General features: G+C 43.6%; 1 protein-coding gene and 1 long non-coding RNA gene across 2 annotated transcripts in view; both read left to right on the plus strand.

The window, feature by feature from the left end:
- LOC143840743 (uncharacterized) overlaps positions 1-978 on the plus strand; it is a 4,393-nt gene extending 3,415 nt beyond the window's left edge. The window contains exon 2 of the long non-coding RNA XR_013232368.1: positions 414-978. This is a non-coding gene — a long non-coding RNA (uncharacterized LOC143840743). The remainder of the gene's footprint in view (positions 1-413) is intronic.
- Positions 979-19,379: 18,401 nt separating this feature from the next.
- On the plus strand, positions 19,380-36,305 carry SLC10A2 (solute carrier family 10 member 2). The gene is made up of 6 exons (XM_077344270.1): positions 19,380-19,880; positions 23,225-23,343; positions 28,119-28,207; positions 29,320-29,495; positions 31,476-31,633; positions 34,159-36,305. Exons 1-6 carry the CDS (start codon positions 19,438-19,440, stop codon positions 34,329-34,331), a joined length of 1,158 nt encoding a protein of 385 aa, XP_077200385.1. The 5' UTR covers positions 19,380-19,437; the 3' UTR covers positions 34,332-36,305.
- The last annotated feature ends 35,784 nt before the right edge of the window (positions 36,306-72,089 follow it).

A 72,089-nucleotide genomic window follows, 5' to 3' on the forward strand; every position in this document is an offset into this window, starting at 1 on the left:
CTGAGTGACTTCCTGTTGTCAGCATAGGCCACTGGTGTGTGTCTGTGTGAATGTGTGTATAAATGTGTGTGTAAATTAAGGTGATCAGGTGTCCTGCTTTTCCCGGTTTTTTAAATTTTGTTCCACATCCTGCAGCGTTTTTAAAAAGTCCTGATTTTTACCCACTTACGCTGGCATGGGAAGTAAACCTTAGCTTGGCGACGTCTTAGCTGCACCGTGCTCCCTGTCTCAGTGTAGCCACTCCTAGCTGGCAGCCACTTGCCTGCGCCTGTGGCCATTCACCGATTGATACCCATATATGCTGGCAGAGGGACCCTGGTGGATGTCAGTGAACTGATGGGGTTGGAAGAAAATGGAGGATACTGGCAGAGGGGAGTCCATGATCCCTGCTTACCGCCTGTTTTGCCTTGTAGGGATGTGTCCAGCTGGTCTTTCGGAGAAGCCAGGTCATGCTTAGGATTCAAGAGGACTGCCACTGAGTTACCCAATTCCCCTTCTTCCTTTCTTCCTCTCTGGATTCCCTTATTTCTTTGCAGAATGCAGCAGAGAGTAGCTGTGATGCTCGCCAGCTATGAGAGCCTCTTTCTAACACCCAGAAATTTCTGGCTAGGCTACCTGGCCTAAACCTCCTTTCTTAAAGTGGACCATAAATAGAAATGGAGGCTTGATATGACATACATTGTTTCTTTGCCTCTCAAACGAAAATGTTCTCAGAAATGAGCCATCCGACAACCTCTTCCTGTTGAGTTGTTCTTTGCTGAGCTTCACAAAACGTCTTCCTGTTGAATGATGCCCCTCGTGGGAACGTATGTCTGGATGCCAGTTCCAATTTGCTGAGTCGATATCTTTTCTTGGATTTCAATGTTTTTGACTTTTATTAAAACAAACCACAATTATCCTGCAGTAAAATTTTTGATTAGAAAACAAAGATATTCAATAAACCTATTTTTGGTACCTATTTGCCATATTTCTTTGATACATTTTGAGTGTGTGTGTGTTTTTTTAATTGTCTACGTTGGGGAGGGAGACCTGATTTTATAAATGAATATCTGGAGGCTGCTACTGCTATATACTGCTAAATTCGCTATTGTTATTAGGGTTTATACGGTTATTGTGATGTCATTGTGTTGGTTTTAAATTACTGTCAATTCAATCGATTATATACATCACCCTGAGTCTAACTAGGAGGGTGGTATAGAAATGTAATGAAGAAGGAAGAAGAAGGAAGAGCCACTCTGTTGAACCTGTAGTAATAATTTATTTAGGCCGCACTCCTGAGCATCCTTACCAGGGAGTACACAGTACCATTGAGCTTCACGGGACTTACATCTGAGTAAATATACTTGGAATTGCACTGCATGTCTCATATTCTGTGACCATTCTGATGTCTTTGAGGAATCTGCAGGCAGGTCTGAAGGACCTCTCCCATTTGTAACTATCACAATGCTGAGACGTACTGTCTTATTCCATGGGTGTTCCATCAATTTCTCCACCTGAATCTTTTTTCAAAACAACTATCATAGTGGCCATTACTGTATCTCATGGCAGAAAATCCATAGGTTGGTTATACGTTATGTGAATTCCTAACAGGCACATAAATTGAATGAAAAACAATGCTCTTCTTCTGCTTAGTACATGAGAATGCACTTTGAGAGTCGGGCAATACTGAGTGGGAACTTTTGTGTGCTCCATATTAGACATTCTTATATACAAGACATATGTGTTAATGCTGATTCTGTCCTTACTGCACTACCCAGTATATATAACAGATTTCATCCATGTTTTTAACTTTTATTATTTGCATGTAATTATAATAAATAGTTAGATTTGGATTTCAAACCAAAAACTTTTTGCAGTTCAACCTTTCATTTCCTAACGTAAACTGAATGCACATGAAACTAACCCTTCTCTTCCAGAAACATGTTAATTTGATGCTCAAGGTAAAATATTTAAAACGGGTTAATATTCAGCCTGGGGCACCAGAGTCTTTTTTGCAGGGCAATATGCCCCTTTCCAAGCAAATGAATCTTTCCTTCCCCGTAGCTTGACATCAGGCCAAATTGGCTACTATGTCCTTTTTGTTGCTAGTCTTCTGATCCAGATGCCGTCTTCAATCCCAATGAGTCCTAATTCCGCACATATGGGATAATGCACTTTCAATGTGCTTTTGTAGCTGGATTTTCCTGTGCCAAACAAAAAAAAAATACTGTGCATTGGAAGTTCATTCTCCAATATGTGCGGAATGAGCAGTTTCCATCTCTACAGACCTTCTCACTCACTGTATTAACCCAGAGCTTCCCCCTTCCTCCTCCCCCTAATGCAAAATTGCATTCTATACAGTTGACTCGGTATGCCTGATGCTAGAACGACTCCAACAAGAGTCAACAAATGTTTTGTTTTAATTTCAAGAGCTGGCAAGAAAGAAAACTGACATCTCAATTAACTGATGATCATTTGCAGCGCATGCCACATCAACTCTTCTACAGGGAAGCAGCAGAAGTGGCACCACAAAAGAACAAGATGCCCATCAACCATGACTTGGTGTCTGTAATATACATGCAAATTCTTGTTAATTTTGAATTAGAAAAACTCGCAAGACCTGGTTCAGCTCGTTATAGATTCCTAGGGTGGCTTTCCAAGCTGAAAACACACTCTTTCCTGTCATGAGGCATTAACACCTAAGCGGCGAGATAGTCAGATTTCATGCTTTCAGGTGGGAGGGGGAAACAAGCACCCAAAAAGAACTCAATATGACACACAGAGGAAGAGTGACAAAATTAATCTGTACAAGAACAAGCACAGAGAAGATGCATTCATTTGCAGTGGCAACACACCTGTCACTCCAGTGATTTTTATCTTGTAGCAAAATCATCTCTCGACTCAGGAGTTGACTGCATAACAGATGAAACATGATGGAGTTGAAATAGTGTTATTTCTTCCCCCTCCCCCCAAAAAACTCAAGTGTTTGACAAAGTAAATGTTGCATATCTTTTTATCTCTGAAAAAGATAATCAGCTATCACATAGTAAGTAGACAAGTAGAGTTCTGTGTTCAGTTTTGGGCACCCTAGTTGAAGAGGGATGTAGACAAACTGGAGCATGCCCAGAGGAGGGCAACAAAGATGGTGAGGGGTTTGGAGACCAAGACGTATGAAGAAAGGTTGGGGGAGCTTGATCTGTTTAGCCTGGAGAAAAGACGACTGAGAGGGGATCTGATAACCATCTTCAAGTATTTAAAAGGCTGCCATATAAAGCAGTGGTCCCCAACCTTTTTATCACCGGGGACCACTCAACGCTTGACAATTTTACGGAGGCCCGGTGTGTGTGGGGGGGGTAGTTTACTCCTCTACTCTCAACCACTGCCCTAACGCTCTCTGATCGCTATGGTAATGTTTAAACACCCCTTCAAAATAAGATACAGACACGCCACAACAATGAACATAAGGAACATTTTATTTTCGTGGACATTTTAACTCATGACAATGACAAATCGATAGGAACCCTGAGCTTGTTTCTCTGCAACGAGATAGTCCCATCTGGGAGTGATGGGAGACAATGACACCCAAAGTAAGTTGTAAAGGGCTGGAGGGGAGTGAAGTAAAGGGCCGGGGGGGGGAGAAGGGGTCCTTCGCAGCCCACCTCCAATTAGTTGACGGACCACATGTGGTCCGTGGCCGACAGGTTGGGGATCGCTAATATAAAGGATGGAACAGAGTTGTTCTCTCTTGCCCCGGAGGGACAGACCAGAACAAATGGGATGAAATTAATTCAAAAGAAATTCTGTCTGAAGTGAGGTTCAGAATTTGGGTAATTGTATTTGTCTCAGTGTGCAAAAATATACAACATGTTGTATAAAGTGTTACTGGAAGTTTAGATCTGTTATATTGGAAGACTACAAGATTTGTTAACTTGGAAATGTATTATTAATAAAGTTATCAATAAAGTGCAAAACAAAAGAAAAGAAAAGAAATTCAGTCTAAACATCAGGAAGAAGTTCCTAACAGAGCAGTTTCTCAGTGGAACAGGCTTCCTCGGCAGGTGGTGTGTTCTCCATCTTTGGAAATTTTTAGACAGAGGCTGGATAGCCATCTGATGGAGAGGCTGATTCTGCGAAGGTTCAAGAGGGTGGCAGGTTAGAGTGGATGAGTGATAGGGTTGTGAGTGTCCTGCATTGTGCAGTGGGTTTGACTAGATGACCAAGGAGATCCATTCCATTTTTATGATTCTATGAGAGATGGATTACCAGCAATCATTACCCTTCCTATCAGACATGGGGCCTTATAGTTTCTATTGACACATTTTCCTTTTTAAAGGTTGCTTTATGAGCTTTTGAACTTTGAACTCTGGTACTGGAGAAGACTCCTGCGAGTCCCTTGGACTGCAAGGCGAACAAACTGGTCAGTCCTAGAGGAGATCAGCCCTGACTGCTCCTTAGAAGGCCAGATCCTGAAGATGAAACTTGAATACTTTGTCCACCTCATGAGAAGGAAGGACTCCCTGGAGAAGAGCCTAATGCTGGGAGCAATTGAGGGCAAAAGAAGAAGGGGACGACAGAGAATGAGGTGGCTGGATGGAGTCACTGAAGCAGTAGGTGCAAACTTAAATGGACTCTGGGGAATGGTAGAGGACAGGAAGGCCTGGAGGATCATTGTCCATGGGGTCGCAATGGGTCGGACATGACTTCGCACCTAACAACAACAACAAAATTATAACCTTTAGACAGGAGGGACCAATCCAATACAACTTTTGCTAGTTTTTGCCACCAAAGCAGGAAAGAAATCTTGCCACATGCTCTTCCTTTCAAAAAGGCCTCTCCAGATGTCCATGGACTACAATTACCATGAGCCCCTGGAGAAAATGGGAAGCCTATTTGGATGAACCGAGAACTTCAAGAGGAACTAAGAAAGAAAAGCAAAATGTTCAGGAAATTGAGGGAAGGACGGAGCTCTAAAGAAGAGTACCTACAGGTTACTAGGCACTGTAGATCAATAATCAGAAAGGCCAAAGCTGAGAGTGAGCTAAGATTGGCCAGGGAAGCCCATTGTAACAAGAAAAGATTTTTCAGTTATGTGAGGAGCAAACGTAAAGTAAAGGAGGCAATAGGCCCACTGTTGTGTGCAGATGGACAAACTCTAACGGAAGATGCAGAGAAAGCAGAAAGGCTTAGTGCCTATTTTACATCTCTTTTTCCCCACAGGTCAAAGGGTTTAGGCACATCTAGAGATGGCAGTAGCCAAAGGATAGTGTCTGGGTGGGAGGTTAACATGGATAGAGAGGTTGTCGAGAGGCATTTAGCTGCATTGGATGAGTTCAAATCCCCTGGGCCGGATGAAATGCACCCGAGAGTGCTCAAATAACTTTCCAAAGAACTTGCACAGCCCTTGTCCATCATCTTCGGAACCTCTTTAAGGACTGGAGATGTCCCAGAGGACTGGAAGAGAGCAAATGTTATTCCGATCTTCAAAAAAGGGAGGAAGGATGACCCGGGGGCTGATGTCAGAAGAATAATACTTGCTTTTTTGCTATTAAGAATAATAACTCCAAATAATTTTGTACTGACAAGATATACACAGGTAATTAAACCTAAATATGACCACAGAGAGGCAATATCTTAAGAGTTGGATGTTCCACAGTGTTTAGACATGGAACGGACTCCAAACTACGGCTACTGCAAGCTAATCAGGTTTGAGAATATCACTGAGAGAGATCTGAGATTTTGGGGCATCAATGTTTCCAACCATCTTGACTAGGCTAGCCTAGGCTAGTCCAATCCTGTCAAATTTTGGAAGCTAAGCAGGATTGACCCTGGCTAGTGTTTGGATGGGAGACCTCCAAGGAGTATCAAAATCATGACATGGAAGCAGGCAGCAGCAAATCATTCCTTGCCTTGAAAACCCAACGGAGTCACAATAAATCAGCTATCATTTGACAGTACTTTCAACCAAAGTTTCCCAGCCACTGTACAAGCCCATGGCCGGTGAACCAAAACAGGATTTCCTTTTGTCCTCCAACCAGTCATTATCAAGGCATCAAAATTCACCCTATAAGAATTTCAGAATTTATTCAACTCCATTGTTCTTCAATAGTCTGGATTAGGGGCCTTTTCGCACAGGGATCTTTGTTGCAAATTGTTTGCGGAATGAAAAATCGCCATTTAAAATAGTGGAATTCGTCGTTATGCATACCTGCCTTTGTAGTGGAATCAGTTGCGTTTTTTAGCGTTTCCCACAGGCTTCCGGTCTTGGCAGAAATCGCTAGAAAGGAAGCGCTATTGCCAAGCTCATCCCGCCCCTGGCCGTCAAGCAGCCAATGGGCAGCCGCTAGCTTGCTCCCAAACAGCCCCTTTCCCTTTAAGAAAGGTTTTTTAAAAAAAAAAGCGACCCATAGCAACGAATCTAGGTAGATTCGTTGCTACGGAGAGACCCATCCAGCTGCCTAATGTGAGCTGTCGTTTGATTGTATGATCGTTTGCACGCTGTCTCGAGTGATTAAAAAAAAAATCCCCCACCCCCTCTCACGGTCCCGATTTTCGGCTGAATTTATTTGTAAAAAATAAAGGGACTTTATTTCAGCAAATGGGCTTTTCAGTGCTTTGTGCTTAGTGACTAAAGGTGAAGGACTGAAGCCAGGGAAGCCTCTAAACAGAAAGAGGCTCGCCGGTGCGTTTATCCCCGCTCGCTCGGAGAAAAAAAAATGGCGATCGCTTCGCCGGAAGTTTGGAGGAGAGAGCCAGGGGGAGGGACTTTGAAGAACCAGCAACAATGGTAACGCACAGGTCTTTAGCGCTACTGTTGCAGATTGGTTGCAGGAGTGTATCGCTATCCGGAGGGTGAATCCACTTTTCTGGATTCCCCTGAAAGCGCCACAACGAAGCGCTTTTTGCTGATTGGTTTCAGGATTGTTGCAGATTGTCTACGACGTCGTGGGTTATGGCAAATTAGTAGCGTTTCCAAATAGCAACCATTGTGCTACTTTGAAGCCGTGCGAAATGGCCCTAAAAATCCAGTCTCGTTTCAAATCTGCAAAAAGCTAGTTAACAATTGGAATGCCTTGTTCACACAGAGATGCTCAGTTTTTCTACTTTACGGTGGCTGTTGTTGGGGTCGGTAGAGCTTGAATTAGGATCCTCATGGCTCTACCCTGCCTGTTCCCCTGACATTTGTAAGTGGTTAACTATGCAGATGAGCAAATTTCAACATGCACCATCTGTCAGGACACTGTGCTGGTGAGACTTCCAAAAATTAATCCCCTATCTATCCAGTTGTTAAAACACTGTGAATTTTGATGCTAAATATTTCACAACCTCTGGTTGAACATTACTCTGCCACCATGTTCAATGAGTAGTTCTACCTTGACAGAAACTTTTTCATAAAAATAAATAATAAAAGTATGGTTACATACTTTGGGACAGGGGGTAGCAGCTGTGAATAAAAGCACATGAAGATTCCTGGGATTTCATTATACGGAAACTTATAAAAGGCCTCATAATGACAATCCCCCTATACGTTTCATTGGTGGGACTAGATAAATGATGGCAGAAAAACCATGGGCAGGAAATTCCATATCCATTGCAAATACAAAAACCCATCTCCCTACCAGACTCTTGTTTCGTAAACGAGGCAGAGAGCGAGATTACTGTGGCATACCTGCACTTAGCAAATGAGAAATGCCAAAACAAATCAAGCAGGAAATCCATATTGGACTATGACAAATTGATTCTGAAATCATGTTTTCTGCAATCAGTCGCTGCTACGGTGATTGATAGTTTCAGAATTTCACATGGATTTGAGGCCTCAGACCTTCATTGATAAGAACAGGGAAGCAACTAAGCGTTCCAGTACAAATCTGTGACATAAAACTCAAGGTTTGCTTGTTAGGTTACAACTGAATCCCGACTGCCCTTCTCTTTCCCAAATAAAGTTATCTTACACACATTGTAGAGTTTAGCTTAGACGTGAAATAACGGAATGACTTATTCTCGTCATAGTGTTTTATATTGCAAATATCTTTTAAAATCTCTAGGAACACCACATGATAGGTTCTTTTTAACAGATACTGTTCAAAGGGAGACCCTTTTTTATTTGTTCACTTAAGATTATTGATTCAGTTTAATATGTTAAAATATCTATTAAATGGCCAGTAAAAAAGCCTGCATCGCTCTTTAAACTTTCCTTTTAAATTAAGCCGTAATAAAGATGTAGAGAACTCTTTAAAAGCAAAAAAAAAAAAAAAACCCTAACATGAGAATCAAAAAGTACAGTCAGCAGTCCCTATTTATGTGGAAGAAGAAAATATTATGAGAATCACCATTATCATTGCCTGGCTTTGACAGAACTGAGAACTGGTAATTGAGGTTAATCTTCCTCCTCCTCCTCTACAATTCCATTTTGACTAAACAAAAAAAAAACGCTATTCAAAAAGGTTCCACCCTATTCCAGGGACATGGGCCACTCATTGGGTTGTCACATGTATACGCAGTGACTAGAGCCACAATGGATTCGGTTTCTTTCGTATCTCATGGCAACATTGCCAACCTCCAGTTGGTGGTGCCTAGAGAGCTCCCAGAATTCCAAGTGTTTTCCAGACTATAGAGATCAGTTCTCCTGGGGGAAAATGGATGGTTTGGAGGGGAACTTAGTAGCATTATTCCACAAAGAGATCCCTGCCATCCCAAACATCCAGGAGATCACTCAACTAAGAGTGGCAGTTCTACTGTTACATCTTACTCAACAAAGCCTCCATTTTGAGTTTAAAGAACATCTCCCTACGTCTGCATCCTATATCCTGGCTTATACATTCCTCCTTCCCCAGCAACTCATTCTCAAAAGCAAGACACCTAAATACCACATTTCCTCTCTCTTAACCCATTACATATCACTACAATATTCACATTTCACTTATACAAGTGCAACCTTCCCCCCAACAATTGCAATAAACTTACCACAGATCATTACATAACATAGTCCAAAGAGCTGGTTGTCTATTTCTTACCTTGTTTTCCTAAAGTGCAACTTCGGATGGTATCTCTTGACATGACCATGAAGGTAATGGATCTTGAGGCGCTGACTAAAGTCCTGGATCATCTTGATCATGCCAGTGCCAAAAGGGAACTATCTGAATCAGAATCAGTTTCATTCCACCTAGAATAAGCAGGTACCAATTAGGAAGCATTCCATATAAACCCATATTTGGTCCTCTCTTCTCTACAATTTTAACAGTTGGAGTAAATTTACAATCTCCTTTCTATAAAATCTTTCTTTCTATAAAATCCCAAGTCTTCTTACTCTAAGTAAAGTGCCATGCCCCCTTAAAGTCCTACTGTATTCCTCAATGTGGTGAGGGGGTGAACTGCGGTGGTCATAGCCCGCAGGCCAATTACAGAGGCACGGGGTAGGACATCGCAACACACCCTGTCTTTTTTGCCAAGAAAATTCTATGGAAAGTACGTCAACCATGGTATGGTGTGGTAGGCCCCCCAGGCCACGAAGTACTGGACAAGCCACTGGGGTAGGGCAACAGCTCTCTATCAGTAACCTGGGCATTTATGATGCAGCTGGGAGAAACCGTCCGGGACACATAGCTGCCAAATGTAGTCCACGGAGAACGCAGAGGCCCGAGCCAAAAGAAAACCAGAAAGATTGCAACATGGAATGTGGTTGTTACATACAAGTTACGCAGGCAGTTCCAGTGGGAAGATAGATAGATAGATGGATGGATGGATGGATGGATGGATGGATGGATGGATGGATGGATGGATGGATGGATGGATAGATGGATAGATGGATAGATGGATAGATAGACAGACAGACAGACAGACAGACAGACAGACAGACAGACAGACCTATAGACGATGTGTAAAGCAGGGATAGTCAACCTGTGGTCCTCCAGATGTCCATGGACTACAATTCCCATGAGCCCCTGCCAGCATTTGCTGGCAGGGGCTTATGGGAATTGTAGTCCATGAACATCATGAGGACCACAGGTTGACTACCCCTGGTGTAAAGGACCCAGGAATTTCTTCGTGCTAAAGCTAAGCCATGTGATATTTCTAGGGGCAGTCCTGCAAAGACCTGTCATTGCTGAAAGCTAAGGGCTCTGTCCAGCAAACAAATTCCCACTGATAAATGGCCATACAAATACCAGTCAGGGGTATACTAACAATTTTAAAAATTTGTTTCAAGCAATGACGAAAAAATCCCACTGTTAGCTTATCATTGTTGCTGATACACAACTGTTCACTGAACAGGAGGTGTTTGATTATATGGAACAAGTATATTTTAATTGAGCTCGCAGTGTGAAAACCAAGGGACAGACACAGAGACTGTCATGGGAGCTATTCATTAATATTTCAGAACGATTGTTTAGCAACTAATTTTGGAGGATACATGCGGACATCGCCAGGTTTTCAAAAAAAAAAATCCATTCACCTTCCGAGCTTAAAATGCAGCCACGCAGTCTGCATTTCGGCTGCAACCTGAAATTCACAGGAACCACTTTACAGATGAGTGACCCAGAACATATGCTGTGAGGGGGGATTGCAAATGAATACATTTGTGTGATTAACAAACAGACCACCTGGCAAAACTGCTCATCCTTATCCAGCTACATTACGAAACAGTGGCTCTTTGGAGTGGAAAGCAGCCGAAGTGCCTGAATTAAGGCTTAAAAGATCTTCTGTTTCCAAAAATATTCCCCTAGCAAGACCTACATTTTACATATCATATTCCATGCTTTAATCTTTTGTGTGGATAAAATAATATTTTTCTAGTACATTATGCCAAGGGCAAAATATGATAGTACTAAATGAATAGTTCTGGGCAGTTCTGGACCCATAACAATTTTCAAATTGTACTCAAGAATATGATTATCTTTTTTGTAAAATTCCAAGTAAATCTTGAATGTTAATTTGCTGTGATGATCCCATCTGTCTGTCTGTCTGTCTGTCTGTCGGAGAAGCCCACAAGGAATGACACAGTGAAATTTCACTCTTTATTCCCCCCCCTCATTTCTGCTCCCTCCCCCTCCCCCTCCCCCCCCCCCGAGAACAAGCATGGTGCAGTGGTTAAGCGTGGAGGGCTCTAATCTGGAGAATGGGATCTGATTCCCCACTCTTCTACATGAAGCCTTCAAGATGAATTTCAGCCAGCCACAGTTCTGTCAGAACCCTTTCAGCCCCTGTGGAAATGTGACAGCTTTGTTAGGGCCCTCAGCTCTTCTGGGAGCTCATTCCACCAGGCAGGGGCCAGAACCAAAAAGGCCCTGCCCTGGTCAAGACCAGACATACTTCACAAGGGCCGGGGATCACCAGTCTGTTGGTGTCTATGGGGTGAAGCACCCTGCGGAGGGCAGAGGAGGATAAGTGGTCCCTCACGTATGTAGGGCCCAGACCACATAAGGCCTTGAAGGTTAGTACCAAAACCTTGAACTTGAACTGGAACAAATCTGGCAACCAGCACAGCTGCCTCAGAACTGGCTGGATGTGGGCTCTCCAAGATGTTCCTGTGAGGACCCTAGCAGCATTGAACTATAGACAATGACTTAGACATAGCGTAGGGTTTAATGTCTCTTTGGTTTACATTAACAGAGGAACAGAAATGACTGTCCTCATGAACCCCTCGGAATTACATTTCCAAAAAAGCACAAACATAGACCATCTGACTAGCCAGAGGTCAAGCTAGAGCAAATCCATTTGTGTTGTGTGTTTTTTGGTCTCCCCCTCCCTCCAATTGTCTGATAGGTTCTCTGTTCCTTTCTTGTTTAACCTTCACCCACTCTGCCAACTTTCCAGAATTAATTATTGTCATTGCTGCAAAAGATTTCAATGAAGGAGAATTGCTCTAATTGAATTGTGAGAGATTACGCACAATTAGTTTCAGGCTACCTTGTGAAAATAACAAAATCAAGGTCTTAACATCAAATTACAACATGTTCTGAGTACACAGAAAGCCACAATATGAGCCAAGTTCTCTGGTAAAATACAGTGCATCAATAAGATCTAATTGGAACTCGTGACTCGGATTAATTGGCTGCACTACCTTGGAACTGGTGTGATAGATTTACTTTAATTACCGATGCAGCAGTTAGCTGTTCTGTATTTGTATTTGTTGGTTAGTAGCTCTTGTTATTATATTAATTATTCATCATTATTTAGATTTCTGTCCTCTCCTGCCCCTAAGTGTCGGCAAAAAACAAGCAAAACACTGAGAACGTACAACCACATCGATAACACTAAAATGAAAATTCCACGAATTCAAAGTGAGCCTCAAAAATCAAACCTTTTTGACTCAATCCACTTCTCACCACTTACAAATACACATTGTGAATTTGTCCTCAGGTTGTTTTAACTTGAGTTCACTGAGAAGATGTCTCAGTTGTTCTGTCGCGGGTGCCGATGCCAGCCTTTCTCAAACTTTTTATCCTTGAGAAACCCCTGAAACATTCTTCAGACTTTGAGAAACTCCAGAAGTGATATCAGCAGGCTACACCTTCCTGCCACGCTCCTGGAAGTCACATGTCACCAGAAGTGACATCACCCAGACACTCTCACCAGAAGTGACATCACCATGCCACTCCCAGGGCAGCGGAAGTGACAGCACAGAAATATTTTCAGATGATTTGTGAACAGAACCATAACTGCACCCTGGGCAGCTTACCAGTTTACTCTTCTTCATCAAAGGGACCCTGCAGAAGCACAGCTCGGTCAGGGTCCATTGCCCCTTCCCACAGCAGAAATAGGGCCAAGCCAGGCCTTTGCTTCTCTGTTGCCCCCACCCACCCCCCATATCAGAAACAGGGCTGGTGTAGGCCTAGAGTCCTCTGTTCCCTCTCCCCCACCCTGCGGTTAACTTAAAATGAGAGTACTTACTTCTCTGGACTACAGTTGCTACCACACACAACTAGCTTCAGCCAGCAAGGATTTGTATAACTCCCATTCCCACCCCCTCCAGGTCCATCATTGTCCATTTGGGGAGTGGGAGAGGGTCAACATGACCATATATGGTCATATCATTCAATATAATGTGCTTAGGCAACTGCATTGGCTTCCAGTGGAATATTGGGTTAGGTTAAATGTGCTGGTTTTGACCTTGAAGGCCATCCATGTTCCAGGCTGGTGTCCCTGAGGGACTGTCTCTCCAAATGTCCTCCAAAGAGCTTTATGCTCTATAGTTACAATGCACTGGCAGTCCCTAGCCCAAAAGAGGTTTGCCTGGCCCTAACAAGGGCCAAGGCCTTTTTAGTCCTGGCCCCCACCTGGTGAAATGAGCTCCCAGAGGAGACGTAGGCCCTGTTAGAGCTCATTGAGTTCCACAGGACCTGCAAAATGTTAGATCTTCTGCCAGGCATTCAGTTGAGGCCCGGCCAACGGAAACATCTAAGAATCCCCCCACTCTGAAACACTCGCCCTCATAATACCCTGGATGTGGGGAGTAATGTGGGGGAGAAATGTGGTGAATAATTCAACAGGACCTGAAAGCAAAAGACACTGGATGTTGTTTTAGATGGTTTAATCAGGGGTAGTCAACCTGTGGTCTTCCAGATGTCCATGGACTACAATTCCCATAAGCCCCTGCCAACAAATAATGGCAGGGGCTTGTGGGAATTGTAGTCCATGGACATCTGGAGGACCACATCTGGAGGACTACCCCTGGTTTAAGTGATTATTGTGTTTTCATTACATGTTGGTTTTAAAATGTCATGTACCACACCAGGATGGCTGGGCCAAGAGGGGTGGCCCTAGGGGGGAGATGAACTGGGAAGGGAGAAACTTCCTGGCAGAGGAGGAACAGGAGACTTGGGGAGCAGCTCAGTGGTGCAGCAGGGCTGGAAGGGCAGGTTGAGTTAAAAGAAAAAAGGCAAGTATTTTGAAGCTGGGAAATGGTAACAGATGGAGATTGTAAGCCGAATCGGGGGGAGAGATGGTAGAAAGTACAGAGTAGAAGGTAAGAGTTCAATGTGCACAGAGGAGGAAATGTGATTGAATAGGGAGGAAATGTGATTGAATCTTTATGCTTTTGATCTAACTTCAGCTTCTGAGCAAAGTATGTGTGTGTGTGGGGGGGAAGTGCCCCCAAAGCACTTTCAAATGTCAGAGATATACCAGCTAGGAGGCAAACTGGGGGCTGAAGTGAGGAAAATCAGTGCAGACAACAAAAGTAATCCTGAGTGAGGTGCACCGTGAAAGTGACAGGAAAACAGACCAGCTTAAAAAAGATCTGATGAAAATGCATGGCTAAAGCAAGGTAAACTACCAATGCAAAAACAAACAAACCAACAAACAAAAACACCCTTACTTCCAAAATTTAGCCCAGCAGGCCCAGATTGATCTTCCCAAAGAGGTAAAATTATAACCTTTCAAGCAACAGTAGATGCATGGTCAATTTACATATTCTATTATGTGTCATAGTCCAAGGTCAATACTTTCCCTAGCAAATGAAAATGCCTGCTTTTATTAAAGCAATCCAATAAAATGATTTGAAAACATTAAAGTTTACGGTTATGACATGAGTCATATTTCTTTGACTTCAGTAGTATGGAATTATGTACTTACAGCTGTTTGACCAATAAGCCTTAAGGTCACTGTGATAGTTCAATAGCCAAAAGGCCAAAAATTACGTTACGGTTAATCCTTTAGTATCTGTCTCATAACAGCTAATCCTTGATAGGACCTAGATGTGGTCAATATTTGAAATCTGGGTCAGTCACACTTTTCTAGTGAGCAAGATAACGCATAACTTGAGATGCGTCGGTCAGCTCTATTCAACCGCCATTGGATCATTTGACTGCATATGTCAAATTAGCTTGTCACAAGTTTACATTGTCACAGAAAAGCAAAGCTATTGCTGCATTTCTTCCAGCAGACAAAACAAGCACAGAAACAGACAAAATCAATAGATACATAAGCAGTTTTGATGGACTATGCCAAACCAAATCCCAATGAGATTTGAATAAAAGGTCTTCTGTGGGAGGAAATTGCTCAACAGCTAGACAGACACCAAAAACTAAAAAAAAATTAAAAAGATAGTGTGCACACACTAAAAGTGCTCTTGTTCCCCCTGCTTTTCTTTGTATCTGCCTAGCTGTTAGGCAATTTCATCTGTAGTCTGATTCACTTTGGGATTTAGCTTGGCAGGGCCCATTAAAACGGCTTCCATAGTCCTTGGTTTTTTTCCTGCACTACTTTGGGTATCATTCTGCTATTAATGTTAGCATGTCATCAACAACTTACTTCAGCAAAAAACAAAGGAGGAAAGGAAATTTATTGGGTTTTTTTCACAAGCTGTGGAAAGCTTGAGGCCAGAGCTATGAAGCCTGAACTGATTCATGTACTAAACTGCTGTCATAGATGTAGCTGAAAAGAAAAATTATAAGTGACAACGGATGGCACACAGGAATGGAACATGGGTAGGACCTGGATGCGTGAAGAGTAGAAGCATTGCAAATTCTACGGTGAACATGTTGAGCAGACCAAGCAGACCATTTTCTACAGCTGCAGTTGCTCATGAGGCAGACCTTGGGTCTCCCTGCCACAGTGCTGTCCGACAACCTGCTGCTCAACAGCTTTGCAGCTGTGCAGGAGCTATTGTGCTATGGTTTCATTTTCCTTCCAGACACTTCCATTCCAGGCCTCTTTGTCGATATTGATTCCCTCCCAGTGCCATGGATGGCTGGTTCAAGCAATTAATTAAATGATACTCTGGTGGCAGCAATGGTGGTGATGCATTTGGGCAAAATTCTGCTCATAGCATGGACCTGGTCAAATAACAAACAGAAGGGCCTTTTTTTTTTTTTAAGCACAGAACATGAGTCAAACCAGTGGATCATCCCTAGCAAAAAATGTTTTGAAGAACAAGCTTATAGGTTTCCATTGAAGCTTAATAAAAATGTGAAAATCTTATGGTCTGTTGACCATTAAGTCTGCTAAGCAATGCATTCAATGGGACACTAATGGTGGAATGACAAGAGCTGCAATAGAACAGGCATTTTCACAGAAGATAAATCAGTTCTCACTTATACCTAGAAATACACTTTTGTCGGTCATAAAGGAGTCACTAGACTCAAACTTAGTTCTTACATCTCTTTGTTAACTTGTTTATTGGTATGCTAATGTGTTGGTATTCATAGGTCTTACCAACTGCTTAAATCCAATCTTAGCTATAATCATTGCCCAGTTACTTATGCATCTAATTAGCTCCTCCTGGCTTTTCTGCCTATATGTTACGCTTGAGGGAGTCTGTTTCAATGTGTCTAAAGAAGTGTGCCTCACACAAAAGCTTTTACCAAGTGTTAAACTTTGTTGGTCTTATCGATTGTTGGTCTTTACTCAAGCTTAGGTGTTTCCACAGCTTGAACTATCAAAGTAATGGCACCAACTTGGAAGCACAAAATTAGTATTTGTACATCTAGTGTAAGTTGCTGGCTCTGGGTTGAGAAGTACCTGGAGACTTTGGAGGTGGAACTGGGAGTGGGCAGGATTTGGGGTGAGGAGCGGTCAGTGGAGTTTAATGCTACGGAGTCCACCTGCCACAGTAACCTTTTTTCCCAGGGGAACTGATCTCTGTTGCCTGGAGATAAGCTATAATTCCAGGGGATTCCTAGGCCCCACCTGGGGACTGGCACCTCTAGGCAAGAAGGAATGGTCACCACTAGATAGGACTGGATTCTAATGCCATGCAAAGAGGCAGTGGAAGTACTAGAAGGAAGTCGCTATTCCAGCAGAACTGACCCAGGAAGTTCACATTATAAAATCTTTGCAGGTTATTTGCATTCTTATAAGGTTGTAGATCTGAATCCTTTAATAATAGTTCAATAGTTCAAGGCATAAACATTTTAAACTGTTAAAATGGCTAATGTGCAGTCAGTGGACCTCAATGGACTCAGAAGGGCCCAAATATGCACTGTAAGGTGCTAAATCAGGAAAGCCACTGAACAAAGAAAGTAGTTTGTTATTTTGGGGGGAATGGGAATGGGTGGGGGGCAGGTAAGGGGATCGATACTACTATGGAAGAGCTTTGATTGTCCTGACTGTATTCATATAGGTAACTATTTAAAAATAATCAGCAGGGTTCAGTACAAACAGAGTCATATTAAGCAGATCTGTTCAAAATCATGAGGCTTCTTCAAGGAAACTATGAGAATTGTGCAGAGTGCTCCACCCTCTCATTCTAAGACTGTCTCAAAATCAAAAACCGTTTGAAGAAGAAGAGTTGGTTCTTATATGCTGCTTTTCTCTACCAGGAGATCTCAAAGCAGCTTACAATCTCTTTCCATTTCCCCTCCCCACAACAGACACCCTGTGAGGTGGGTGAGGCTGAGAGAGCCCCAATATTCCTGCTTGGTCAGAACAGCTTTATCAGTGCTGCGGCGAGCCCAAGGTCACCCGGCTGGCTGCACGTGGGAGAGCGTAGAATCGAACCTGGTTTGCCAGATTAGAAGTCCACACTCCTATCCACTACACCAAGCTGGCTCTTGTGTTGCTCACTTTTTCACCCTCCCATCAGTTTATCATCTTTAATATTGCCATCATCAAAGCTGCAGAAATTTACGTTACTTTCGCATTTCATTTGTTGTTACAAACCCCTTCTGCTTTCCTACAAGGAAAACTCACAGCCAAAACCTCTGCTCTAAAATGCTTCTTTTGCCACATAAATCCATGTTTGTATGCATACATTTTTACAAGGAACTTACATGCTTTGAATAACATGCTATCTGAAATATGGGAGTATCCTTATCCATGGTTCTTCTATATATTTGTGAAACAGCCTGGAGGGGGGAATGTATCTGGCTGTCTGAGTTGGAACAGGGCCAATCAGGGTGCAGCCAGCAACGCCTCGTCAAAGAAACAGCGGGCCTGCTCCTTTCCCCACGCCGAAGCCGGGGCCTTGGGGGAGGGGGGAACGGCTTCAACGCGGGGAGAGAAGCAGGCCCTGCTCCTTTCCCCGTGCCGAGCCCAGGGACTCAGGAGCAAGGGACCCGGGGCGGCGGGGTGGGGGGGCTGGCAGGAGGGCTGAAAAGGGACCAGGGGCAGGAGATGGCATGCTAGCGCCCATTGTATTTACCAATATAATGGGCTTTAAATCAAGTATATATATAATTCGTTAAACATTTATTGGTTGATATGACCATATATGGTCATGTTGACCCACACAACCCCTTCCACTTCCAGGTTGGAAACTCCTGGGGGTTTGGAGATAGAACCTGGGGAGGACAGGGACCTCAGTGGCGTACAGTGTCACAAGAATCCACCTACCAAAGCAGCCATTTTCTCCAGGAGAACTGATATTGGGATGAGTTGTAATTCTGGGAATCCCCAGCTCCCACCTGCAGGCTGGCATCCCTAGTCAGGGGGGAAGAGTCAGGGAACTGAGACCAAAGAAAACAGAGAAAATCCAGCTGGCAAAGGGAATTGTTCATTTTTATGACTCAATGCCTATTGCACTTGTTCAAAAGGAATCACAAAGAAAACAAAGGAGAGTTTTCTCTGCTGTTGACAGCATAAAAGCAGTGAGTGAGAATAGCAAGAGAATAAGTATGTTGACTGGGTATCATTTCAGACTGTGAAAACCAACTTGCCTTCAGAACAATACATTGAAAGAAAATGCCAAATCTTTAAAATGCCCTTGGATGTTTTAAGAAAAAGCCATCAGAGGCTATATCTATACTACCAAATCCTACATCAGTGGGTATAGGGTTAGGCCATGTCCCTCGCTCCTTCTGCAACAGTACTAGGTACAATACAAGCACATCTTGGCCACCTTCTTTTGACGGTCAAACATGATTGCCAATTTCCTCAGGTAGCAAGAGGATTATCATTCATTCCAACGTGTTATCCTAGGTCTTTATGTAACGTAGCAGAATCATATCACCTTCCAGATAAGATAATTGCAATAATAAATCTCATGTACCAAAAAATAAAAGTTATATACCAAGATTCACATGGTGATTTTAAAAAATATATGGAAAATGAGGCAATTATTTTGCCTCGACATCTCAGTATCAGGCAGGGAGACAAGCCCCTCCTTGCATTTTAATTTGGAAATGCTTGCTTGGGCACAAAAGGTAGCGATGACAGGGAAATGTTCTTTAAGGTTTCTTAAATTGGCTGCCTGAAAATAATACAGCCTGGCAAGTATTGTGCATGAAAGAACAAGCTCTAAGAAGCTCCTGTTGATTCTCATGTTAACGTATTATCTGCTCTCCCCTTGTAGCCCATGTGTTTCTGTTTCTCTGGAATCAATGATTGATTACAAGTGTTACGTATTCATTTGTCCGGGTGGAATGTTGTGACTCAGCAATGGGTTTAATTCTTAACCTTGACAGCCACCAAGCGAAAGAATTATCTCGTCCTTTATTGCCTCCTGACATTATAAGAGGACACCCAGAGACGCAAGCATTTCTACGGAGCCCAACAGCCTTGCCAGACGTTCGCGGGCCTTACAAAATGCAGGACCGCCTTACAGAAAGATTTGACGCTTCGATGTCCAAGGTTCTGACAACACGGCCGAACTTCAATTTCTCTTATTGTTCCACGAACGCCACTGTCTGTAACGGCATCTCCTGTGTAGCGCCTGTGGATGATTCTTTTAACAGGACTCTGAGCGTGATTTTAAGTACGGTCCTAACCATCATGCTGGCTATGGTCATGTTCTCCATGGGCTGCAATGTGGAGCTACCAAAATTTTTAGGACACATTAAAAGGCCCTGGGGCATTATGGTGGGTTTCCTCTGCCAGTTTGGGATTATGCCTCTCACTGGCTTCGTGTTGGCATTTGCTTTCCAAGTGCTTCCTATACAAGCCGTTGCTGTGATCATTATGGGATGTTGCCCTGGAGGAACCGCTTCCAATATTTTAGCCTACTGGGTAGATGGAGACATGGACCTAAGGTAAGCGCCTTTGATTTCTCTCACAGAGCAGTGTATCATAAAGGAAAAGCCCATAAAAAACACTGCAACACATTGTAAAGTTCTCTGGATTGTGGCCACTGACGACAAATAATCAATTGCTAATTCATCACCTATTAAGATTAGTCATGCAAGTAAGCGTGGCGTAGTGGTTAAGAGGGGTGGCTTCTGTGCTGTAAACTGCCCTGACCCAGCTTGCTGAAAGCAGTGGTATATAACTCTAATAAATAAATAAGTAAGTAAATAAATAAATAAATAAGTAATGAAATAAGGGAAGGGAAATGTAATAAATAAATTAAGGGAAATGTAATAAATAAATTAAATATCCTGGCGAGCCGGGTTTGATTCTCCGCTCCTCCACATGCAGCCAGCTAGGTGACTTTGGGCTTAGCACAGCACTGAGAAAGCTGTTCTGACTGAGCAGTAATATTAGAGCTCTCTCAGCCTCATCTCCCTCACAGGGTGTCTGTTGTGGGGAGAGGAAAGGGAAGGCGATTGTAAGCTGCTCTGAGAGTCCTTTGGCAGTGAAAAGCAGAGTATAAAAACCAACTCTTCTTCATTTTTTGCACATTTGCATATACTGACTACATTTACAAACTGGCTGGAGAGCTGTAATAAATGAACATGTCTTGGCTACTGATTACATTTTGGGCTGGAGCAGCCAGGGCACATATTGGGGTGTGCTTGGTACCTACTGCAGCTCACCTTCATTTGAACAGGGGAGACAAAGAAAACGTTGTGACAGCAATAATAATCATTGCTGAACTTCCCTCTCTGAGCCATTGAAGTGTAATGAAATTGGGGGAGATCTTACTGCCATTTTAATATTTCTCCCCAACAGCATACTGTTGGCATCCTGGTTTTGTTTTTGTTTTTTTTCCCTTTTCTTCTAAGGACAAGCTAAAAGATCTTGCAGCAAAGAGATGAGGGAGATACTAGACCTTGGACTAACATTTCATGATTAGGACCTCCTTCCTTCCTTTTGAGAGCCTCTTGTGGCGCAGAGTGTTAAGGCAGCAGACATGCAGTCTGAAAGCTCTGCCCATGAGGCTGGGAGTTCAATCCCAGCAGCCGGCTCAAGGCTGACTCAGCCTTCCATCCTTCCGAGGTCGGTAAAATGAGTACCCAGCTTGCTGGGGGGTAAATGGCAATGACTGGGGAAGGCACTGGCAAACCACCCCGTATTGAGTCTGCCATGAAAACGCTAGAGGGCGTCACCCCAAGGGTCAGACATGACTCGGTGCTTGCACAGGAATACCTTTACCTTCCTTCCTTTTTAAAAATAAGATCAAAGCTATTGCAGGTGTGTTCAGATTGGATCAGGGACATGGTCTTAGGAATCCTAACTATTTTCGGATCACAGTCCTGTGGAGAGAGGCACTCAGGCATCTGTGCACTGTCTTTATGATCTCTCCCCATGAGTAAATTAGCAACGTCAGTGCGAGCCAATTTAGATTTTTTAAAAAATGACATAGGGAAAAGTCCCACTTTTCAGTGCCATGTCTCCAAACCAACTCATTTAGACTGCTTTGATTAAAAAACAACCGCCACCTCTTTCATGTATCACGTACCGTGTTTGGTATCCTTTTTAATTTAGCCGTCATTCCCTCATCCCACACTGGGTGGACCTTCCAGCCGCTTTTGAAATTCACTGAGCTCGGCACGGATTCATGATTTTAAAAAGGGTCTTGCACTCAGTTTCACAGGGCTTCCAACCGCTTGGGGAACATATGTTTTGTCCCTGTACTAGAGGCTCAATACGGACATTAATTCCCTCAAGCCATGAAAAGCTTCAGCTGCAGTTTTCTACATATTCATCCTCTATTAAAGTGACAGTCTGGGTTTTTTCCCCCTTCCGCGCCTGCTGGCAACCCTACAATTCATCCTGAGCCATGGAAGCGCATAAACAATTGCACAGGCAGTCCACAAGGGCTAGCAGTTCACTCTGTGGGCTTCCCTTTCCATCTGGGGAGGAAGTTACAAAATCAGCCTGCAAAAGCTGATTGCTAGAAAGTGGCCTTTCATGTTCCAGTTCTAAGAGTGGGTGTCCCCCCACCCCACCCGTCTGGCAAATCCCGAGCTGACTTATTTTCTTAAAAGTAATTTAAACACCTCCTTCTCCGTTGCCACCAGCATCACATTCGGCAGATACGCATGCAACAGGATGGTGAAGGTTACACAGAACGAACAAACAAAATGCCTTTAGTGATGATATATTGATTTCATAAATAAGCAACCTTCTCCATAATGCCAGATCTATTAGCTCTAATTGTTCCCAGAGAAAGAGCAAAGTGGTAATTTTACACCTAGATTTTCTCGTGTTTCCTCACGGCTGGGTTACAATTGAAATTAATGATACTGCTTCCCAGCAACATGCCAAGGGGAGGGGAGGGGGACTTCTAACTCATTTTTGGTCCCTTTTCCCATTGGTGATCTATTTTAATTATCAAGGGTATCATACTGCAGTTGGGCTTTTGAGACCTTTACAGCTCACTCCTATATATCTTTAATATGGAACGAGCAGCTCTGTGTTCAAGGGGATGTATTCCCACGTAAATATATACGTGTGTGTGTTTACTCAGAAATAATCCCATTGTGTTTAGCTGGCTTTATTCACAGCTAAGCATGCACAGGGCTCCAGCCTTGGTGTTCGTTTAACATCTGTTCCAGCATTTCTCAGATTAGATCACTTCCTATTCAAGCTTTCAGGTTTCCCGAAACAAGGTTTTATATTCCCATTATTAACTAATAGCCTAGCAACAGCATTCTTTTCCCACCACTTCTAAAATTCAGCATGGGAAGATGCAAAATTCAGACAACAAAAGGTTTCTCCGCTATCCCATGTGCATTTCATGGTGTGTGCAAACAGATCTTACATACATATGTACGACTAGAAACAGTATACTCCCAAGAATCCAATCAGGGACTGTACTGTTTCTGGTTGTACATATTAGGGCTAGGACAAGACAAATGATTTCTGCACATTCTGTTTTTTTTTTAATTTAATTACTTAGAATATTTATAAAAGTTCTGTTTTCACAAGATCAGTTCATTTCAATGGGCCCTTGTAGGAATAGAAATTTAGCAGAAGCAGCAGCTCCGCCTTTGTTATCGGCTCTTTTACGCCTCAGGTCACGGTTGCTGCTATTTTCTTACTTTTATGTTTTAGGTTGACAGTGCCATTCTTTATAGCGTGGTGCTCTTCTAAAGAGGAAAGGGTATAGCTCCACTTAGGAATCGTATGACCATTCTTCAAGCTACAGAGCGACTAATACTATGCCTTATTGTTGCTACACCAATGATAACCACGCCCAATTCCCTTGCAGCATTAGTATGACAACGTGTTCCACCCTGCTGGCCATGGGGATGATGCCGCTTTGTCTCCTTATTTACACCAAAATATGGACAGATTATGACTCCATCCTCATCCCCTATGACAGTATTGGTAAGTTTTCTCAAAATTGTACGCCTGCAGTTATTTTATACATGTGCTAAAGACTACACCATCAGTGTATTATTGGCTTGCAATGCAGAAATCATCTCTAGTTTTAATTTTGGGTTGACTGCTTCAGAGCTTGCTGTCTCCAGGTGGGACTATGCCTCAGTTGTACTCAAAAGTCCCCATAAGTTCCCAGATGCTACCTGCTTCCCTCGAACTTGGACGAACCATTGATGGAGGCTGATAGGTAGGGTGGGGATTAATGGAATATTGAAGTTATATTGTACATGTATAACTATTTAGTCTGTTGCTGGAAGGTAGGGATTATAGAGTAACTGGTCAGAGATAATGAGTTGGATGCTGAACCTCAAGCAATCAGGAGGTAATAGGGATTAAACTGGGGAAGGCTCAGTAGGCTCAGGGATACATATAAACAGAGTGTATGGCAGCTATGGCGGTGGGAGGAGACAGTGGAGTAGAAGAGGTGGGAGATATTATTTCTCTAACAGTGCTCAACCCCAGCTTCAATGTCGAGCACCATATGGCTATGCTCGTACTCCTAATCTCTGACCCACCCCCAGATACAACTACACCCCAAAGATACAACTACACCCCAAAGGCCTGGCTCTGTGTACAACCACCTCCCTCTAGAGGCAGAGGGTGCATTATAGCCTGCCCACAGAGATTTATGGATCTGGGTGTATTCCTGAACACTCTGCAGGATCCAATGCCTCCTGATGCCTCATTAGATGATTTAGTCAGTGACTGGCATGGCCGGATGTTGGCTGCCATCAATACTCCCCAATGCCCTCTCCATCCCCAACTTATCCAAGCATCTTGGGATATTGTGGAGTTATGTGAGAGGGAAAGGGAGCCGGGATGACTAGAATGAATATGGAGGAAGACTCACAATGAAGCATCAAGAATTATTTAGGGTAATTTTGTCTCTTACTTTTGTCTTGAGAATGGGCACACAAGGTCTAGTCAATTGGAAATTTGCTGTGAAGCATTTGCAAGTTATTTTGTAGATAAAGTTTCATCACTTTGCCATGACCTTTCACAAACTCTTGATACAGTAAGTGAACTGGAGGCCCCTTGACTGCCACTGGAACATTCATTTGAAGGCTCTCATTAACCAAAGAGGGCAGGTTGCTAACTTTGATGCCCACTCAACCCCTGTCCTTCTTGGTTATTCAAATCGAATGATAAGAGGATTGGAGGTCCCCAGCAGAAAATTATAAATCTCTTCCTGTCTATTGGGAGTGCTAAAAGAGGCAGTGGTTCAGCCACTGCGGAAGAAACCATCATTGGACCTGTGGGACCTGGCCAATTACTGCCCCATCTCACATCTTGCATTTCTGGGGAAGGCGATTGAAAGGCCCACCACAAAGCAACTTACAAGACCCCTAGATAAAAGTTTGGCCTTTGATCCATTCCAGTCTAGCTTCCAACCTAGTCATAGGGCAGAGATTATTTTGGTCACCCTGATGGATGACCTCTGGTACCAGCTGGATTGGTACATAAAGAAGTTGTCTTCGTTTTTATTCCAATATGCGATATTGAATACCTTTTTTCACCTTCACTTTTTCACATCACGTTACATCAGCACAGACAAAAATTGTAGCTCTCAAGTGGTATGGTAACATGCATTGCATGGATCCAGTCTGTTGCAACCTGGTCATTGAACATCTAGCTACCATGATCCCTTCCAGGCTACTTTATCTCACTCTATGTGAATCTTCCCTTGTCCTTGACCTGGAAACTGCAACGGGTCCAGAATGCAGTAGCACAGGTCCTCACAAGAACGCCTTGGAGGGCCCATATTTAGCCTATTCTGAAGCAACTGCACTGGCTCCCAGTTGAATTCTAGATCAAGTTCAGGGTTTTGATATTAACCTTTAAGGCCATCCAAAGTCTGAGCCCAGCATACCTGAGAGACCACCTAACTGACTATATGCACTGAAGAATGCTGCGCTCAGCCAATACAAACTAACCAATGATCCCCAGTCCTGCAGAAGTATGTCTGGCCTCAATCAGGGTCAGGGCCTTTTTGGTCCTGGCCCATGGTAGAATGAGCTTTTGGAAGACGGTGGGCCCTACAGGAACTTTCTCAGTTTTGAAGGGTTCGCAAGACAGAGCTATTCTGCCAAGCTTTTGGTTGGGGCCAGTGGATGACTGAATGACACCAGCTGAATGGTCCCTCTCAAAAAACAACCCACCCATAAATGGGCTGGAGGGATGCAGGAATTATAATCTTTAGTTAATGTGGATTAGGGTAATTTTTAACTGTTTTAATTGTTTTTAGGCTATCCATATTATCCATGTTTTATTAAATGACTAGCTTCAAAGCCCATTCCTAAGAACGGGCCTTGAAAGGGTCCCCTCCCCGGGCCCCCAGGCAGGCAGCTTAAGGTGGCTTTGGGCCGCATCTCACAGCCAGATTGTGGGGTGAGTGGGGGCTGGCAAACTCATTAGCAGGGAGGGGACAGAGCTCCTTAGCAGGCAGTCAGCAGGCCAGGAGGCCCTTGTTAGCAGGCCCTCCACCATGACCTTTTGCCCGGGGCCCTCTCCCCTTACCTGTTGCTGGCTCCAGGCACTGAGGCGCATCTGGGAGCAAAGAGTCCAGGGACAGATAGTGAGAGCTGCAGGGGCAGAGCCAAAGCTGGCTGTACTCTGTTTGGCCCTATTCCAACTTGGACAGCCAGACACATTCCACCCCCCAGGCTGTTTCACAAATATATAGAGGAACCATGGATAATACTGGGAGGGGCAGTATAGAAATTGCTAATCAGATAGTAGGTGATATGAAAGCATTTCAGTCTAGCCCTGAAGAAATTCTCTGGGTCAATGCAGACAATATTAAGTTGCTTCCTGTACTCATATGGCCTCCTGCCAGATGCATAAAGAGATTCAGCCCACACAGACAGAGAACACAGAGACCAGAACAAAATGTGCAAAAGATGCTGTGCAATTTTTGCAGATAGAAGGAAAGGCAATTTTTGCTGATTCCTTCCTTCCCATGGCAAACTTCTAGTTCCTCTTTCTTACCGTTCTTGGGCCTCTCCTATCCCCTAGGAATCACATTTGTGGCTGCAGTGGGAGAAGAGAGACATGAGAAAGTCATGCTCCAGTGATGGAGATCCTTCTGTCAGCAGATTTTTTTGTGGGATCCAAGCCAATGTGTACCATTTATAGCTAGCCAGAGAGGGAACTACTTGCTGAAGAATATTGCATACAAAACCTCAAGGGCATTCATGGATATCTTTTAACCTTGGCATCATGGACCACAGACATATGCATTTAACTGGAAATCTTTGGGGAAAAGATTTGGGATTGCACCTCATTGTGGAGCCTCGGATGCTGATAGGTAGTGTAGAAATATACAATGATCAATTACTTATAAAACTCAACAGTTTACACTCCAGCTCCTGGGAGGAAAAGAAATTTGTTTGGCTGGAATAATAATTTCTCAGAGTCAGGCAGAGAATGATGATAGAGTCCATAACACAGGGAAAGCTGAGAGGAGTTGGGGAGGGAAGGCAGCATAGTACAGCCAAATTTCATCAGGCCTCAGTAGCCAAGGAGGGTTGGTATTATTTATTCATCATACAGTGTATGGAGTGTAAACAGGAGAACAAAGGCATGCCTGGCAGCCAGGCAAGGGATGTTCAAAAGTGGTTTGCCATTGCCCATTTCTACATCATGGCCCTTTACTGGTCCTTGGAAGAACTCCATCTGAATCCTTGAAGGTCTCCCATCCAAACACTAGCCAGATCAGTTCTGCCTAGCTGCCGAGATTTGATAGGATTGGGCTTGTCTGGCCTATCCATGTCAGGGCTAGGAGGATTGGTACTTGGAAGGGAGGTCCTTAAGGGAGACAGGAGAGGAAGGCAATAGCAAACCACTTGTGCTTCTCACTGACTTGCAAAACCCCTTCCTGGGATCACCTTCTGTTGAGACTTGACAGCATTTAGAGACATATAGGCAGATTGTGGGTGGGCAGAAGGGGTTGTGCCAATGCTTGGCTCTTGTGGCACTTTCTTGCATGCCCAGGGAAATGTTGATCACCATTTTGGGGTTGGGATGCAGATTTCCTCCAAGCCAGACTGACCAGGGATTCTGGTTTTGGGAGGGCATCATCTGGGCATGGAATTGGAGTCACTGTGGGTGGGCAAGTAGCTGTGAATTCCCTGCATTCTGCAGGGGGTTGGACTACATGATCCTGGAGCTCCCTTCCAACTCTTATGATTCTACATAAGGGACAAGAAGCATATAGCCAAGAAGACTGAAGGAAGAGTATAAGCATGGGTCAAGAAGTGTGTGGAGTAAGGGTAGATAAAGAATGAGGCTAGAAGAAAAGACCAGAAGAGCTAAGAAATTCAAGCTGACTGTGTCTGAGGAGAAAAGAGACAGGAGAAACTTCATGGCACTTAATAGTACGACCTGCATACAACAAGAGAGGGAGATAAGAATGTAGCAGAGATGAGGTGGCTAAAGGGAAAAAAGATGGAAGCATGCAGTGGCTGCAAAATCAGGAACCCAAAGAAACAACAGTCAATGAAGACATGGATAAACAATAAAAGAGAACCAGGGAACAAGTAAGACTAGAACAATATCTTGTATAGAATTGAGGGACCAGAATCAATCCTAGCTACAATGACATTACAGCCACCACTTCCAGCCACCACTGCCTTTTGGCCTTAAAAGTTAAGATCTATATAACATCTATTGAACATCTTCCTATCAGTCCTCCCCAATGTAACCTGATTTTCTTTTTCCAGGCATTTCACTGGTAGCTCTAGTAATTCCTGTCACCTTTGGAATATTCGTTAAGAATCGATGGCCTGCAAAAGCTAAACTCATACTAAAGGTAACGGCTGAAGTCCCCAAATACCTACTCAAAGATTTCCTTAAAAATTGAAGGCACAATAAGTGTGGAGTCCCAAGTCACTTTTACCAGTTATTTATAGTACAATCTTAAATAGAGTCACAACTTTCCAAGTCAGTGGATTTCGAAGCTTGTAATTCTGTTTAGGATTGTTTGGCAGTCCATTAATAGATTTTTCATTATTTGCCCTTGTCCAACCTCAGGATGATTAAGGTTATTTTAAACAGTAAAATTGAGATGAAAAGAGATAATCAATCTTTAAACTGTATATGCAAACTTTGGGGAAAATGCAAATTCTGGGGGGAAATGCAGTATGTGGTGTGTGATATTAAGGTGATGCAAAAGAACAAGATATGTATTGTTAAATGTCAATTTTAGCATTTTTTAAAAGCCAGCTTGGTGTACTGGTTAGGAGGTTTGATTCTCTGCTCCTCCATATGCAGCCAGCTGGATGACCTTGGGCTCCCCACAGCACTGATAAAGCTGTTCTGACCGAGCAGTGATATCAGGGCTCTCTCAGCCTCACCCACCTCACAGGGTGTCTGTTGTGGGGAGAGGAAAGGAAAGGAGAATGTAAGCCACTTTGAGACTCCATCTAATAGAGAAAAATACTGGTTATGTAGTATGTAATATGTCATATTTCTCTTTTTTCTTTAAATAAAAATGGGGAGGGGGTGAAGTGAGTTGCTTCCTGGTTCAGTCTCTGTGCACCTTCTGGAGGCGGGGGCTGTGAGGCACCCAGAAACAGTATCTTGCCAGCGCTCTGGGGACACAGAATGTTTGCTCATGAGTAAGTTATGTGTGGTAGTCCATGGACATCTGGAAGGCCGCAGTTTAATTACCCCTGGATTAGAGTCTGCCACTCTTTAACCACTACACCACTTAAGATCGAGTGGGAATCAGGGGGAGGAGGGAAACCATGACTTAAGCTTTTGCCATGTGGCCAGCACCCACGAAGGCCACAATCCAGGCGTGCCTCCTAGTGCCTGGTGCTTTCCTGGGAGCACTGAGCTTTACGTCTAGTACAAGTATGAGTAGAGGCTCTTGAAAGGTCACTGCATTAAACCACTTCATTGTTATTATTCTCCCTTTAGTTTGGTTCCATTACCGGTGCAATTCTCATTGTCCTCATCGCTGTGGTGGGAGGAATTTTGTACCAAGGATCCTGGACAATCACTCCTCAACTCTGGATTGTTGGAACTATCTTTCCAGCAGCTGGCTATTCATTAGGCTTTTTCCTGGCTCGCTTAGCAGGGCAGCCTTGGCACAGGTAAATTTAACTCCCCGATTCACAACCCCTTTTCCTCCTCCTTGTCATAAAGGATTAGAACCAGGCCTACAATTGAATTCCTTATTTAGAGGCTAGGAGTTGCAATTAGCTCGTCAGAACTCAATTAACCGTGAAATGGTCATGTGCTATTTACCTGTGGTAGAAAGAATGCTTACGTTTATTTATGACTTCTGGTCACTCTCTGGTTCCTTAACTAAACAAGACACCTGATGCTCCCTCTTTGATCACAGCTCTGAAATGACTCACCATTGAAATCTTCAGTTTAAAAAAAAAATCCATGATAGGAAATGGGTTTTCTGAGGAAACTCCTAATTCTTCTCATGAGATTTCTATCCTCAGTCCTCTGTTATTTGTTCCACAAGAGCTGGAGTTCAGTAGCATGGCATACACTGTGCCTGAAGAAGAACCTGTACAGTGTATTGGTTAGTGAGTGTGTTTCACTAGAGTCTGGTATTGAAATCTACCATTGGGCTAGTAATTCTCTCTTCCAGCCTAACAGGCCTCTCAGAGTTGTTATGGTGAGGGTAAAATTAAGGAGGAGAGAATGATATTACAAGATGTTGTGTTTTCCCACTGGGGAGATATGATACCAAGGACAGTCCCCCAATCTCGAATTGCAATGAACTCAGGTAGCACAGCTCTGAAAACACACAGACAACACCATGTGGCATTCCCATTGCACTGGGCTAAGGAGGACAATGATATGGATCAGCAGGGCAACTTCATATGTCCCCTGGCCTTCTGCAAACTACAGCAAAGCCTTTTTATGTGTGGCACAAATACCAAATCCAAGGCAATACGAGCTGCTCCTTAGTTCTCTACTTCGGCCCTCCAGACTTAAATTTTGATAAAGTTACAAATGTTGATGGGCTGTGCTCCATCAACATGATTAAAACAAATCAAGGAACCTGACAAATAAAAGGTGTTTCAGGCCATCACCTTCAAAACAACATCATGTGAGTTTCTGAAACAGTTCTTCCGCGGTTGCAAATATTGTTAAGATATTTAACAATAACCTCGGGTTTTCCTTATGACCCCATTGCAACTATGCTGTGCTAGTTGAAGGCCTGCTGCAGTGCAGAAGCAAATCTGTCTTAACTATTCCCACTAGAAAAATAATTACTTCAATGCTTGGATAGTTCTGGGAACTCAGTCTATGATTCCCCTTCAAGGCATTCCGTTAGTTTTGCAGTCACGGAGAAATTTGCAAAGAAAGGACCATAGGTTTGAGTGGTCTCTCATCAAGGGCTGGGATACAAAAAACCTGAACACGTAGCATGCAGAACAGCCTGATGTCCATGAACTACAATTCCCATGAGCCTCTGCCAGCCATGGACATCTGGAGGGCCGCAGTTTGACTACTTCTGGCCTATATACGCATGTTGGAGTGAGCACTCATGAAAGACACATTAGGGATAGCAATGCAGTTTGCACTCAACAGTACAATCAAGAAGGTCACTTACTGCCCTATCTGCAACGGAATATCCCCATGGTTTGTCAATGAACGAGAATGCCAACCACACATTGGCATGACACATAGTAGGCCCACATCCTCTCAAGACGTCTACAGCCAAGACAAGTATTCAATATGCAGGTGAGAAGACAACTGAGGGCAAGGAAGCTGAGTCTAGATTCTTATGGAGGATTCACTGCCTGCCTTCCAACCAATTTCCATCTTGCTGTAGATCTAAGGAATAGAAGAATCACCATATTGAACTACAACCCCCTTCATCCCTTCCTCCCTCTTTCCTTATTGTGTCCATCAGTTTTAGATTGCGGGCAGGAAACTGGTCTTTTAAAACTTATTGGGCTACGTCTAGTGATTTTAGGCACTTAGTACATTACGAGATAATGGTGCCTCCAATCCAAGGTTCATTGTGTGTGTTGTATGTATACACTACATTTTAGTGTATATTATTACTTGTATGTATACATATATATATATATTATTTCTTGTAGGTGTCGAACAGTGGCTTTGGAAACGGGAATGCAGAACACTCAGTTGTGTACAACAATTGTGCAGCTCTCCTTCAGTCCTGAACAACTGGAATTAATGTTTACTTTCCCACTCATCTACAGTATTTTCCAGCTAGCTTTCGCAGGAATATTCTTGGGAGGTGAGCCATATTATGCTGGTCCTTTTCAAAGCTTTTATTGTAGGACATATTTAGATCATTCTTTGTTTGTTGTTTTAGGAGACAGAAGTGTAACTCTTGATGTTGTGTTAGAAAGCCATAAATGAAGCAGCTAGACTGTCCAGTTTCGACCATGAATTAATGAAAAAGTCTATCAGTAGTCCAAATGATACTGTGCTTTTGCAAACCAGAAAAAAGACCACTTGGTGAAGCAGAAGGGCCAAATGCAGCATACAGGATACCTCAAAATTAGTTTTCATGAATCTATGAAGCTACTTTATACTGAATTTGGGTTTGGCTGACGTCGCCACGCTGTAAGCAGGGAAGGGGTTGAACGCCAGGAGCTCCCCCCTGCCCTTACCTGAACTCAGAAGAGCATTCAACATGCTGATATCACCTGGAAACATCATCAGCACATTGAAGATGTCAAAGGTGACACTCTGAATTTTGAGGAAACTCTATAGTAAAAAAAAAATCACCCTCAAACCATATTCTGCCCCAAACATGGAGTGTCACCCCCACAGCATGCCACCATCACTTCCAAGTGACATCAGTGTGTCAGGATGCTCTTCCTGGTCCCTGTAAGTCTAAGGGGGAGTGATGGGGAGGTCCAGAGGGGCAAGGACCACTGCAAAAGCAGCTGTTTTGTAGGGGATTTTCTCTTGCTTTATGAAATCTCCAAAGCAAGAGTTCCCCCAACCCCAACAGCATCCTTAATTGAACCATGAAATATGAAATATGAAGTCAAGACCTCCAATAAGCAAAATGCAAGTAAAATATTAACAAATATACATATGATCACATAATTATGTCTGACATAGGATAGTATCACCCATACACACACACACACATGTATTTCAAAAAGTAAAAATGTGTATTACGTCTGGCAGAAATAGCCCAATACAAATTATCCAGAGAGCACAAATGTCATATCACAGGAGAAGAAAAAATAACAATATCTGTTACGTTTGTCAATAATATCTCCACAATTATGCAACCTTGTACAAAAGCCAAGAGGTCCTGACTTCATGTTTGCTTGTTTTTCCTTGCTGCAAGGACCTCTACCTTTTTTCTTTCTTCATGTTTACATACTTTGGGTACTGTATTAAATCAGGCCATTGGTCCATCAGGATCAGTACTCAGACTGACAGCAGCTCTCCAGGATCTAAGGTCAAAGTCTTTATCATTGACCAAGTGATCCTCTTAGCTGGAGATGGCAGGACCCCAGGAGTATTCATTGAGCTTCACAACTTCCACGCAAAGTCTGTCCTGATCCTTCCCAATCCCAACCTGCATGGCTACTGGCTGTGCAAACTGGATTCTAGATCCTATAAATGAACATATGATGCTAAATCAGACACTTGATCTGTTTTGGTTGTTATTATCTATGAATGGCAGGAGAAGACCAGGATCTCAGGTAGAGGTCTTTCACAACACCTACCAAATGATTCTTTTGCCTGGAGAAACTGGGGATTCAACCTAGGACCTTCTGAATGCCAAGCCAATGCTTTATCACTGAGTCAGGGTCTATTCAACTTCTCTATATTCCAATTTAAAAAAGCTAGTTTCCTTTGCTATACTTGTATGCATGTCCAACAGACAGTATATACAAATAGGATGTACCACCTTTTCACAAAGGTTACCTTAAGAGCTTCTTTCGCTGTTCCATTTGGCTGATTCATTTAGTCTGCACCATGTTAAAAGATTGAGTAGATGTCTGTTATTTAAACAAGGGGGAAATTGGGAAAACATAAGTGCCCTATAATACATTATCTACTCAGTATTTAAAACATAACTCAGCAATTGCCTTATATGATACGGCAGACTGTGCATTGCATAGTGCCCTATTGTTCATGTGGACTCATTTGGACTCAATGTAAATTATGTATGCCAGCCTCCAGGTGGGACTTGGGATCCCCAGCTCATCTCCAGGCTGAAGAGATCAATTCTTTTGGAGAAAATGGCTGCATTGAAGGGAGGACTCTAAGGCATTAGAGCCCACTGAGGTCCCTGTCCTCTTAAGGTTCCATTCTCCAATCTCCAGTAGTCTCCCAACCTCAATCTAGAAACCTTATCCCCCCAAACCCTGCCAATAGCCAGGGGGAAATAGCAACCCTGATGTGAACTCAAGATAAGAGTCCTTCTCCTAGTGGTTTATTTACTAGAGATCAACAAGTAGGGAGCTATACCCTGGAGACCCCTTCCATAGGCAAAATTGAGAATGAGATGGTGATTTACCAGGCATAGAGACCCAAAACCTGGAAGAGTCCCTGGTAAACAGTTGTGAAGGACACAAACCAATCACTGTTCTCAAATTCCATGTACATTGCCTTTTCAGAAAACATTTCCTAACTATTAACAAGCAATTAGTTCAAACAAAAGGAGACCATGATAAACTAAATCAACTCTACCGCTAGCTCCTGACACGCCAGGATACAGTTCCTGTTGCAGTATTAACACTAGAATACAGTCTTGCCTCTCTTAACTCCTGTCCATGTTATTCCTAGGCTATCTGCTACAGAAAAGGTATTTTGCCGACCGAAAGAAAGACTTTATTGACGAAGAAAGCAAACCTGAATCATTGCCGCCACAAACGTACTCAACAATGAATGGAGGATTTAGGTCAGAGGAGGAAGGAGCAGAAACCCACGTACCTGGGGTGGCTAATGGGAAAATCTAAGAACTTTGGCTTCACTGGAACTTTGACTTTAAAAATATGCATTACTGCTACCCAAGGAGATGGTCTTCTAATCAACTCAGGGGAAATACCTTATAGGAGACAACTTGGAATATCCACCAATGTTTATTCCCTTAAAGAAACTCAAAATAAACCAGTCAGATGTTTGACCAAAAAGTATGGGGGTACAACTGACACAAAGTGCACTGAAAAACACGCATGACACTAACAAAATAAAGGAGGAATGAAAAGGGAGACCGTAGCTTTGGGGAAGACAGTATTTCCTGATCTGGACGAGGAGAGGTCTGTAGAGACAGCAGCAAAATGCTCAGCATTTAATGGAAGAAGAAAGGAGGGGAACAACGTGTTGGGTGTATGTATGGGTCTGAGAACACACACACACACACATAGGACTGGGGCAGGATGCCTCTTGATATAGGGCAAAATGCTACCTGAGGTTATGCTGATGAATTTGCCCTATAAACAATTACTTGATGAGGGTTAAACAGTTATTTGGGAGTGACGTAATGGGTTTACCAGGAGTGGGACTATACGTGTTAATGGTTCTTTTTTAAAACTATTTTATTAAAAGTTTAATACAAAAAGAAAAAAGTTCTGGAAAACATATATGATGAAAAACAGATTCAAAAATACAGAATAGACAAAGTAAAACCATCACAATGTACTGTTGAGTTTCCAGATGTCTAGGACATAAGCAATTACCAAATAATTTAGATTTATCAGATAATAACAAGGTTACTTACTGATATAAAATTATTTTTAAATCATTTTTCCCCTTTCATGCAAGAAGTCAATAAGTTGTTGACTTTCCTGTAATCAACAATGTAAAGTTAGCCATCTCTGCAAGTTCCAACATCTTCAACAGCCAATCCTCTACTGTAAGGATTCTCACCATTTTCTAGTTCTGAGCACAGGATAGTCTCGCTGCTGCTATCATATATAAAAACAAAGGTCTGGGACTATTTTCAAGCTATTATTGTTCAGTCGCCAATGAAAAGCTTCTGATCTCATTTGAAGATTAATCTTCAAAATCAATCCACAATGGTGTTTTTGCACAAAATCTAACCTAATATTTATTCCATATCCTTCATGACATATGTCTAGTATTTCTAAAGTCCACATAAACTTTAGCTTTATCGTACCACAAGTATCTGTGCCAACCAAACCTTAAATCATGAACCTTTTGTTTCTCAGTGATATCCATTCTTTCAACCATACAAGACAACATGTAGCAAAATATGTTTTAAAATCTGGTAACCCCAAATCTCCTCTTTCTTTAGCATCTTGCAATATCATACGTTTAATAAATGACTTTTTACCTTATCTAATCATTTTTATATATCTTTTTGCCATTGTTTAATGGTACATCTGAAATAAGTACGGGTATTGTCTGGAAAAGAAATAATATTCAGGGAAAGACATTCTCCCCAAAAGAACAATTTATCCCATTTTGACAAACCTTTTTTAACTTCATTCCAGGTTTTAACTTAGTTATTTTGAAATAACATACAATTCATATTTGTTAACATTATAACCAGATATTTCACCTTCTTTTCAGTCTCAAAGTCAATTCTTTTCATCAGTTCTGCTTGACCTTGTATATTCATATTTTAGTTAACATTTTTGTTTTTACTTTGTTAATTTTAATACCTCTATACTCTTTAACATATCTGCCAAGGTTAAAACCAAATAATCTGTGAAGGCTTATAAGTTCCTTTACTAATTTTAATGCTTCCTATCCTCTCATCTTGTCATATGTTTCTATTCAGATTTCCAAAAGGTCAAATAAAAAGCCTTGTATAGTCCCTTACTATATCTCACATGGTTTGGTTTAATTGTCATTTACAACTTTTCTTGCTGTCTGTGAAGAATAAATTTATTTTATCCATTTAAAAACATCTCTCCAAAATTCATACTTTCTAAAATCTTAAACCAAAAAGACCAATTTAAATTATCAAATGCTTTTTCTATGTTAAAAATATTGCTGCTTGCTTTTCATTGTGTTTATCCTGATATTCTAATATATCAGGGACTGTTATTGACTTTCAGCTGTCTCTTAGGTTAAAAAAAACACTTCAATTTTTTGGATAAGTTTCCCAAGATTATTTTCAGTCCTTCCGCTGAATTCATTGTGAACAACATATAGGCATTATTCAATAATGGTATAAGTGGATAATTTCCAGTCATACTGGGATCTTGTCCCTCCCTATGTATTAATGCTATATTGGCCTCTTTCCATGTCTCTGGTATCTTTCCATTTTGAAGAATAGAGTTCATTATATTATGTAACGGTTGTACAAGTTCACCTTCAAATTGTTTATAATACAGTCCTGATAGGCCATCTAGTTCTGGTACTTTTCTTGATTCAGTTTTCTCTATAGCTTCCACAACCTTTGCTTTTCAAGATATTCTTCTGTTTCTGCCAATGGTATGTCATGTCCTTTATCCAAATTAGAATAGTACCTATGAAAACCTTTTTGAATAGATCTATTATCTGTAGTGGTCTTAAAGGTAAAGGTAAAGGTATCCCCTGTGCAAGCACTGAGTCATATCTGACCCTTGGGGTGACGCCCGCTAGCGTTTTCATGGCAGACTCAATACGGGGTGGTTTGCCAGTGCCTTCCCCAGTCATTACCGTTTACCCCCCAGCAAGCTGGGTACTCATTTTACCGACCTTGGAAGGATGGAAGGCTGAGTCAACCTTGAGCCGGCTGCTGGGATTGAACTCCCAGTCTCATGGGCAAAGCTTTCAGATGGCTGCCTTACCACTCTGCGCCACAAGAGGCTCTCGGTCTTACTACCTGGTGGTCATTACCTGGAAAACACAGTACCCTTTCCCCCCCTATCTTTTTCTAAATTTATACATTAACAACCTTCCTGGTTTATTTGCATGTTCAAAATGTCTTGTTTTACATAGTTCAATTCAACTTCCATTTGAATTAGTCAGCCTGAAAAGTTGCTGTTCTAAAAAAATTATCTGACAAGAAATATTGGTATTATTAGGTGACTAGTAAAAAAAGCCCATTTTATCCTTGAATAAAATGGGTGCTAGCAAGCGCTGGGCGGGTAAGCCTTTGGAGGGCGAAGGCTTCCTGGGGCTGGGCTCTGCGCAGGCAGGCGTCGCTGATGTGGGGAGAAGGCCGCAGGGTAGGTGGGCAGCCACGCAGGATGTCGAGCGTCCTCCCAGGGCGTGGAAGAGACTCAGTGCAGCCACGGCTCGGGAAGGCTGGTATGGGGGTGAGAGAAGGGCGGGCAGTCACCCGGGCAGCTTACCAGAGCTGCTGGCGAGGTGCACCATGTAGGAGACGCGGCGGCGGGGACGCAGGCCGGCTGGGGCTGGTGTGCGAGGGTTGGGGCGACTGCGAGTGAAAGCAGGCATGCGCGGGAGTCCGCGCATGGGCGTTTCAGTCCAGCGCCATGGTGGAGGTGGCGCAGGGCGCGCTGGGTAGGCGAGGCGCGGCCTAGGCAAGGCGCATCATGGCCTATGTGAGGCGCGACGCTACGGCAAGGGGAGAAAAGGGCCAGGGAAGCGGAGGACGGCGTCAAGGTGAGTTGGGTCATAGGCACGGAACTGGGAAAAGGACGTTGGGGGTGGGGCCGGGAGGGTGGCGGCTCAAGAGGCGGCTGGCGGGCATCGTGTGATCGAGGGGGGAGGGGGGTGGCGGGAAGGGGTCGGAGGATCGAGCAGAGAGAGGGACAGGGCAGCGCGCGGGAATTAAGGTCACCTTAGGCGTCGTTGAGGGCAGTCGGCGGCGGCGGGGCGTCCTCGGCTCGTCGTGAGGTCCTGTTGGATCGCGGGAGGGTCTCTGGGCGCTCCAGCGGCGCTGGGGATGGTAGTCCTCGGCAGCCGCGCTGCGCGCGGCTGGCAGGGGCTCCCTGTCCGGCGGCCTGACGCGTTGAGAGGCGCTTTGCGCCTCTCAACGCGTCAGTCCGCCGGACAGGGAGTCCCCGCCAGGCTCAGCTTCTCTTCTTTCAGGCGGGAGGTGGGTAGGGAGTCCCCGGCAGCCGCGCTCTGCGCGACTGCCGGGGGCTCCCTTGGGCAGCGGCCTGACGCGGTGAGAGGCGCTTCGCGCCTCTCGCCGCATCAGGCCGGGAGCAACTGCCGGACATGTTGGATCGCGGGAGGGTCTCCGTCAGTCCGCTGGACAGGGAGTCGCGGCCAGGCTCAGCTCCTCTTCATTCAGCTGGGAGGCAGGTAGGGAGGCCCCTGGGTTCCCTCGGGCGGCGGCCTGACGCGGTGAGAGGCGCTTCGCGCCTCTCGCCGCGTCAGGCCGTGAGCAACTGCGAGCCGCGCTGCGCGCGGCTCACAGTTGCTGGGGCTGGGAATCAGAGGGACCAATCGGCAGGCGCTTCGCTTCGCTTCGCTTCGCTTCGCGCCTGCCGATTGCTCCCTCCGATTGTCTGTCATGAGGAAGGGTCCAATCCGGACCCTTCCTCATCCCGGACTCATCCCGCCCCAGAAGGGCTTACTGTTTTATTTAGTCCGTGGCGCCCGCGGCGCCACGGGCGGTGTACAGATAATACTCTTTTTTCTTAATCTCTTCTAAAATCTTTTGTAATCTATCTTCTTCATTTTTCCTCAGTTGTGCATTAGGTTGGCTAGAATGACCTTTCATATAAGCTTTACTAGCTTCTCAAACCATTCTCATGTCAATGCCTTTACTTAAATTAATATCAAAAATATTTTAATTTTTTACAATATTCAATAACCATTTCTTTTTACCACAAGACTTCATTCAGTCTCCATCTATGTGTTTGTTTGTTTAATTTCATTTAATAACCAAGCTTACAGGGGTTATGATCCAAGAAAATCCTTGGTAGAATCTCTGCTTTGACAACCTTGAAAACTAATTTTTTTTGGAAATCCAAAACATATATATCATTGAAAAGGAACTGAAGTGCCATTTATCTCTCTACCAAGCATAGATTTTCCATAATTTTTAAAACAACTTTGAGGAATGTATTTTAAATATTTTTTCCAGAATGTCTGTTCATTTGCAGTAAAATCACACCATTCCAGTCAAACACCAACTTTCATAATTAATGGTTCTTGATGACCCTCTGAGTACCGGACAGGAAATCTATCAAGTTTGAGAAAGGTGTTAACTATTGCTAAATTAGGGCACATGTATGAAAAGAAGGTGAGACTGGAATTTGATGAAATTAACTGCAAATTTCTGGGAAACCAGTTGTCCTCTCTGACGTGGAGGAAATCACCAGCAGATGAGCTGTTCCTTCCCACGCACTCTAAACTATATGCCCAGGCTTGTCCTGGAGACATGTTCTTCACTGGCATTCATTTTATGTCCTGTTGGGCCGGACAGAGTATTTGCACTATGATCTGGCTCACACCTATTTGTGTCATTTTTGGCCAGGCAGTGTACTGCAATTAATATGTGAAGTGATACTGAAGGAAGGATGTTTATGGTTGTCCATCCATAAATTGCCCCTCAATGAAAAGTGGGCCTGAATGCTAACATTGCTTGAAAGAAACTATTTTGCACATGAAAATGTTTTCTACCCAAAATTAGTTTCTTTTAAATTATTCATGTATGGCTGGATCCCTTGACATGTTCTCTTCTTTTTGAATGAAACGGGGGTGGGAAATGTTTTGTGATTTTCATTTTCAAACAGATTTCATGTTTTGCCCAGTAGCATACGGCAAAATACAATAAACAGGTAAATTTAAACATTAGGACATTTTGCTCTTTGATCCAGCCCTGACTGTGTGAAGAGGTATATTATCTCAGTTCAAGCAATATACAGAGAACTACAAACAACCGTGAGTGCAATCAACTTAATGAGCTCAGGATCTGGGTCAGCGCTAGCAAAATTTGTTGTAGAATTGGGTCCATGTGGAATACAGCCCTTTAAAACTGCAGACATTTTTAAAAGCATGTTCTGAAATAAATATTTCACATGCCTGTGGGTCTCTTTGGTTGTCTCAAACAGCTTTGGTTCCTAAACCGTTTTACCAGTGCTGGTGAGAGAGATACCAGTCAGAAAGGCAAAGACAGATAAAGATAATACCCTGTAATAAAATATTATTACAGAATATTACAACAATATTTAGAAAACATACCTGTAATTTTTCACAGGTTACACAGTCTCAAAATGCCTCGGAGTTATTCAAATTCACCTGTTCTTTGATCAATGCATAAAAGGTAAAAGGTAAAAGTATCCCCTGTGCAAGCACCAAGTCATGTCTGACCCTTGGGGTGACACCCTTTAGCGTTTTCTTGGCAGACTCAATACAAGGTGGTTTGCCATTCCCTTCCCCAGTCATTACCGTTTTACCCCCCAGCAAGCTGAGTACTCACGACCTCGGAAGGATGGAAGGCTGAGTCAACCTTGAGCCGGCTGCTAGGATCGAACTCCCAGCCTTATGGTCAGAGCTTCAGACAGCATGTTGGCTGCCTTACCACCCTGCACCACAAGAGGCTCATTGATCAATGCATACCCCTCCTTTAATCAGTGCCTTGTAATCAGTGAGGACACCAATTCCCACCCTTTCTTTACATCTCATTGCATGTCTAACCACCAATGTATATCCTAATAAGGGCATGAGTATACAGCCACCAGAGTTGAATCCAGACTCATCTCCTGGTTTTGCATGCATCACATTGACTGATGTTTCTTCCAAGCTCATCCAGTCATTTTTTAAATGGGATAGGTTATTAATGGACTGTACCAAATTTCCTCTTTTGCTTGGCAGTTTTTATTAAATTTAGTGTTCTGCAGGAGGATCTGTGACACTCTGAAAGATATAAGCACTTCTGAACTGGACAGAAGAATTGGAATGTGCTGTTATATCCGTGTTTCTTTTTTAAAAGTGAGAGATGCCAGGTGTTCAAACCCTTTATGGAATTTGCAGTCTCTCACCTGATATTTTGCAAGTAGTTGTTACTTCAGTTATAGTTATTTGGTCACAAATCCCATGGAAATCCATAATATAAGTCATTCAACAAATGAACAAATCCCATTAATTTCAATAGGACTTCAGCACAACCAGCATTTTCTGGATCAAAGATCAGTGTGTCCCTTTGGGGTGAGCCAAGCTGCCGTTTCCATTTTAGGTTTGACATCAGTTTGGAGTCACCTAATTTTCATTGCTATTGTTGTTTGCTCCTTCGCTTCTTTCTCAGCCTTTATACCTTTGTACCATTTTTACAGCATTTGTGTGTGATGTGCCATTTGTAAACCATTTTAATGCAACAAAGGCAAAAATAATGCTGGGAGATGGTGCATTTAGCAGAACTGGCTTCCTTAAATCAGTCACAGTGCAACCAGTCTGGTACACAGAGGCATAATTGGTGTACATGATGTGAGCAACAACCAACCAAAGTTAGTTGTGACACCTATGGAATCCTATGGAAATAGGTTCCATTGAGACTTGCTTCCCAGTATTCAAAGACTGCTTTAGAGCAGTGGTCCCCAACCCCTGGTCCGGGGAGCAGGACCAGTCTGTAGATCAGTCGGTACCGGGCTGTGGCTCCTCCTTGTCCTCCTCCCCGGCTGCTGCCTCTGGGGCTGCCCTGCCACTCTGTCGCTGGCTCACCTTTGGTGCTCTCCAGCAGCTGCCATGGCTGGGGCTCCCCCTCGGCGACGTCTCTCGGCAAAAGACTACCCCCCCCGGGCCTCAGTAAAATTGTCAAGCGTTGACAGGTCCCCAGTGATAAAAAGGTTGGGGACCACTGCTTTAGAGAATTCCTTTCCACATTAGAAACCTATCTGCTTTGAAGACCGAGACTTTGGAGAAGGTTCTGAGAGAGTCAGCTTGGTGTAATGGCTAGGAGTGTTGACTTCTAATCTGGTGAGCCGGGTTTGATTCCGAGCTCCCCCACATGCAACCAGCTGGGTGACCTTGGGCTCCCAACAGTACTGACTAAGCAGTAATATCAGGGCTCTCTCAGCCTCACCTACCTCACAGGATGTCTGTTGTGGAGAGAGGAAAGAGGCAATTGTAAGCCGCTTTGAGACTCTTTCTGGTAGAGAAAAGTGGCATATAAGAACCAACTCTTCTTCCTTCTTCCTCTTCTTCGGCTCCATACAGCTCCTGTTTAATTGAGAGTGCAATTTAGAACTCATCCAATACTTTTCTACAATTGTGCTTGATTGTAGGAGAACATCAATATGAAGGACATGGAGTCTTTCCAGAAAGGTCATGCACTATTGTCTCAAAGAAAACCTAGACTATATTTTGCAGACCACTGTGCCAAGCATTTAACATGAGGCACATTAGAGATAGACATATATCTAAAGAAGAAAATGTTTCTAAATAATTGTTCCCATAAGTGACATATTTAGATCATTTTAACAGAAACAATTCTTGCATGTATAAAAATTAGCTATGTTAAAATATTGTGTCTACATTTTGCTATGCATGCATAAATATACTTTACAGGGGCAGCCCCAACACCCCTGAATTTACCAGAAATCAAATACTGGGATATGCAAGACCTGTAGTGTTACATTACATTATTTGATGTTTTTCAAATAATCTCCTCTGGTATCTTGATTGGCTCCCCCTTCAAGGATCGCTGCCTTGTTGTGGCAAGGGGGCTTGCGTAGTTCTGTGAAGCTATGAGCTATACCGTGCAGGGCCACCCAAGACGGACAGGTCATAGCTGAGAGCTCTGACAAAAGGTGATCCACTGGAGAAGGAAATGGCAAACCACTCCAGTATCTTTGCCATGAAAACTCTATGGACAGTTCCAATAGGCATAACGATATGACGCTGGAAGATGAGCCCCTCAGGTCGGAAGGTGTCCAATATGCTACTGGGGATGAGCAGACGGCTAGTACGAGTAGCGCCAGAATGAATGAAGCGACTGGGCCAAAGCCGAAAGGACGCTCAGTTGTGGAAGTAACTGGTGGCGAAAAGACAGTCCGATGCTGTAAAGATTTTTATTCCATAGGAACCTGGAACGTCAGATCCATGAATCAAGGTAAGCTGAACGTGGTCAAACAAGAAATGAGAAGACTGAACATCGACATTTTAGGAATCAGTGAACTAAAATGGACAGGAATGGGTGAATTTAATTCAGATGACCATCAGGTATACTACTGTGGACAAGAATCTTGCAGAAGAAATGGAGTAGCCTTCATAATCAATAAGAGAGTAGGAAAAGCAGTCTTGGGATACAATCTCCAAAATGACAGAATGATCTCAGTTCGAATCCAAGGCAAACCATTCAACATCACAGTGATCCAGGTCTATGCCCCAACCACTGCTGCTGAAGAGGATGAAGTTGATCAGTTCTATGAAGCCCTACAACACCTTCTAGAAGCAACGCCAAAAAATGATGTACTTATCATCATGGGGGATTGGAATGCTAAAGTAGGAAGCCAAAAGATAACCGGGATAACAGGCAAGTTTGGCCTTGGAGTACAAAATGAAGCAGGGCACAGGTTGGTAGAATTTTGTCAAGAGAATACAATGGTCATAGCAAACACTCTTTTCCAACAACCCAAGAGACGACTCTACACATGGACATCACCAGACGGTCAACACAGAAATCAGATTGACTATGTGCTCTGCAGCCAAAGATGGAAAAGTTCTATCCAGTCAATAAAAACAAGACCAGGAGCTGATTGTGGTTCAGATCATGAGCTTCTTGTTGCAAAATTTAGGCTTAAATTGAAGAAAGTAGGGAAAAGCACTAGGCCACTCAGGTATGAACTAAATCATATCCCCAACGAATACACAGTAGAGGTGACAAATAGATTTAAGGAATTAGATCTGATAGACAGAGTGCCTGAAGAACTATAGATGGAGGTTCGCAACATTGTACAAGAGGTAGCAACTAAAACCATCCCAAAGAAAAAGAAATGCAAGAAATCAAAATGGCTGTCTGAGGAAGCTTTACAAATAGCTAAGGAGAGAAGGGAAGTGAAAGGCAAGGGAGAAAGAGAAAGATACACCCAATTGAATGCAGAATTCCAGAGAAAAGCTAGAAGAGATAAGAATGCCTTTTTAAATGAACAGTGCAAACAAATAGAAGAAAACAATAGAATGGGGAGGACCAGAGATCTTTTCAAGAAAATTGGAGATATGAAGAGAACGTTTCATGCAAAGATGGGTATAATAAGGGACCAAAATGGTAGGGACCTCACAGAAGCAGAAGAGATTAAACAAAGGTGGCAAAATTATACAGAAGAACTATACAAGAGTGAGCTTAACATCCCTGATGACCACAATGGGGTAGTTACTGACCTGGAGCCAGACATCCTGGAATGTGAAGTCAAATGGGCCTTAGGAACTCTGAGCAACAATAAAGCTAGTGGTGGTGACAGCATTCCAGTTGAACTATTCAAAATCTTAAAGGACGATGCAGTAAAAGTGCTACACTCAATATGCCAGCAAATTTGGAAAACTCAACAATGGCCACAGGATTGGAAAAGGTCAGTTTACATTCCAATCCCAAAGAAGGGCAATGCCAAAGAATGTTCAAACTACCGCACCATTGCACTAATTTCTCATGCTAGCAAAGTTATGCTCAAAATCCTACAAGCTAGGCTCCAGCAATATGTAGACCGAGAACTTCCAGAAGTACAGGCAGGATTTCGAAGAGGCAGAGGAACTAGAGATCAAATTGCCAACATACGCTGGATCATGGAGAAAGCTAGGGAGTACCAGAAGAATGTCTACTTCTGCTTCATTGACTATGCTAAAGCCTTTGATTGTGTGGAGCACAACAAATTGTGGCAAGTTCTTAAAGAGATGGGAATACCAGAGCATCTTATTTGTCTCTTGAGAAATTTATATGCAGGTCAAGAAGCAACAGTGAGAACTGAACATGGAATCACTAACTGGTTCAAAATTGAGAAAGGAGTTCGGCAAGGCTGTATACTGTCGCCTTGCCTATTTAACTTGTATGCAGAGCACATCATGAGAAATGCGGGATTAGAGGAGTCACAAATTGGGATCAAGATTGCAGGGAGAAATATCAACAACCTCAGATATGCAGATGATACCACTCTAATGGCAGAAAGTGAAGAGGAACTAAAGAGCCTGTTGATGCGGGTGAAGGAGGAGAGTGCAAAAGTTGGCTTGAAACTCAACATCAAGAAAACAAAGATCATGGCATCCGGCCCTCTCAATTCATGGCAAATAGATGGGGAAGAAATGGAGATAGTGACAGATTTTATTTTCCTGGGCTCCAAGATCACTGCAGATGGGGACTGTAGCAAAGAAATTAAAAGACGCTTGCTCCTGGGGAGGAAAGCTATGGCAAATCTAGACAGCATCCTAAAAAGCAGAGACATCACCCTGCCAACAAAAGTGCGTTTAGTCAAGGCTATGGTATTCCCAGTTGCAATGTATGGCTGCGAAAGTTGGACCATAAGGAAGGCCGAGCGTCAAAGAATTGAGGCTTTTGAACTCTGGTGCTGGAGAAGACTCTTGCGAGTCCCTTGGACTGCAAGGCGAACAAACCGATCAGTCCTAGAGGAGATCAACCCTGACTGCACTTTAGAAGGCCAGATCCTGAAGATGAAACTCAAATACTTTGGCCACCTCATGAGAAGGAAGGACTCCCTGGAGAAGAGCCTAATGCTGGGAGCGATTGAGGGCAAAAGAAGAAGGGGACGACAGAGAATGAGGTGGCTGGATGGAGTCACTGAAGCAGTAGGTGCAAACTTAAATGGACTCCGGGGAATGGTAGAGGACAGGAAGGCCTGGAGGATCATTGTCCATGGGGTCGCGATGGGTCGGACACGACTTCGCACATAACAACAACAATCTTGATTGGCTATTTGGAGTCTTCCTGCTTCTTTGAGCACACTTCCTGCCTGCCTCCACAACTGACTGACTGAAGACAACAGAACAGTTAGACAGGACTCTCTCCTCTTTCTATACAAAGTTGTTTCTCTTTGCAATAAAACTATTTTATTCTTTTAAACTACCTGGTGCTGTACTCTCTTTGCGTATTTAAACTCTGCCCCCATCCAAGACATGAAACAGGCAACAGCTGCATTCCCATCACAGCTCCTGGCCATAGGAGCAACTCCCCAGGACTGCCCCAACAGAGGTCAGGAGAGTGGAGAAACACAAGTGGGCTGCCATTGTGGGCTGTATCAACAGGGGCATCACATCAAAATCACAAGATGTCATAGTCCCATTGTATACGGCACTGGTCAGACCACACCTGGAGTACTGTGTGCAGTTCTGGAGGCCTCACTTCAAGAAGGACGTAGATAAAATTGAAAGGGTACAGCGGAGAGCGACGAAGATGATCTGGGGCCAAGGGACCAAGCCCTAAGAAGATAGGTTGAGGGACTTGGGAATGTTCAGCCTGGAGAAAAGGAGGTTGAGAGGGGACATGATAGCCCTCTTTAAGTATTTGAAAGGTTGTCACTTGGAGGAGGGCAGGATGCTGTTTCCGTTGGCTGCAGAGGAGAGGGCACGCAGTAATGGGTTTAAACTTCAAGTACAACGATATAGGCTAGATATCAGGAAAAAAAATTTCACAGTCAGAGTAGTTCAGCAGTGGAATAGGCTGCCTAAGGAGGTGGTGAGCTCCCCCTCACTGGCAGTCTTCAAGCAAAGGTTGGATACACACTTTTCTTGGATGCTTTAGGATGCTTAGGGCTGATCCTGCGTTGAGCAGGGGGTTGGACTAGATGGCCTGTATGGCCCCTTCCAACTCTATGATTCTATGATTCTATTATTCTAAGTAAGGCAGGAGACACAGGGCAGGCACAGTTCCAGGCCAAATCTAACCCTGCCTAAAAGTTCAAAAAGAAGAAGAAGAAGAAGAGTTGGTTCTTATATGCCGCTTTTCTCTACCCGAAGGAGGCTCAAAGCGGCTTACAGTCGCCTTCCCATTCCTCTCCCAAAAAGGCTGCCTGCTGGAAAAGCCAAGGAGATGCTGGGGTTGGCATCAACCTGGCTCAGCAGGATGGCAAAAACTCCTTCCAGGGGAGAGAAAGCAGAATAGAATGGTCTTAATGAAGGCTCCCTTTGCTTTCTGTGGACAGGGCTCATCCCACTGGAAGCAGGGACAGGTGAACGGGTGAGTGTAGCTAACAGGCCTACTTCCTAAAGGCCAGGGGGTTGGTCCAAGGTCAACCTGCCTCATCACTCCCTGGGCCCTAGCCAGTTTCATGGAAAGCAGCAGGGAGAATGGAGATGATCTGAACCCTTTTCCCTCTCAGCAGTGAGGCCTGCTGAAACCCAAAAGAAGAGGCCCTGGAGGGTGTGCCAGCCCCTGCTTTGGGTTGGGAAATACCTGGAGAATTTGGGGGTGGAGTCAGGAGTGGGCAGGATTTGGGGAAGGACAGGACCTCAAAGGGCCACCCTCCAAAGCAATCATTTTCTCCAGGGCAATTGATCTCTGTCACCTGGAGATGGGCTGTAAAACTGGGGGATATCCAGGTTCCCCCTGGAGACTGGCACCCATGGCCCATTGTGGGTTGCAAAATTACCCTGGAGTAACCTGGGCTGAAAAGCTCATCAAGTCTGAAAAGCTAAGTCAAGTCAGCTTTGGCGAGTACTTGGATAGGAGACCACCAAGGAAATTCAGGGTCACTCCACGGAGGCAGGTCATGGAAAACAACCTCTGTCTCTTGCCTTGAAAATCCTACAGGGTCATCAAGCTGGATTAACCCAGGGCTCAAACTTGGAGGTAAGAGGAAAAATGGGCACATTTTACAGGGCTCCAGGAAAGGGCTCCACACATTTGCAACTGACTCATGGTGACCCCAGCAAGGGGCTTCCAAGGCAGGGTGGAAACGGAGGTGGGCTTGCTCCTGCCTTTCTCTGAAGAACCTTTCTCGTTGGACTTCCATCCAAGTACTTGTCTTCCAAGAGCTGATAAGGCTGGAATATGCCACGCTGCCTTCCCCCGTGACCTCTGGGATGGTGCATACGAGATAAGCCCATGGGTGGGTTCAACTATGACGGCACACCACTATGAAGGCTCGCCTTGAAAATCTTTTAAAAGTGAGTCAGTTCCTGGGGGAACGTAAGGACATTTAAAACAAAATGCCCTTTGACAACAATGAAGAATTTCCAGCAGGCACCTATTTCTAACCTGGTACATTTTTCTTAGTCCTACATGTCAGTGAACTGCCAACTTGCTTTTAAAAGAATGAGGGAGTGTGTGGAGTGCAATAAAAATAATAAAAAGGCCAGTTTTAAATCCCAATCCTTGGCGTGTTTATTCAGGAGTAAGTCCCACTGAGTTCAAGTAGGTTTACACCCAAGTAAACACGCACAGGGCTGCAGCCTTCAAATCTCCGGTGTTCAGGCCTTGGAATTAAAAGCAACTCCTAGATCTTGGCAGTGCATTAGGCCTACCGTCCCTTTGATAATGCAAAGGGCATATCTCCTATCTGCACGACTTATCTGATATGGTAGGCTCTCCCTGATTTTTATATAGGTGTCTTATCTCTCATTTACAACACAAAGAAACATTGATTTTTAACATCAAAGGAGAAGAGATAGGCACTTTACTCCTTTCTCAACTTCTCACATACACCACTAGGGGGGAGAACCTATGCAGTTCAAAAAACAACTCTTGCCAATCTGTTATGTTTATGGGATAAAAGCTTTACGTGAAAAAGGGTAGAGACACAACAAGGGAGGCTGGAAACCAGGGGGAACCAGGGCCCTGACTTGCCTTTGTGTCTTTAACAGCAGGTTGATGTGTCAAAACCAGCAGGTGAAGCTTCTTGCAGCATGGAGATCACCTCTTATCACGTGCTGGCATCTGTTTGTCAAGCTGCTGCTAAAAATCACCGCTACAATGACTGGTCACAAAGCCCAAACCAGGAATACTCCAAAATATCCCACTGTCTTCTGTTCCCTATTATGAAATTCCAGCCTCCCTATAAGGAATCTGAAGCTGTGTCCCTCCGTTTTAGTCTCACTCATAAGCTATGAAGAAGAGAAAAAGAAGAGTTGGTACTTATATGCCACTTTTCTCAACCCAATGGAGTCTCAAAGCGGCCTCCAATCACCATTCCTTTCCTCTCCCCACGGTAGACACCCTGTGAGTTGGGTGAGGGTGAGAGAGCCCTGATATTACTGCTTGGTCAGAACAGCTTTATCAGTGCTGTGGCGAGCCCAAGGTCACCCAGCTGGTTGCATGTGTGGGAGGGCGGAATCAAACCCCGTTCGCCAGATTAGAAGTCCACACTCCAAACCACTGCAAGAAGGTTGACAGGCTGAAATAGAGACACTGGGCCAGCATCAACCAGTGAGTTTCATGACTGAGCAGGGATTTCCTAGTCCACCATGTTCTGTTTTGTTTTTCCTTCAAATCACAGTTGACTTATGGCAACCCTATAGGATTTTCAAGGCAACTGATGTTCAGAGGTGGTTTGCCATTGCCTGCCTCCATAACACAACCCTGGTATTCCTTTGAGGTCTCCCATCCAAATACTTGTCAGCGCCAACCTTGCTTAGCTTCCAAGGTCTAATGAGGTTGGGCTATCCAGGTCACAGCTTCGCTGTCCAAAATGGAAGTCACCAGTTTGTGCAAGCTGTTTTTCATTCCGTGTCAAGGAAAACAAATGCTCATATTTAATGTTCATATTAGAAAAGCATTCTTATTCCCAGTTCTACTCCAGGAATCCTACCGAGATCAATGGCACTTCTCCACTATTAGTATGCCAGCTTAAGTCATCCTGTTTCTGTAAATCCTGTTTTCTCTAAAATATAGCCATTTATCATTCCTCTAGGTCCGTTGCTTCTGAACTGCTTTTCAGCTCTATAGGTCTGAATGAAGGATGGGTATAGTCAACTCTGCCTGAACAAAGTGTAATTGAACCAATACCTCAGAATACCAGGACTATGTCTCCTGTTCAAAGAGGACGTGATGTTGGGGCTTATAACAGAGTTGCACAAGACTGTACTGCTTCACAATGCAGGTGAAAACTCCGATTTTCAATATGTATTCCATAGGAAAGAACTCACTGCATGGAGAATTTGGGTGCGTCTTCTTACCCATCACTGAATCTCCCCATGTTCTGATGAAGAAGAAGAGCTGGGTTTTTGTATCCTACTTCTTACTACTCAAAGGCCTCCAAGTGGCTTACAATCACTTAACAGGTGATCAAAACAAAGGGTGTCATTAAAACAAAGGCAGACACTATCTTAGAGCAGGCCTTTTCTGTGGTGCTACCAACTGAAAATAATCTTCAAGGAAATCATTTGACACCATCCTCATGTTAGCAGAGCTAGGGAAATGTACCAGTCTCTTTCAGACAGAGTAGCCATCTGTAAACTTTACTGCAACAATAGAATGGCAAAAAGCACCAGCCATGGAGATGGCACCCATGAGGGCCGGCACCGTCCCATGGACATAAGCCCAACTGCAGCACCACAGAAGCCCCCAAGGGGCCCTACAGCAGACAGCCATGGGTCACCCAGCTGAGGTTTTAGAGCAGGGGTAGTCAACCTGTGGTCCTCCAGATATTCATGGACTACTATTCCCATGAGCCACTGCCAGCAAACACTGACAGGGGCTCGTGGGAATTGTAGTCCATGAACATCTGGAGGACCACAGGTTGACTACCCCCGCTTTAGAGAACCCAGCTGAGGCTTTTCAGCAGTGGAATAGGCTGCCTAAGGAGGTGGTGAGCTCCGCCTCACTGGCAGTCTTCAAGCAAAGGTTTGATACACACTTTTCTTGGATGCTTAGGGCTGATCCTGCGTTGAGCTAGGGGGTTGGACGAGATGGGCTGTATGGCCCCTTCCAACTCTATGATTCTGTGAGAACCGCTGAATATGTCAGCCCTCCTACCGCTGAAGGTAAGATGGGGAAATGGAGGAGAGTGGGGTGGAGGGAGTTTGGCTCTGTGTATATCTGAGAGAGGGGGAATCAATAGGTAGGAGGGGGAGAGGGCAGGGGGAAAAGGTTTCTCTTCCCTTATATGGATGTGTTCCACATAATGGGTGAGAATCCTTGTCGGTAGCTTTTGGGGGGATTGTCGGGGCCGATCTCTCCTTTTAACTTTTACATGTGCTTATCTCGTAGGGTTTTTATGGAAGCTATGGAATTTGGTTGATCTATTTTCACATTATTTACATTTTAAACTGTTCATATTTTATTTTTACACTGCTATTTAAACCTTTAAGTCTGCCGTTGGTACTGCATTTTGTGTTTTATTTTCATTCGATAAATGGAACAATTCCATATGATTGCAGTTTGCCTTATTGGACATTTTAAAGGCAAAAAATGGAATGGAAATGCTTTAAATAAATTACATTTGTTCTGTTTTGATTTTAAATGTGTTCAGAGTTACTCCATCTGGCAGCTCTGTATGAAAGAAAGGAAGTCAGGCCAATCACACCAGCCCCAGGCATCCATGAAGACAATGACAGCCATGGTAAAAGTTATTCTGCGAGCTAACCAGCTTTAATAAAAGAAGCTGGAGTCTAAGGCTACTAGGCAACTGGCATGAAGGTTGGGGGGCATGGCATTGTGGGAGAAAGAACTCCTTAAAATACATGTTCATATACTGGAAGTTCTTATGAGAAGGGTGATTCAGTGGGTAACAACGGTAAATATAGCCTTGGGCTGTATCAACAGAGGCATCTCACTGGAAACAGATGTCATAGTCCTGCTGCATATCATATTTGTCAGATCACACCAGGAGTACTGTGTGCAGTTCTGGAAGCCTCACTTCAAAAAGGACATGGATAAAATAGAGAGGGTGCAGAGGAGAGCAACCGTTATGATTCAGGGCTTAGGGATCAGGCCTTATGAGGAAAGGTTATGGGACTTGGGAAGGTTCAGCCTGGCAAAAAGGAGGCTGGGAGGGGAAATTATTGTATTTAAGTATTTGCAAGGCTGTCACTTGGAAGAGGGCAGAGAATGGTTCCTGATGGCAGCAGAGAATAGAGCCCACAGTAATGAGTTTAAACTATGTACAGAATGGTACCGGCTAGATATCGAGGGGACAATTTGTAGTCATAGTAGTTCAGCAGTGGAATTAGCTGCCTAAAAAAGATAGTGATCTCCCCCTCACTGGCAGTCTTCAAACAGAGGCTGGATAGATATTTACCACCATGGGGGGAGTGTTCTGCTCGGTGTCAGAGAGAGCCCACCCCCATGATGTGCTTACTTTGTGGCACTCAGGGGGGTGACAGCCACGGAACGCTTCCCTATGAGTCCAGACAGAGGTTGGGTGACCAACCAGCCACAGGTAAGTGCATGGCAGTGGTGGCAACTTGGGCAGGGAGTGGGCAAGGGTGGGGCTCTCATTCTCCTCCCCTCAGGGCAGGTGAGCGAGCGGCCAGGGCAATTTCAATGGTTGAAACACTTTGGAGACCATTAGCAGTCCAGATTTTATTTCCCATGCACACCATATATATCTGGGGTAAAGTGGAGCAGGGTTCCCAAGAGAAGGTTGCCCCCTTTTCCTTCAAGGCTGAAGTCCCTTAAAGAACGGTGAAATACTCAGACAAGGCCCTACCAACCTAGAAGTCCTACAACTACCAGGTCCAAAAACATTAATGTGACTTTTTGATACTCTTATGGAACTTTTTTTTGTCAGTAATGCTTTCTGCCTTCACCCAGACATCTTATAAATACAGAAAAGAAAAAGGGTGCCCAGCAGCAGCGCAGAAGGCAATTCCTGCTTCTGTTAAGTGGTGCAAACAATTACCCCTTTTTTCCATCCTTCTGGGCGAAGGGGAAATCCCCCATTCCTGACCTGTTAACATAGTAGTGAGCACAGTTTTGAGACTCCTACTTAGAGCTCACAGAGGAAGTAAGCTGGGTAATGGAGACAAAAACCCTGAGTTATGGAAAGATGCAAGATTGTTACCAGATTCACACATACATGTCCAAGACAGATACCTATGAGCAGTGGAGAATTGCTTTGTGAGAGGTTCGTAATGTAGCTAATGGATCATTTGCCCATGTTTACGAGGTGATTGCACCCTTTAGAACTCAAGGCAGACAGTAGATATAGTAAAATAATAAGCTATCCTTATGGAAAGAAAATAATAAACAGAAACAGGCAAATTATGTGAGATATATATATATATATATATATATATATATATATATATATATATATATATATATATATATATATATATATATATATATACATACACACACACACACACACACACACACACACAGAGCCTCTTGTGGTGCAGGGTGGTAAGGCAGCAGACATGCAGTCTGAAGCTCTGCCCATGAGGCTGGGAGTTCAATCCCAGCAGCCGGCTCAAGGTTGACTCAGCCTTCCATCCTTCCGAGGTTGGTAAAATGAGTACCCAGCTTGCTGGGGGGGGGACAGTAATGACTGGGGAAGGCACTGGCAAACCACCCCATATTGAGTCTGCCATGAAAACATTAGAAGGCGCCACCCCATATATATATGGCACACTACAGTCAAGCAGATAGGAAATAAAAGGGGGAAAAGGATTGTACTCAGTATATTTACCAGTCCTGGAGAAGGTAAAGGCAGAGAACGACACAACCAGTGCATAGGGTGATCTGAATGTACACTAATCAAAAGCATATTTTGCCTCTGCAAAGCCAGAGTATATATAAGTTTTTGGGAGAGGGGGTCATGCTGGGCTCATGATGGGGCCGTGATAGGGACAAAATGAGCACATGATGGAATTTTCCATGGATAGGAAGTTGGGAAATATCCTAGCTGGGCCCAGAGATGGGTGTTAATGGGTCTAAACAAAAGGGAACCATCATTTCTCAATGGATCTATCTATCTGGCAGATTGGCTTAGAGTGAGCCAGAGGTGCGAGACAAAGGAGATTGCCTAGAAGTCTCTAGGTAAGCATTACTCTGCCAGCCACTCGATCAGCAATACAAGGGGGGGGGGGAGAGAGGAGAGGAAGATGTAACTCGGACTGCAGCTGTCATGTTGAATCTGTGGCTGAAAGCAAGCTGGGGAGAAGAAGGAGTCTTGGAGACTTCAACAGTGCTTGGCTTTGGCATAAGCCTAGGGTACTGAGGGGTGCCACTGGTTACTGGGGCCATATGCCAGTCTACAGAACAGGATCCTGTCATACATAACAAGATAGGGAAGAAACCTCCAGTGGACTAGGCCTGTCAGTAAGGACTACCCTGGGGAAAGGTCTTCAGCATAGCCCTGTGCTCACTCAGGAAAGTTTGTGTTACTTGAGAGGGAGTTTCAGGGACCAATGTCACTTGAGGGGAATCTTGAATCCCTTTGAAGACAAAGGGAGCATATAAATATTCCAAATATTCCTAAAAGTAGGGTATAAATATCCTAAATAAATAAATCTTGACTAGTGTTGCCCTCTCTCTTCCACATCTACACTCCATCTTGCCACTTTCTCCATCTGTAGAGATATTCCATATCTTCCACTGTTCCAGAATAAAGCGGAGTCCTATTCTTTTCCAGCAACACTATACAGGATAGCAAGAAGCCCAACGGGATACTCAGAAGTGTGCACGTTGGCCATTTAAACTCATTTTAATAGCAATTGCATTTTATGAGGCTACGAATGCCAAGAACCTGGGGAGGCTGAGAATCACACATTAAGACGTGGCTTTTTCCAGTACCACTTAATGATTCAGCAGATCAGGTATAATTGAATTACAGTTATAAACTGCAAAATAACCGTGTGCGTGGGATGGTTACATAAGGTGTTAACCAAATGACTCTCTTCAGAGTCAGGGACACTTTGAGCCACTTCCTTGTGCAGGCTTTTGAGAGTCCTTGGAAAACCGTGAGAGTTCCTCTTTACATCATACGATGTGACAAAAGGAAACATCAAGGCCAAATTCCATAGTCACATGAATGGAATTTCTACTGACCTAACACATTTGTAGAAGGTGGTAAGCGACCCTCGCCAGCCCAGGCTGTAATCTTGTAATGCTACCTTATGCACAGTAAGACCACTGGTCCATATATCCTACTAATGCCTCAGATCATTCCACACGTTTAATAATGCCCTTGCTGCTGGATTTTCCTTTGCAGAACAGGAAGATCTAAAGTGCATTGGAAGTGCATTATCCAATGTGTGTGGAATGAAACCTATGCTGACAAGCACCAGTTCTCTAAGGTCTGGGGAGGGGGGAATTCTCTCAAGGGAATGGCCCTTTGCAGCCATTCTATCCTGGCCTTTTTGACTGGAGATTTATATATTGACCTATGACATTTATATCACCCTTAACAATGTTGATTTCAATGGCCTAGAGTAACTTTGTCTAGGACTGCATAATAAGAAGGTTTTCAAGGAGGCCTACAGTTATTTCACGTTTCTCTTTTCTTTTGAGATTTATATACTGCCCTGTCTTTGGAAACTCAGGGCAGTTTCCATGTGCTTGGGCTATAATTCCATGTGCCTGGAATGTTAGGCTTGCAAAGTATGTGCACTGGCAATTAATTACCAACTCTCCCCAAGATAACTTTCCCCATGAAAAGGGAAGAAGGGGGAAGTCTATGCAATCGTTTTTCCAGCCTTACCTTACTTACCTTTCTAGAAATGGTAAGTCCAGCTAAATGAGATGGTGAAGCCCCCCCCCCCGAGAAACAGAGATTTGGAGGAATTAAGACTAGAACAAGTTCAGGAAGAAATTCCTGGAGACTTCAGGAAAAGCGTCAGCGACCCAGCTTGCCCTTGGTGCTGATCCATCAATGCAGACAGAACTCTTAACTGAGGTCTGGAGGAGGTGGTTATTGCCATGTTCTGACCTACACACCTGACGGACATTTGAAGGTAGTATACCTCTTGTAAAAAAACCTGTAACTTTCTAAGCTAAGGAACCTGTCTTATATTTTAACATAATAACAACAACTTTATTTTAATATCCTGCCCTTCCCGGTCTGATAGGGCATGTATAGAGGGAGGGACAGAGCAATTGCATTTTAACATTTTCATTAGAATCTCTTGCTCAATCTGCTGCTGTGCTAAAAGTATGCTTGTGAACCTTTTCTTTTCAATAAATGCTTTATAACTTTTGATCCTGGTTGTGGCTCTTTGTGCCACAAAACCTCCATTTTCTTGGGCACACTATTTTAAAAGGAGTGCAAGAAAGAAGAGGAGGGCAGTCAAGTGGCAAGTGGCTAACCCACCAGCAGTGAACAAGGCAGTAATCTGTCCTTGTGATAACCAGACATTGGGTAGCAGGACACACAGGCAAGGCCTTAGCATTTGGAAAGGAAATAGGTAGTCTTGACCCTCCCAGTAGGCAATTCCTAAAAAGGTCAGGGGGTGGCAGTGGTTGACCAGAGAGAGAGAAAAACCCTTCCCGATGTTCAGTATACATTGGAGGACAAGGTGAAAGAGGGCCTGCAAGTCATAACACGGTCATTCCATTACAATCATAGATTTTGTTGTCCTTTAAGACAGCTAAATTAGGCAAGCCTGGTACAATACCACCATTTCTACAGAGCAGGCAAAGCTGTATAAAATGTAATGCTGAATGTGAGGAGCTACGTGTGAGTCAATGGGAAAGAGACACAGATCCCCTGTCTTGAGGCCACATATTGATGTATTAGCTGGACGGTAAATGTGGAATGAACTGCAGTATAGCAGGCCAAAGATGCAGTACCAAATCTACAGGCCACTGGGTACCCAGTACCTTACTCAGTGTATCTTGCACACTCTTATCTTGGCAAAGTTTTTATTCATGCAGAAACTTATGACTTTAGTGATATGCTCTCAAGCACTGAGACCACTGGCCTGCTGGACAGAAAACATGAAACCATGACTGGCATTAATTGTGATTTGCTGCAACCATTATAACCCAAAAAATGCAGTAAAAGCATAGCTCCTCTTAGTGTGCTAGCAGTGTTCCCCAACCCCCGGGTCCTGGACCGGTAGCGGGCCGTGGAGCCCTCGGTACCAGGCCACAGCGGGGGGGTGCAGGTGCCGAGGGACCAGAGGGCAGGTTTCCCCCCACCCCCTGTGGGGCGGCACTCACTGCGCCAGGAGCGATCGGCCCCTTTGGTGGCCAATCGCTCCCGGCACAACGAACACCGTACTGTGGGGGGGGAGGCGTGGGTGCTGAATGTGCAGGCGTGGAGCTGCTGCACCTGCGCATTTGCGCCCACTTCTCACTCCCCCCCCCCCGCGGCATGGTTTCGGCAGGCGATCGCTCCCAGTGTAGCAAGCACCACACTGCGGGGGGAGGCACGGGCACAAATTTATCATGGTTGTCTTGAACCATGACTTGGAACTCCATTTCTATACCATACACGCTGACTGGAAGGCAATACTGAAACACCTTTTAGGAATTCATTCATAATGCCTAATTCATTCATAAAGCCAAGTGTCACGTCTACATAATGCTATCACCAGTGCAATCCTAACATGATTAAGACTTTTGTAAGTCTATTGAAATCAGCAGGATTAGAAGGGTGCAAATCCACATAGAATGTAAGGGAATTAAACATTCTCCCAAGATTGAAACCAGAGTGATGCACTTAATACAATGGAGTGTTCCTGTTACAAATATGGAGTATAGTTGACCATACAAAAATTCCTAGGCTAGCCTAAAAGACTTTGATTTTTGATTTCATATTAAAATATTAGACAAAATGTATTGATTTACAGTTCGAAAAGATAATGGGAGATTTTACAACCTGTAGGATAAGGAAACAGGCCTGAAGAAAATCCTCTAAAATCTCTCACCTTCCAGGTAATGGCCTGCCATGCAACATATGAAGTTTTCCATCCATTAAAAATAAATTACACCAGTGGAATTAGACTCTGTTTTAATCTTGCCTCTTAAGCAGGTGCAACATGTTAGAATTTCTTAGCTTTTTAGTACCTCTCTGCTAAATACAGTTTTTTTGTTAGGTTAGAAATTCCTTGCATTAATTCCTAAGAGAGCCCCTTAATGTGATGGGTTTGGTCAAGGGAGGGTAGAAAATGCTGCAGTCAATAAACAAAAGTAGAATTAATCAAACCTGTTCTATTATTCTGTATAAGATCAAGCGGGGATTTCCATGTTGTGTACCAGTGATCCCTGAAGTTTCTCAGTATTTCTTGAGGGTTCCTCAGTGAAAGGATCTAAAATAGTTAACTATAGTTTTCTGAAAGTCAATATTACCCTCCCTTCCAAACCTCTCCTCAATGCACAATCTTCACTCATATCATGAAGAAATCCAAGTGGTCTGGCCGATAAATCATCTGAGCAAATTGTGTACCTAGAACATGACCTAGAATCCTTTGTAACCCAGAGACCCCTCTTCAACAAGTTGAAGGTTTCCTAAAAGGAGGAGGATGTAAATGAAATACTGACATAGAGTATATCTGCATGAAGTTACCCATATCAATTCTATAGATGTGGACTTTGGAGACCAAATCTACACACCTGATTGTGAAGGTACTCTGTATTTATAAAGGGAACCATGAAATACAGAATGGTCAGACCATGAAATACAGAATCTTGCTGATCCTTCCTTATACCTTTAAAAAAATGATCACGTTAACCAGCCTTTCTCAAAATTTTTACCATTGCGAAACCCCTGGAACATACTTTGGTCTTCAAGAAACTCCAGAAGTTGCATGATTGTGCCGGGGCTCTCCCCTTCCCACCTCCTCCAGGCCCATCATTGGCCATTGGCAGGTGTTTGACATGACCATATATGATCACATCACCAATAAATCTACAGTTATTGTTAAAATACTGCTCTAGTTGGTATATTATTGTTATTGTTATATTGTTATATTGATTTTGAGAGTGTTCTATGTAAATGTTTCAAAATGTTTTATGTAAACCGCCCAGAGCTGTAGGAAAGGGCGGTATAAAAATCTAAATAAATAAGATATTTTTATATACATTTTATTTATACACATATTCATTTGTATTCATATGTATACATACACATGCATTTACATACATACATACATACATACATACATACATACATACATACATACATACATTAGCTTCCATCCATTTGGGAAACCCTTCCAGGGCCATCATGAAACCCTGCTTGAGATAACCTGATATAATCAAAGACACTGGCTGGCCTGTGTTGCAATGCCTTCATTAGTGTCCTTTCACACAACTTGTTATTTCTGTTTGTTCATAGTCTAATTACTTCCTGTTATATCCATTGGCTGTTTCTTTCTCAATATTCTTGAGTAAATGGATAATAATAAGCTCCTATACCATTTAGCAAGGTGTTTTTAGATTGACTTTTTAAACGTATGTTTTAGATCTGTTTAGGGTTGCCAGCTTCCAGGTGGGGCCTGGCAAGCTACTGGAATTACAATGGATCTCCAAGCAATAGAAATCAGTTTCCCTGAAATGTCCCAAGGGTGGGACACCGGAGGCGGATGTAGTTCTTCTTCACCTCCATACCTTTCTTTTGCTGGTGGGCTGCTGGTTGTCCACTGGGGGAAATAGTTTGATGAATTCACTTAATGCGATTCCCCAACTAGCGCTTTAAAATGGCGGATGTAGCAAGCAATTTGCTGGCCAGACGCGGGAGGTTGACGATGTCATGCGGAGCGGCCAGAATATAGCGTCCTCACAAGGTAAGCATTTCATTATATTTATCACGTGCAAAAAAGCCCTGAGTTACTCCCTTCAGAGCCCATTGAAGTCAGTGGCTTTTGAAGGAAGTAACTTTGTTTGGATTGCACATGTCATGCAAACGTAGGCAATTGTACAGTGGTGCTTCATCAGCCATTCCATGAAATCAAACTTGCCTTAAACAGGGCCAGGGCTTTTTCAGCCTGGTAGAAATCTCTGCCTAGCAAGATCAGGACCCCATGGGACCTTAAACAGTTCCGGAAGGCCTGTAAGGCAGAATTGTTCTGCCAGGCCTATGGTTGAGGCCCAGAACAACATCAAGTCTATGCTGTTTTCCCTGCCCAAATCTATCTGATGCAGTGGTTCTCAACCTTCCTAATGCTGTGACCCTTTAATACAGTTCCTCATGTTGTGGTGACCCCCAACCATAAAATTATGCAAGTGTTCTTTCACATAAATTAAACTGAAACTGACCAATGGCATGAAGATTCATTGCTCATGATTGTATATAAATTGTTTTTTTTTCCCCAGGGTTTCTCAGTTCAGCTCTACCTCTTGTTTCACCATACCAATCTCACTCTTTTCCACTGCTCCAGACAGACGAACGTGCTATCTTGATTTACCCTGCAAGGCTGTTGTGTGGATGGTGCGCCCCCAGCCAAGCTGCTTGGCCTGCCGCAACCCCTGTGAAAAGGTCATTCGACCCCCAGAGTGGTCCCTACCCCCAGGTTGAGAACCACTGATCTAATGAAATCTGCTTCCAGGGGACTAAATTCCTCCTCTCTTCCTTTTTTCTGTGATAAGGCAGTGGCAGGGATAGCAGCTTATACTTTTTATGTATTTTAAATATTTTAAAGTCCAAGATTCCATATTTATTTTGGCATACTGAATTGTTTTAACTATTGCAATCCACCCTGAGCCTTAGAGGAAGGGCGGACCGAAAATATAAATATATTTTTAAATGTATTTGTCTCTCATTTGGTAGGTGTCTCATCATGCACACAACTAGGAACAAATGGGAAAAAATGCCTGTCACATACTGCAATACAGACAGGGAAACAGCTAATCAAAACTATTACAGTTGCACCAAAAAACACTTTTTTAAGTACCTGAGGTGGAAATCATACTAAGCTACATAAAGGTGTGATGTCTGTAACAGCTGCCAAGGTAGAAAAGGTTTAAATGTCCAAGGCAAATAAGAAGCAATTGAGAATAACTTGCTTCTCAAGGCAAATTCACATCCATGTTTGGGAGCTTCTGGAAACAAGTTAGCACCAGTTGTGTCTTTATTTGGCTTAGACACCTGAAGGGATTGTCCTTCAGCAACTTGGCTCCTTTTGCAGGGATCACACCTCCAGAGGGCTAGACATCTCTCAGCTTTCCCCGTTCTTTGGCCTAAACGGATTTAAAAATCAGATATCACTTTATATACTTCAGGCCAATTAGTGTAAAAGTTGTGAAGAAGCTTGCCAAAGGGGCCTTAAAGGCTGACATAAAAAATAATTAGACTAAAGAATGCGCTCAGATTCTTTTTGACTGAAATCAACATTCTTGTGTTAAGTCATAATTATTTTTTTGCCACCAGATGGACAAAAGCCGAGCACGAATAACTCGGAAAGAAGACTGGCTGAAGCCATCTGTCTGATGGACATATGTACAAAGGAGAACGGCAGGCTTGGGACCTCCAGCTCCCTTCTGCTAAGTGAATGTTTTGCTCCAGCCTTTCTGTTCTGTCTGCCTCCTGGGGTTGCCAAATGCTTCCTTGTGGCCACTTTACAAGTTAAGAATTTTAATTGCTTATCAGATGAGCCCCCTTTCTTTTCATCACACTGAAATTTGGCCAGAAGATATTGATTCTTGACCAGCCTCTAATAACTTCATTCCAATTGAGGGAGGAGATGCCAGAGCCAGAAATATTGAATAAGAAGAAGTGGTTTTAAATGGTTTTAATGATTAATATGTTTATTTAATAATTTATTCTATTGTCAGATGTTTTAAACTGTTGCAAAGACGCCCTGAGTCTAAAAGGGAAGGGCAACATGTAATAATAGAATTTATTTATTTAAATATATCGTATGTGCCTTTAAAACCTAAAAAAATGCGAAGGCTTTCTCCCTCCCATCTGAAATTTGGCAGAAGGATGTCTACTGTGATGGGTACATTAGACGGTCATATCAATTGGATAGGAAAATGCACAAGTGGAAAATGCATGCATTTCTTTAATAGGCCATAAAAACAGTGTGCCAAGAGCTTCAAGTCTCTGGAAAATATACCACGAATCAAAATATGTGTTTCCTAGTGAAATCAAGGGAGAAACATGGAAGACTAGAGAGCAGTGTTGTGCAGTGGTTAGAGTGTCAAGTTTCATTCTCCACCCTGTCATGGAAGCTTGTTCAATGACCTTGCACATTTTCAGTCTAACCTACATAACAGTGTTGTTACAAGGATAAAATGAGGGAGAGAATGATATAAGCTGCTTTAGGGCTCCATTGGGGGAAAGAGAAGGTATAATTGAAGTAAATAAAACCAGATTAATCAAAACAACTTGAACACATAAATCAAAAATAGAGACCAGCAACATTACTAAAGGATAAAAATGAATGGAAAATAAATATGAACATGTCAGTATACTTCCTTACAATTTGAGAGCCTTGTGAAAACCATTTTATGGACTCATGGCAAAGTCCACCAAATTTTGGATACTTAAATCTGGTGACTAGCGCTGTGATCAGCCAAGACAGTTCTTTCTACAGACCTGAAAAGGACTTCAGGTTTGCCCAAAAATGTGAAATTTAATCTTCTAATCCAATCTTATCTTCTAAATATATATATAATATACACACATTGGGGTATTTTTAAAAGGCAAAAATGATAAAAGGATCACCTGGAGCTTTAAGCAACAGGCCTCCCCTTCAGCAGCTGTTGCTAAGAGACCACAGCATTCCAAGGCTTGGTTCTGTCAGTAAAAGCTGAAGGGGACCTATTTTGGCCTTTAAATGAGGGCCCTTGGGTTGCTAGCTGCAGATTGGAAAGTTCCTCGATATTTTGTGGTGAAGTCAGCTGGATATAGCGTGAATCCCCCCCTCCCTCCCCCCCCCATCTAGGTCTTAAAGTCAATAGGCTGTTTGATCTGAAAAAGACAGCAATGTAACAAACCATTATTGCCGTTCAATATTCATTAAAAACAAGCAACATCTAATTGCAGCAGCTATATATTGACACACATATAAAGTTATATAACATCTAATGTTATAATTAAAATCCCGGTCTTCTAAGAGAGTCACAAAATGAGAGTAAGAAAAGTGAACGGGCATATTATTTAGCTGAGGATATTCTTCTCAAAACTGAATAAATTACACACACAAAAATAAAAATAAATGTTACGTGTTTGCTATCACAGATACACGAGTTTGTAGCCATCTACTGGTGCAGTATTCAAGAAGAATATAATGCCAGCCGGTTCACCATCAAGGGGGACAGATCTTTGCTGTCTTGAGCCCAGTTGTCATTCTAGGAGATTAAGTCCCACCTAGTGATTGGCAACTCTAGGCCTGGGAGCAATCTCTGGGTAAGGAGAAGGAGGAGGAAGAAGAAGAAGAAGAATTGGTTTGTATATGCCAATTTTCTCTCAAAGTGGCTTATATTCTCCTTTCCTTTCCTCTCCCCTCAACAGACACCCTGTGAGGTGGGTGAGGCTGAGAGAGCCCTGATATCACTGCCCGGTCAGAATAGCTTTATCAGTTCCATGACAAGCCCAAGGTCACCCAGATGGCTGCATGTGGGGGAGTGCAGAATCAAACCCAGCTCGCCAGATTAGAAGTCCACGCTCCTAACCACTACACCAATTTGGCTCTGTATCTGTTACTTAATACCACCTACTTACATAATTTCCCTAACTTCGCCATAGTTCAGTTGCAGAATGACAACTCCTAAACGTATAAAAGAGGGGGGGGCTGGAGATCACTTGGTATTACAGCTGCTCTCCTAATGAGAGATCAGTTCCCCTGGATAAAATAGCTTCTTCGGAAGGTGGACTCTATGGCGTTATATCCAGCAGAGGTCATGTCTCTCCCCAGGCCTCACCCTTCCAAGGGTCCACCCCCAAATTTCTAGGAATTTCTCAACCTGGAGCTGGCAATGGGGTGAAGGCAAAGGGCCGGCAGGTTACAGTAGATGAGCAATTGGGATATGAGTGTCCTGCATAGTGCAGGGGATTGGACTAGATGACCCATAAAGTTCCTTCCAACTCTATGATTCTATGAACCCCAAGGGGAAGGGGGATTGGTTTTTGTAGCTGATAGAACCATTGTGACTCCAGATCTCCAGGCCCCACCTAGGGATTGGCACCCCAAGTCAAGGAGAAGAGACAGCAGGGGGAAGGAGAGCAGCTATGGGGCTTTCAGGGAAGTAAAAAAGGAAATGCTGAGGGGACTAGGATACTTCCCGCAACTCCCACTGATTAATTAGCTAGCAACAAGAAAGCTGAATTACACAAAGTTACCCAGACAAGCTATACATGGGGCCTTTTATAGAAAGAGAATATTCAAAGACCCTAATCCTTGAGAGGTGCCTTTCTGATTCCACAGTAAATGAACGACCTCAATGAAAACACAAAACAAGCACCATATTGTACCAATAGACACATCAGTGTCATGGATACATGCCGATCTGGTGACCTTTGGAAGTGCTTTTAGTTTCTGATGGTATTTGTTTTGTGGGCACGTTGGCTTTTGAGATGTTTTATTTGCATTCATTTCTATGATCACTCCCATTATAAGTGAAGCCTAGCAGTGATTGTTGCTGTAGAAGGACAGAGATTTCACACCTAAGACAGTACGTGATCTCAAAAGTGAGTGCATGGAGGAAAACCATAGACTTCTGGAAGGATAATGGTGAAGGAGAGAGGTTTAAATGCTGTGATGTGTAGAAAAATAGAGAGAGGGGGATGATAGAGAGATAATTAATAGAAAGAGGGATGATAGAGAGACAGACAGACTTCTTGAAACCTATTTTTTCCACATTAGAACAAACCTATCCGGTATGGTTCTTATTAAATTTGTGGGTTCAGTCAGACAGAAGACACTTCAGCTCCAAACAAAGCAACTTAATTGAACACAAAGAACTATACAGAAATAGACAAAACTCTATAAGTCAGTGGTTCTCAACCTGGGGGTCAGGACCCCTTTGGGGGTCGATCAGCTCTTTCACAGGGGTCGTGGCAGGGCAAACAGCATGGCAGGGGGGGTACTGCCACTGTTGCTTCTCCTCCTGAAGGTGCCTGCCAATTTATATACAATTTATAACCAATTTATATACAATCATGAACAATGGATCTTCACGCCATTGGTCAGTTTCAGTTTAATTTCTGTGAAAGAACACTTGCATAATTTTATGGTTGGGGGTCATCACAACATGAGGAGCTGTATTAAAGGGTTGTGGCATCAGGAAGGTTGAGAACCACTGATTTAAGTATTTGCTTAAACCACGCCCATGGGCTGCTAAGATACACTTGTTATTGGCTCATAAAAATCCTCAAATGACTCGTTCTGACAGATAAACCGGAACATGAGCAAAGAGACTTTCAGTCTAATCTCTCTCTCACACACACACACACACAACCAACAACTGGAGAACCACAAGAGAGACCCTAGAATCCAGCAAGCCTCAAGCTTATCCTTATCCATGGTTCCTCTATATATTTGTGAAACAGCCTGAGGGGGTGGAACGTGTCCGGGTGTCTGAGTTGGAATAGGGCCAATCAGAGTGCAGCCAGCAATGCTGGCTGCACCCTGATTGGCCCTACCCCTACAGCTCCCTCCCTCCCTCCCTCCCTGGATGCTAGCCACATTCCTCTCAGACGTGACAGAGACAGAGAGAGACACACATAGAGACACACAAGCCCTCATTTCCCTCCTATTGCTCCTGCTGTGAGGGAGGCAGAAAGAGACACAGAGAGAGCTGCCCCAAGCTGCTGACCAGACCTGCTTCCCTCCTAAGCACGAGCCCTAATTACCTGCTATGTCTCCTGGTTCCACAGAGAAAGAGACACAGAGAGAGCCGCCCCTGCTGCGATGGAGGGAGAGAGAGACAGGGACAGAGAGCTGCCCCACACTGCACACCAGCCCTGCTTCCCTCCTACAAACCCACCATAATTACCTGCTATGCCTCCTACTGCAAGGCACACCGAGAGACAAACAGCAAGAGGGAGAGGGAGAGAAAAAGACACAGAGAGAGATCTGCACCTCCCGGTGTCCCCTGGGTCCTAGCGCCCATTGCATTCCTGGTTGTAGTGGGCTTTCTTGCTAGTAACCTTATAACATACAAGTAACTGTCCAAAAAGAGCCTCTTGTGGCGCAGAGTGATAAGGCAGCCGCCTGAAAGCTTTGCCCATGAGGTTGGGAGTTCGATCCCAGCAGCCGGCTCAAGGTTGACTCAGCCTTCCATCCTTCCGAGGTCGGTAAAATGAGTACCCAGCTTGCTGCTGGGGGGTAAACGGTCATGACTGGGGAAGGCACTGGCAAACCACCCCGTATTGAGTCTGCCATGAAAACGCTAGAGGGCGTCACCCCAAGGGTCAGACATGACTCAGTGCTTGCACAGGGGATACCTTTACCTTTAACTGTCCAAAAGATATAACAGTTCCCCTTTTTGCCGCCGGGTAAAAGCAGAAATTGGCCAGATCCTCCCCCCCCCCCAAGCACTCCTACTTACTCCTACTACCAAAGTTTCTTCCACATCCTACCCTCAGGCGACTGTGATTTTTCTTTAACTATTAGTTTTTAAAAAATGGACATGAATGAATATGGTAAATATAATAAACCTAGCTTTCCCCAAACCCAGAATTAATCATACACTTCTTAATAAGAAGTCTGGGAGAGAGGAGAGACGCTACCTCTCAATGTTATTAAGCACGTTGAGACATTCCTGAATTAGCAGGATCACCCATTGCTGTTGCTGGTCTCATAATCTTGTTCTATCCATCTTCAGCATTATGGTAATAGCTGTTGCTGCTGTATGATTATAGTCCCTATGATTTGTGCACATCTATTAGCAAGTCAATTTCTCCCAAAATAAATATTCTTGAATCTTTTTTTCCATAAATGGATTTGAAAATTGCAAACACACTCATTTGACTGCTTTTTTCCCAGAAGTAATAATCTTGTTTACAAATCGAAGCACCCCCCCCCACCTACCAGAACTCTTTGCAAGTAACATTTTTCTTCCTTAAATAAGAATAAGTTTTGCTCTTCAGGCAGACAAGCTGACCAGGGCCTGCTCACGTACGGGCAGATTGGGACAGGAAGAGGACATGCAGCTAGACCTTCAACAACTGCAGCTTTTTAGATCCTGCTTTTCAGTGCCAGGGGAAGCCTTCACTAACCCTTTTATAGATGACATCACGGTGTTGAAAGTAAATGAATGTTGGAATGTGGAGTCAGCTTGAGAACAATCATCAAATTTTATCCCACCATCAGGAGGGGGAGGAACCTGCAGACAAAGCCCATTTTCAAACTGCCTTTGTATTCCAGTTTAGTAACTGGTTGCTAATGGTTTTCTTCTGCCATTTCAGACAGACTCATCTTAGAATCATAGAGTTGGAAGGGGCCATACAGGCCATCTAGTCCAACCCCCTGCTCAACGCAGGATTAGCCCTAAGCATCCTAAAGCATCCAAGAAAAGTGTGTATCCAGCCTTTGATTGAAGACTGCCACAGTGAGGGGGAGCTCACCACCTCCTTAGGCAGCCTATTCCACTGCTGAACTACTCTGACTGTGAAAAAATTTTTCCTGATATCTAGCCTATATTGTTGTACTTGAAGTTTAAAACCATTACTGCGTGTCCTCTCCTCTGCAGCCAACAGAAACAGCATCCTGCCCTCCTCCAAGTGACAACCTTTCAAATACTTAGAGTACTTAAAGAGCATGTCCCCTCTCAACCTCCTTTTCTCCAGGCTGAACATTCCCAAGTCCCTCAACCTATCTTCATAGGGCTTGGTCCCTTGGCCCCAGATCATCTTCGTCGCTCTCCTCTGTACCCTTTCAATTTTATCGACGTCCTTTTTGAAGTGAGGCCTCCAGAACTGCACACAGTACTCCAGGTGTGGTCTGACCAGTGCCGTATACAATGGGACTATGACATCTTTTGATTTTGATGTGATGCCTCTGTTGATACAGCCCAAAATGGCATTTGCCTTTTTTACCGCTGCATCACACTGCCTGCTCATGTTTAGTTTACAATCCACAAGTACCCCAAGGTCTCGTTCACACACAGTGTTACCTAGAAGCGTATCCCCTATCCAGTAGGCATGCTTTTCATTTTTCTGACCCAGATGCAGAACTTTACACTTATCTTTATTAAATTGCATCTTGTTCTCATTTGCCCATTTTTCCATTGTGTTCAGATCTCGTTGAACTCTGTCTCTATCTTCCGGAGTATTTGCCAGTCCTCCCAATTTGGTGTCATCTGCAAACTTGATGAGTAGTCCCTCCATCCCCTCATCTAGATCATTAAAAAATATGTTAAAAAGGACCGGGCCGAGCACCGAGCCCTGAGGTACCCCGCTACTCACCTCTCTCCAGTCTGATGACAACAAACTGGCTGCGAGTGGAATTTATTTACCTGTTCATACAAACCTGCTTGGATTGAGTTAGCAAAGCATGGCTGAGTCGCTTTGGAGGGAAACTGCTTTCTTCCATTTTTTACACCTTTGTCCTTTTTCTGAATTGCTCGAGAGCAGTGGTCCTCAACCTTTTTCATGCTGGAGACCGGGGGGGGAGGGAGACCTGGGGACTGGGGAGGGAGGGGGAAGTGCAGGTGCCGGGGGACCGGCACCCACAAACTAGCAGGTGCACCTCCCTCCCCTCCTCAGCACAGTGCTTCCTGCGCCGGCAGCGCTCGCTGTGCCGAAAGGTGGCGATCGCTCCCAGCACAGCGAGCACGCGCCATGGGGGGGAGGGAGGCGCACTGCTGGTGCGCCAGCGCCCACACCTCCTCCCCCCACCGTGGCCTGGTACCGAGGCCTCTGAGGCCCGGTACCGGGCCATGGCATGGTGGTTGGGGAACACCGCTCTAGAGTAAGAAAGAGGGGAGTGCGGATGAATTATTGAAGTGTGTTATGATTGGATGGTAACTGTACCCACTTTCTGCTGGAATTATTCCTTTGCATCCTTGCATGAGGTGATGCATGATTGGAGTTTTCCAGTTGACTCTTCACTTTTGACAGTTGTTGGTTGTGTGTGTGAGAGAGTGAGAGATTAGACTGAGTCTCTTTGCTCATGTTCAGGTTTATCTGTCAGAAAATTTAAAGGAATCGCTACTTCTGTATTGTGAATATCCAATGAAACGATGTAACAACCAGATTGTTAACTTTATGTAAACAAAAGAAAAAGAAAGTGCATCTCTGAAGACCAGATTTTTACCTCAGACAAAAAGTTATTGTGTGTAGTATTCTGTATTACTACAGAAGATGATACACCTTATTATTATTTAAAATAAGAAGAAAATAACTAAGCAATTGCTGCTGTCACCCAGTCAGGGGGTAAATGTGTGGGGGAATGAGAATAGACTGAATAATAAAGTGCTATGAGAGAAATCTGCATCTTTGCAGAAGTTATTTGCAATCTGACTCCATCATGCTGTTGTACTCTTAAACAAATTTATGTTTAAGAGGAAACAACTGTTCTATTTAGAGCAAATGATCCCCTTCTACCTCAGAACCACTCCCATACACTGACCATTCTGTCATTCTGCCTAATATAACTAAAGCCAGCCTATTATTTGGGTCCAATTTAGAATTCTAAAGTGGAAGCTTTTGGTGGCAACAAACATAAACAAGAAATGCTAAGGCAACCACTACTGGGAGGTACCTTCACAGGGCTAACATATAAAGGATTTCAGAAAAGCGCAAGAATGTTACATTGTGCCATGGGGGAAATGGAATAGATGGAAGAGTAAGTTTGGCATCTAATATCTCTCCCCAGATGCCTTTAACAAACTCCTTCGCTTTTACGCCTAATTATGAATCCTCAGTAGAACTTCCTTCAACAGCACTGTCAGAATTGGTAAGCACAGGATCTTTTCTTCCTTTCATCTAAAAGGAATCTAAAAGTAGAAATTTTCAGAGCGGAACTGGAAATGGTTCTAGCGCTTGCGATTGAAATGTATGTTTCAGAGAGAATTAATTTGATCACAGATTGGGCAAGAGATAACTTCTTTTAAAGAATGTTTTTAATCCCAAAGGCAAAGAACCAGTAGGAGGAATTCTGTTTCTGTAACATAGCAAATACTGATGACTGGTGACATGCCGTAAAACATGCCAGATTGGGGTAAAATAATACCACTAGAACAACTTTTTTCAACTTTTTGACTGCGGAGGAGCCCTGAAATAATTTGTCGGGTGTCAGGCAGCCGGCCATGCCTCTCTGCCACTCCCCACTGGGAGTGACATATCACCAGAAGTGACATCATAACCTAGAACTTGAGGAAGAGTATGGGGGCGGGGGAGAGGTTGTTAGGCACAAGTCCATGTGCAGGCTCTGCCCCCTCCCAGGCTCAGAAACCACAAAATAACTCTCTCAAGCAATGGAAGTGACCAGTTCCCTAGCTTGTGGCTGAGTTCATTAACGCAAGAGGGGAAAGGCTGCAGACCCCCAGGAGTCCACCGACCCCTGGTTGGAAATCCCTACAATAGAGACTCTGAAGCCATTTTGCCAGAGTATCCATTGACTGAAAATTGTGTAAATGTAAGGGCCTATTTTAAACACTTGGGAAGCACCTTTGACCCCACTGTCTGAAATATATTTTGAACATTTTTTGGTAGACATAATATCCTATCTCTGATTCCTCATAGCAGTTGGCAGTACCAGCCAGTCCTACAGACAGAGAGCTCTCATATTTGGAAGCCATATGAGAAGAGAGCCACTGCCTGTCTACCTATGTTCAGGCAATGCCTCCCCGTTTTCTTACGGAAAATACTTTCCATCATGCTTCTCTCTGCTTTGAGATAGCAATAGAATGTATACAAAATACACATCAAATTTCATTTCTTCTATTGCTTTCAAGTTAAACCCCGATTAGCATCTGGGTGGCCACTGGAGACCAAAAAAATGCTGCTGGGGGAATCAGAACTCACTTATAGCTCACCTCTTGCCTAACTCATTGAGTTTGTAAAAGAAAAAAACACACATTTAAAAATATCATATTTCATTTTAAAAATACCAATGGATTAATAAATTATTTAGATGTTCTACAAAAACAAAATTTATGACCCTAGAAGGGGGGTGGGCTGTTTCTCAAGGTATCCCAGAAATAAGGACATACCCAAAAGTCTGGGGAGGAGCGTATCGTTCTGGTTGATATCATGGAAACTGTGTGAAGGTAATGATTTCAAGTTACTGCAATATTCCTGAGAGAGTCTACCCTTCTGAGTTCATCAACTCCTATTATCTACTAAAACAGCGAAGAGGACCAAAGTTCAAGAGAATCAATGATGACTGTGAGTTCCACAGCATGCAATAAACCATTCCTGAGTGCTACTGTTTATTGGAATTTAGAAGGTCATCCTCAGAACTGCTCAAGGCTTAAGCACTTAAGGAGAGGCAAACCCTTTGACGGCACTTCCTGGAACTGTTCAGAACTGTGTCAGCCTGTACCACCTGCATGACAATATGATGGTTTGCTCGTTTTAGAAACCCCACATCTAATAGTTTCGTTCACATTCATTTTTTTAATACAGTTTGAACAAACCTCTGCTCCTCAGGTCCTCAAGATACAGTGTTATCACTGGGTTTAGAAAGCCGGAGAAGTGTGACTTTATTGGGTCAAGGCAGGACTACGTAATCTTGGCCAACATTTAGCCATGCCAGTGGAAAAACAGATCTTTCTCAGAAGTGGGAAGAACTTCCACACCTTTATAGAAGACTAGCTGTTTTGCCATCCCTGGCTACTGTCATATTCCATACCACTCTGATGATCCTCAATTACTCTGAAGTTTCCCCACATCCCCATTGCTACATCTCTTATGAAGGCAAAGTAACATCTGATAGTGGAAGGAACCTAGATACTTTAACTCCCCCTGCTAATAACAGGGGGCAGACTCCGATTTGTGTAGTTTAGCTATGAGATATGAGCACTCCCAAACAAAAAACATGGAACAGGTCATGATTGTGACACGTTCAGAGGGACAAATCCAGGCAAGGTATCCTCCCCAGGTTTTCCTTAGGACCATTAGGTGACATAATTAAGGATGGCCTTTACCCCGTGAGTAGTAGTTAGAACTAAAACCTGCAGTTGG

Source organism: Paroedura picta, chromosome 6 (genome assembly GCF_049243985.1).
Source record: "Paroedura picta isolate Pp20150507F chromosome 6, Ppicta_v3.0, whole genome shotgun sequence".
NCBI classification, from domain to species: domain Eukaryota; kingdom Metazoa; phylum Chordata; class Lepidosauria; order Squamata; family Gekkonidae; genus Paroedura; species Paroedura picta.

What these genes read in the sequence shown, in the direction of transcription:
- SLC10A2 (XM_077344270.1), top strand. Translation starts at nt 19,438, where the DNA reads ATGCAGGACCGCCTTACAGAAAGATTTGACGCTTCGATGTCCAAGGTT. An exon ending in AAGCTAAACTCATACTAAAG is followed by an intron (nt 28,208 to 29,319) that starts GTAACGGCTGAA and finishes TTCTCCCTTTAG; the next exon opens with TTTGGTTCCATTACCGGTGC. An exon ending in CGCAGGAATATTCTTGGGAG is followed by an intron (nt 31,634 to 34,158) that starts GTGAGCCATATT and finishes TGTTATTCCTAG; the next exon opens with GCTATCTGCTACAGAAAAGG.